General features: G+C 35.7%; 1 protein-coding gene across 1 annotated transcript; it reads left to right on the top strand.

The window, feature by feature from the left end:
* The first annotated feature begins 5,343 nt into the window (after positions 1 to 5,343).
* Positions 5,344 to 50,284, top strand: LOC147832500 (uncharacterized). The gene is made up of 6 exons (XM_087296156.1): positions 5,344 to 5,526; positions 7,515 to 7,701; positions 12,802 to 12,899; positions 32,676 to 32,835; positions 47,416 to 47,496; positions 47,580 to 50,284. The coding sequence occupies exons 1-6, from the start codon at positions 5,344 to 5,346 to the stop codon at positions 47,591 to 47,593; spliced, it is 723 nt and encodes a 240-aa protein (XP_087152282.1). The 3' UTR covers positions 47,594 to 50,284.
* The last annotated feature ends 21,805 nt before the right edge of the window (positions 50,285 to 72,089 follow it).

The raw sequence follows: 72,089 nt of genomic DNA on the forward strand, positions 1-72,089 counted from the left end.
AATGTAAAGCCCTGTATGTATATATATATATATATATATATATATATATATATATATATATATATATATATATATATATATATATATATACATATATATATATATATATATATATATATATACACACACACACACACACACACACACACACACACACACACACACAACAGTTCTGTCTTGTTCTCGAATCTAATTGGCTGATAGCCATGCAACTTTCTGCAAGAACTCCAACAGCCTCCTCACCCTTCTGTATAACTCCACCCACATAGTGACAGCAGATCAATAAACTCACAACAGTTTAACAAAGATTGCTGCTGTTGGACAACATAATGTACTTTTGAGGCTTTTTTAGATGAGCATGTAGTTGTTTAGATTGCATCTAAGCAGTTTATTTAATAGAACAGTGCTTAATTGTTAAATATTTATTATTACTGATACAGCACGTCGGCTGTCATGGCTGTATATCGTCACTGGTGGGGCACTAAAGCAATGCACGCCTCCCACCAGTGTATATACAGCCATATCGCATTGCTACGAATGTATACACACACACACACACACACACACACACAAATAGTTTGCACAAATCAATATTGTAAATGTGAATTTTAATTTTGGATGTGCTGTATTTATGTGCAATACTTTTACAGCATTTATTAATTACAGTTAATGTTCATTTCATTGTTTACTATTGCATATTAAACATTATTTAATACACTCTGAAATAACAATAAATTTACAAAAATGATATATAGATACTGTAATAGATGTAGAGTTAATTGTTTGTCAATGCTAATAAATACATAAATTACTGGAACCTTATTGTAAAGTGTGCCTAGATGGGTTTATTCTGGTGGAAATTATTAGAACAAAACTTAACAAACATAAACCTTCCCTCAAATTCCTACACTGAAAAACATATTTACTGGATTTACAAAATTTTGCGAAGGTGGTTGTAAACGAATTATATGGGCTACTATTACTATTAGTAATATTCAACCTAATTTGTTCGTTTAAATTCAGCTCATATAAATTGTTTGCAACCAGTTACCTTAGCAAAATTTACGTGTGATTTTTATGTAATGGATTTAGGATTTTCTTTTCTTTTTTTGCTGGGAATATGAAAAGGAGATGATGTTTAATCTAGGTTTACTCCACTTAATGACACATGTAACAAATGTGGACAACACTGACTAAGCTGTTCTCTGCTGTATAGGGTCAATGTGTCAAATAGAGAAAAGGTAGCCAAAAAGCCAGATCATTTTATTGTGTGCTTATTTTAGTTTATTTTTATGTTTTATTGTATTTTATTGTATTTTTAAATAATATATCCCTGCAATGTTTGGTATTTTCGAATACTTTTAATCAAATAATAAAAAAAGAACACACACTGAGAACTATCATTTAATTGAGAAATAAATGAACTGCTGTATGTATTTCTTCTTTTCATTTGATTTTGCATGAAAAACAAAACAAATGTTGTTGCATTTATAGTTAGCCTTATTATTAGCCCAGAGAAATTTCTTTTTCAAAAGTATCTACGAGCTATTTAAGAGAGAGAAGGTATTTTTCAACACATACATAAAGTTTTTTTTATATCTAATTTCTAATGATTACTCATTCATTTAATCTTTGCCATGATGAGAGTATGATACGCTACTTTGCAAGATACTATTATTCAGCTTACAGTGCGGTTTAAAGACTTAATTAGATTTATTAGTTTAACTAGACAGTGGTTTATTTTGTGGCCAATCAAAAACAACAACAAAAAATTATAAGTGGGCTAATAATATAGGACCTTAACATTTTAGAACCCCTATTTTGCATTATAATAGGTTATATTTTGGTTTTAAGGGGCTCCAACAACAGGCTGATATGCGTGCAAGGTAAAAAAAAAAAAAAACACTTTCATTGTTCTATAATATGCATTTATTTTTACCTAATTTTGATTTGTTCAGTTATTCATTCATTCCCAAACTCCTCCTTAACGCGAAGCTAATCTGCACTGATTGGTCCAATGACCCAGTCTGTTGTGATTGGTTGACTGGGTTCAGCCTGAGACAGAAAGAAATGTCCACGGCTATGAAGTAGCACAGAGTATGTGAGAGCCCAATGCAGGAATGCAATAAAGCAATGCAGTTAAACACCAGCATTTTGCTCTACTCTTAAACCTAACCCCAAGTAATAACAACGACACACATCCAGTATTAATCCACACAGTGCCAAAAGTTGAATTATTCTCAAAACTGACCGCGTCGTGCATGTGTAGGAACAGTTGATGATGGCCATAGCAAAGACAAACAGCAGAGGATCAAGAGTTCAGCACATGTCACACGTTTTCAACGTAGTTTTGGACGCAATATGTGAAACAGCCCCCTACAGGGTTAACCTGAGAGATACACAACCACTGATAAAAGATAAGTTATTACAAGCTGCACGGAGCGATTACAAGTTATAACACACTATTAAATACATATTTTGCAAACTACACAAAACGAGGCAATAATTTTAATCACACTTACATGTTATGATCAGGAGGAATAAGAAACTGGTCCATAACTGTAACAGTTTCTGACAAAGTCCCTGTCAAAGTCTGACAAAGTCTCATTCATAAAAGTGTCTGCTGTTCCTTCTTTTAATAGCAAAAAGTGGATGAATCCCAAGTTGCAGCGTAGGTTATTGTATCAAAAATCTGAAAATGACAGGAACAAACACAGCACTAGAATATACTGTGGTGTTGCTGTAAAAATGATTCAGTTATCTGTCAGTGATCGTCATCTTCCCATCATGATCAGTCCTATGATCCACCACGCTTAGCTAGTGTCTGAAGGCAAAGGCACAATCACGTTTTTACCAAAAGCAACACTTCATATTTGGTAATGTACCAAATCGACGTTGATGCGTTCAGGAAAAAGATCCGAACTCCACGATTCATTTATTCAAATCTGAGTTGACCATTTCATTAAAAGATCAATAGTTTTAAACACAGTGCACTTTCACATTTAAACCTCAGCTCAGTGTTATTATTCACTTAGTGTTGTGTTCCACACTGAATGGAAGCTTATTTTCAAAAACCCATAATAGAGGCTCTTTAAACCCAGCCAAACTAAAATAAATAACATTTTCTACAGAAGGGAAAAACATCATTTGGAAAAGATTTTTTTTAAAAATACAAGTTTGACAAGAGGGGTAATTTTATCTTCAACTGTATAATAGGGTAATTGTTCAACTATGGGCACTTGTATGTCCTTTGATCATATATCCAAAAATTTAAATAATTTTGTTTCTTTGTCAAACTAATAATAAAACCTACTTTAAAAAATTACTAGCTTTCTATTATATTTTTTTTTATTATTCAACCTATTAGGTGTCAAAATCACTGTTTTCACCTTGTCGCATACCCAAGTTTCAAACTTCAACAATGAAAACAACATTTTAAATATTATTTATCTGGTATCTATTAATGTACCTTAATCAAGCACTAGTGAGATAATTTAAATATTTAAAAATTATTAATGTGAGATTATTATCAATATATATATATATATATATTTTACAAAATATAGCTGTCGCACAGTATCAGTGTCATTTCCACCACAACACTGTAATGTCGCTTTAAAAAAGCATTGTGTGAAAGATTATTGAGGTGGCTCCTATGAAAATGAATAGTGCCATCTGATAACATGTTCAAGATGGAGACAATTAAAATTTTCATCAACAACACTAGAATAAAAATCAAGGTAAATATTGCTTGAACAGGAAATACAATCTACGTCATTTCCAAACATGTTGTAACTTTAGATGTTTTTAAAAACCAAACAAAATTAAGGTAAATAACAGTATTTTGTAAACATGAAAGGCTAGTGTCAATTCAAAGCTAATCGGTTACGCTATTTTTTTCACAATAAACCTGTTGAAATGTCATTTCCACCACTGTCATTTCCATCACACATATTTAAATATATATATATATATATATATATATATATATATATATATATATATATATATATATATATATATATATATATATATATATATATATATATATATTTAGAAAATTCTGAATTTGTATACACATTAAAAGTGTATTCACATTGTATGAGTTCATGCTCTATTTAATATACAAATTCAGTTCATTTTCTAATAAGCCCTTAACCAAATTAATATTAAACTTTAGAGTGTGACAGGTTTACAATTCAGCATACAACTAATTTATTTGCACATTTATCATTATTATATATATTGTGGAAAGGTTGGTTAGACTACAAAAACGATCTTAGACAATGTTTGACCGCCATCATTTATTTCATTTTGAAATAAAGCTGTATATTGAGATGTAGTGGAATTGGCATTTGTTCAGTTCACAGTGGATTAAATGTTTTTCTTCATATCTAAGTTTGTCTTACAGATCTTAAAACTAGAAAAATTGTTTAAACTTCTGAGGCTATGTTACGTTCATTTTGAACAAGTTTTTTTTTACTGAACTTCACAAGGCTTAAAGAGCCCGTTGTTGAAGAATGGCCCAATAACTTTTTAATGGATTGTTTTACTAAGAAAAATAATGACCAGTAACAACCATGAAGTTATTAATTCACGTTTGTGTCAAAGACACTTTATCACGAACTTAAGCCACACAAAGCATCTCATAGACTACAGCATCTGTCAGGAAAGTAATGCGTGATGTCATGATTAATTAAGTGAACCATCTAATCAATATTTACAAGACAACAAAACGTCACAATGTGAGACGATGTTACGTTCCACATCACCTCCTGTGATTTCTGGCAGATTTTGAATTCTAAAAGATAAAAAAATAAACAATGGTTACATTATCTTCTGTGATGTAACACAAACACTGTTTAAAATCTCAACAAAAAACTAAAAAAAAAATAGTTCAGTGTTTCAGGACACTTTAAATGCCACCAGTCTTTTTTAATGAAAAGGGTTCAATAGAAAGTGTCAACATTGTTAATATCCTGGTAACATTTGGTCAAAATATCTGAATTTCTCTAAAATCCCTGTGCAACTGAACTGCAGACCTTCACTGTGCAATAGCTAACTTATATTTGGCTATTTATTACCACTCTGTTAGACGTCCCGTTAATGTTTAAGTCAATAATCAAGTTTAAACCGCACATTTCAAGTGCTTGAGCTTCACCGGAGCATGTCTAGTGTTTCTGTTTCTATGAAATGACAAAATAAGTGAATAAATTCAAAATACAAAACGATTCAAATAGGCAATTCATCTTCCTCCAGCATAACATCTTTCCCGTACAGCTGCTCGTTTAAAATCAACACGCAATTGTCACGGCCCTGTTTCTGCTCTGTTCTCCATTAGCCATGGAGAAAGACTGTAAATCAGGGAGGAATTTTGATAACCAGACAGTTCATTGTCTCCAGGAAGAAGGAAGAGAAGGAGAGAGTGAGAGGTCCATAAATCACGCTTCGGGTGGCTGTTCATGTGCCGCTGCGTTTGAGAAGGAAAGAGCGAGCGAGAGAACGAGTGGCCCGGCAGGTCCTTCAGTAAGTGGCCTTTTCCTCCAGGATCATTGAGTAACACAAGAGGCAATAGAAGGGTGTCAGGAAGGAATCCGCTTTGGTTTCAAGTGCATTGAGAAGAGTTGGCATCACTGTGGGATAAATTACAGTTGGGTGGTATATCGCAAAGAACCATTAGCATTTCATGCTTGCTTTGTAATGTCTAAGGTAAATGCTTTGCTAAATTAAAAATAGGTAAAACTGGGGGAAAATATGAATTCATATGTATTTATTGTCCTTGTGAAAGATAATTTGTCTTCCAGGTCTCTGCGTTATTATAAATCCCATCATATTTTCCCTAAAGATTTAGCTCCATCCATTTTTCCTTCTAACTTTATGAGTTTTCCAGCCTGTGTCACAAAGGAGCTTCCCAGAGTCCCAGAATCATACTTCATTCACAGGGACTTCATTTACAATCTGATGCTGTGCTGTGTTTGCTGAGCTGTTTGCAATGAGATACAACATATATGTTTTAGTTTCATCGGACCTAATATTATGTCTGACATTTTGGTAAACATCACTTCAGATTTCACTATCAGTGCATCATTTGTTTAACTAGTAGGCATTTACATCAATAAAATTTTGATTGTTAGTCTAATATACACTCACCAGCCACTTTATTAACGTAAATTTCGGCCAATCACATGCCAGCAACTCAATGCATTTAGGCATGTAGAGATGGTCAAGACGGTCTGCTGCAGTTCAAACCAAGCATTAGAAGCGGGAAGGTGATTTCAGTGACTTTGAACGTGGCATGGTATTTGGTGCCAGACGGGCTGCTCTGAGTATTTCAGAAACTGCTGATCTACTGGACTTTTCACGCACAACCATCTCTAGAGTTTACAGAGAATGGTCCGAAAAAAGAAATAAATAAGAAAATAAGAGAAAACATCCAGCGAGCGCCAGTTCTGTGGACACAATTGCCTTGTTGATGCCAGAGGTCAGAGGAGAATGGCCAGACTGGTTCGAGCTGATAGAAAGGCAACAGTAACTCAAAAAAACACTAGTAACAACTGAGGTATACAGAAGAGCATCTCTGAATGCACAACACGTCTAACCTTGAGGCGGATGGGCTACAGCAGAAGAAGATCACAGTGGGTGCCACTCCTGTCAGCTAAGTACAGAAAACTGAGGCTACAATTCACACAGGCTCACCAAAAAAAAAGACAATGGAAGATTGGAAAAACGCTGCCTGGTCTGATGAGTCTCAATTTCTTCAGCAACATTCGGATGGTAGGGTCAGAGTTTGCCGTCAACAACATGAAAGCATGGATCCACCCTGCCTTGTATCAATGGTTAAGGCTGGTGGTGGTGGTGTGATGGTGTGGGGGATATTTTCTTGGAACTCTTTGGGCTCATTAGTACCAACTGAGCATTGCGTCAATGCCACAGCCTACCTGAGTATATTTGCTGACCATGTCCATCCCTTTATGACCACAGTATACCCATCAGCTAATGGCTACTTCCAGCAGAATAACGCACCATGTCATAAAGCGCAAATCATCTCAGACTGGTTTCTTGAACATAACAAAGAGCAAAACATAACACCAGATTTCAATCCAATAGAGCCTCTTTGGGATGTGCTGGAACAACAGATTCGCGTCATGGATGTACATCATGGATTTGTCATCTGCAGCAACTGCATGATGCTATCATGTCAATATGGACCAAAATCTCTGAGGGATATCTCCAGTACCTTGTTAAATCTATGCCAGGAAGGATTAAGGAAATTCTGAAGGTAAAAAGGGGTCTAAGCCAGTACTCGTAAGGTGTTCCTAATAAAGTGGCTGATGAGTGTACTTGTAGTAATTGTGTTTCATTGTCAGTCATATGCACAGCCTTTGCTGTATTCCATTTGATCATGAGAGATGACAAAAGATCTTTAAAGGTTATTTCACCAAAAATTAAAAATTATGCATTTGCTGTTAATATTTAGCAGACGCTTTTACATGTTTTTACATTTTTATACAAAGCAACTTACACACATAAACACTAGCCGGGAGCAGTGGGCTGCCTGGGAAGCAGTTGGGGGTTCAGTGCTTTGCTCAAGGGCCATAGTACTGAGGTTGAAATTTATTCACGCTCCCCACCATCAAGCCCTGCTGGTGCTGGGACTTGAACCTGCGACCTTTGGATCCCACGTCCAACTCTCTAATCCAGGTAAGCTCAAACGTTTTTGTATGAAGAACCAAAAAGGAAATATCATTGATAGTCGCGGGCCAAAGGTAAATATAGTCAACTATTTTATATTAAAGTGGCCATGGGTTATTTACTGGTTTATTTCATAATATTGAAAAAAAAAAAAAAAACATTAATTGTATTAACTAATGCAGTATAACCTTTTTAATTACAACTTGTTGCGATAAAAACATAAACACATTTATAACACAATAGAGTTCAATGGTAAATACACTAGTCAAGCAGAATCTAAACTTTTGCCGTGAGTTGCTCACCAAAGCCCTCTACCCGTCAGATGACAGTATGTACATTTGAAACAATCTGATTAGATTGACATCATATAAATTCTTTTTTTTTTTTTTTTTTTGTTAGCTTTTTGTAGCTTAACAATACAACAAACAAATAAAAAGTTTAATTAAGTTTGAAATTGGAGCAGACAATCTACAGAATGAGCTGGATTCCATCAAGGCCCCCCTAAAATAAAGAATGTGTGGTTGGAAGTAGATAATTTATAATTTATGTAGACAATAATGATCTTTTAAATTATAATCTTTTTGTTTTTTTATATTAAAAATATGTATGTGTTGCTGCACATCTTTGTGTTTTTAATAAGCAATGCATACATGTACTTTACTACTTTTAAATAACAACAATAAAAAAAAATGTCTTTATCAATTGCCTAAAAATTGCAACGAACCAACAATATACCTTAACACATCTTCTTTTCAAACCAACACACCTATGGGCACACAAATGGGCGCAAATGTATTTACTATTTAAACAACTTGGTGCAGAATGTGAAAAGGATATCTACAGAAACGAGCAACAACACTTTGTCGCACATGATGACACATTGCTACATGTGTATGATACAGTAGTTGTATGTATGTACAGTTGAAGTCAGAAATATTAGCCCCCCTTTAAATTTTTATTTCTTTTTTTCCCCCAAATTTCCTAAATTATGTTTAACAGGGCAAGGAAACTTTCACAGTATGTCTGATAATATCTGATAATATTTTCCTTCTGGAGAAAGTCTCATTTGTTTTATTTCGGCTAGAATAAAAGCAGTTATTAATTTTTTTAAACAATTTTAAGGACAATATTATTAGCCCCTTTAGGCTATTTTTTTTCTTTCGATAGTCTACAGAACAAACCATCGCTATACAATAACTTGCCTAATTACCCTAACCTGCCTAGTTAACCTAATTAGTTAAGCCTTTAAATGTCACTTTAAGCTGTATAGAAGTGTTTTGAAAAATATCTAGTAAAATACTATTTACTGTCCTCATGACAAAGATAAAAAAATCAGTTATTAGAAATGAGTTATTATTATAACTATTATGTTTAGAAATGTGTTGAAAAAACTCCCTGTTAAACAGAAATTGGGGGAAAAAATAAACAGGGGTTCTTATAATTTAGGGGGGCTAATAATTCTGACTTTAACTGTATGTGATTTGTTTTATTATTATTATTATTATTATTATTTAATTATATATTTTTCTGCTTTATATAAAATCACTAAAAAGCATTTTAAGTTTAAGGAAACATACATTACAATTTTAAAGGAATTCAGAATGAAATGGCTTCCTAAACAAGAGCTTTATTTAGTCTGTATGAACAGTACCCAGCAAGCAGTTTTTTGTTATTAAAAGATGTCTAACAGATGTCTAATAGACGTCTAGACGTAGTCTACTTAGCTAGAACAAGGCAAAATTTGGGATGTCAGTGAAAATCTAATAGATGTCTAAGAATAGGCCAAAACTAGACTAGTCATCAAATAAACAGAAATGAATGACTACACATATAAAGTCTGTTTAATCTGTCTAATTGTCCACTAGTCTAGTTTTGAGCTATTCTTAGATGTCTATTAGATTTTCAATGACAGCCAGAAAGTTTAGCCTTGTTTTAGCCAAGCTGTCTACGTTTATATTTCGATTAGATGTCTATTAAACACAAATTTGTTTGCTAAGTATTTTGTGCCTTGTGCCAATAAACAAAATGTTTGTTAAAGAGGAAGTTGAATTTATTGTGATTAAAATTCATTACACATGAATTAAACACATAAATAAATAAACTGTGAACAGATACCTATGATTACAATTCATATACTTTGACCTAAAAACCTGTACATTTTGATTTCGTGGCGACGTTAATGCTACTATCATGGGTAGTTGACATGACATGAAACTTTATTGTTGCTTTATTAATAAGAATTTTAAATAATACATTTGTAAAACAATTATGGAAATTAATGAGAATTTGTATCAGTTTTATTTTCAGTAATTACAATCAATGACTTGTCTCATCAGTCAAATGTCTACTACTACTATAATATATCCTCTCATTTTATTTGTATAGTGCTTTTCTGAGCACTCAAAATGCTTTACGGATTTGGGGGGAATCTCCGCATTAACCACAAGCTTTCATTAAAGATGTTTTTTTTACTTGAATTTTTGCTTTTCATTGTTTAATTGATTGTATGTTTCCATTAGTATGCATTAAGTTAAAATACATTATAGGACTTAAATGTCAAATGATAATTGATGAATAAGATGAATTAAACTATTCTGTGTTTCCAGAAAATATTTCTAATATAAATTATTTTGAACAGCACTATATATTTTTGTAATTAATGCATGTGCCGTTTTATAATACATTAAAAAAGACATTATGAAATATCTGCAACTAAAATAAATAAGTTAAAAAACGTGAACATACAATCATTGAAATGTTTGGGGGCAGTTTTTTGTCTGTTTATTTGTTTGTTTAAATATTACTTTTTTTGAGCAAGAGTGCATTAAATTGACCAGAAATAATTCATTCATTCATTTTCTTTTTGGCTTAGTCCCTTTATTAATTCGGGGTCGTCACAGTGGAATAAACCGCCAACTTATCCAGCAAGTTTTTACAAAGCGGATGCCCTTCCAGCCGCAACCCATCTCTGGGAAACATCCACACACACATTCACACACACACTACAGACAATTTAGCCTCCTCAATTCACCTATACCACATGTCTTTGGACTGTGGGGGAAACCAGAACACCCGGAGGAAACTCACGCGAAGGCAGGGAGAACATGCAGACAGAAACACCAACTGAGCCGAGGTTCGAACCAGCAACCCAGTGACCTTCTTGCTGTGAGGTGACAGCACTACATACTGCGCCACTGCCTCGCCACCAGAATCTCAAATAATTTTAAGTAAATCATGCTCTACTGAACTTGTTATTTATAATAGCATCCGAAAAACATTAAGTTTTACAATAATATGAGGCAGCATGACTCTTTTGATACTGATAATAATAAAAGTCTGAGATTCAAATACACATTTAATAAGTGATCCCTATACATACAAAGTAAGGTTGTATATTCAGTCTGCTTTGTAGTAAAATGGGCTATCTACATTTGAAGTCAGAATTATTAGATTTTTTCTTTGCATATTTTATATTTTAAAATATACAAAGAATTTCACTTCATTTAAAATATTTTCCAGACGATGTTTAACAGAGCAATGAAATTTTCACAGTATGTCTGATAATATTTTTCTTCAAGAGAAAGTCTTATTTCGGCTAGAATAAAAGCAGTTTAAAATTTTTTAACGACCATTTTAGGGTCAAAATTATTAGCCCCTTTAAGCTATATTTTTTCGATAGTCTACTGCAGTGGTTCTTTTTTTTATTAAACCATAAGAATTGCCATATTTTATCCATAACCTACTGAAGAGAAAAAATTGTCATTTATAGTTACTATATACTTTATATTTACTATAGTAGCTTATAGTTACTAGTTCTATTGGATTGGAACCCTGAGGTAATAACATTATATGAAAGACACAGCAATAGCGTCGGATGAAGCAGATTGATTTTATGATACCAGGTTAAACTTTCTGGCACATTTAAAGCACTGACATACATAAAAAAAAAATTAAACAAAGAATAAACTTGGGTCTATTGATGTGTGTGCGCCATTGCATGCAAGGTTTATGTATGTATAACCACCTCAGAGGATATTGGGGGTCGTGAGTCACTGGCATTGTTATTTTGGGGGTCGCAGGTTGAAAAGTTTGAGAACCCCTGGTCTACAGAACAAACCATTGTTATACAATAACTTGCCTAATTATCCTAACCTGTCTAATTAATCTAGTTAAGCCATTAAATGTCACTTTGGGCTATTTAGAAGTGTCTTGAAAATATCTAGTAAAATATTATTTACTGTCATCATGGCAAAGATAAAAAAATTAAGATTAAAACTATTATATTTAGAAATGTGTTGAACAAAATTGATTTCCGTTAAACAGAAATTAGGAGAAAAAAATAAACAAGGGGGGCTAATAATTCTAACTTCAACTAGATATACAACACGTTAAAACTGTTTGAAAATAAGTCTTGTAAATATTCTGTAGTTACATTATTAATTGAGCTCATAATGTTGCTTACCAGAAAAGCACCATATGGTCTGTCTTTTTAGTGAAAAAGAAAAGTTTCATCAGAGTTTACTTCAGCCACTCAGCCACTAGATGTCAGTGTTGAGTGGCGTTTGCTGAAGTGTAATTATTGCTTTTACGTTCTCAGACACTTAATTACAGCCCTGTAAGATATTGCTGCTGTCTAAAATCCTTTATGGATCTCATCATCGCTGTATTTCCTGATAGAGGTTTCCTTTATGCTGTCAATGCGCTTCTAAATTGTAGAACCACCATTTAATTAATTGAGGCGAGAGCACTATAAAGCATCGCTCAAAATAGCACACCCTCCTCACAGCCCTTCTCCCTGCCAAACTCCCTTTTCTGGCTTTCATTTTTCTGTCTTTCTTCATTTAAAATCATGTCTTCTAAAAATATGGACATCAAAAACATGACAAAGAAGATAGCAAGAATGAACACAGATCAAGATTTTGTGTATTCCTTTGAGTGTTGTTTATGGAATCATTTCTTAAAAGCTTTCTTAAGTCATATCATTGTCTCATAGATAGGGTCATTTAGTCTCTGACTCTAATTGACTTCTTCTGTTCATCCAGTCATTGTAATTTGCTGTCTTGGACACAGAACAGCTAATCATGCTTTATATTTCATTATGTTCAACAGCTGCAGAGCTTCTAGTCTTTACAAAAAGTGCTCCAGGTTGCTATGACACAGTTCCAGTGACCCCTGACCTGAGATCAGATCAGCACAACAGAGAGCAGGTGAGACACATGCAGGCAGGTGCTTCAAAATCAACACCTGGATCATTTCCCTACTACAACTACACACGCTAAAATGCAACACTGTGCAAAACATGGCAAAAGCTAAGCAGAGATAAGCTTTGACATTTCAAACTAGATTTAAACTAGAAACTAAAAACAATTTTTTGTCATTTTTCCACCTGTAAGCATTATGCTATAGCTAATTTGTTTCGGAGCATTCAACAACGAGTTGCCATGTGCTTCCTTGTGCATTCAAGGTGGTTGGTGTGGCCTAGGTAGTTAGCAGATTGCTTTAAAATATGATGAAACAAGTATAATGAAAGCAATCTAGTATAAATATACCTAACTTCACCTCAAATAGCACAACAGAAACCAATATTAGAAGCTGTGTTTTTATTGTTTTTTTCTGTTAGCATCCCATGCCAGTGACTGGTTACAATTCCACAAAGACAGAGCGAGTAGAACTGGAAGGTTTTAGTTGGTGCAGTGACCCGGATAAGCACGTGATTGAGAAGAGTGATGGTGAATGAGGTCTGAGTAACTCATCTGACCTCAAGAGACACGTTACTAAAGTTATTAGCTACATTTCAATAATTGTAATTTGGATCATTTGGATTTTGTGAACAAAAATACACCAAACGAAAGCAAGTCAACTTTGCAAAAACTTCCATATATTGCTAAAAAGTGGTCAATGATGCTCAAATTATGTTTGTTCAGGCAAATTTTAAAAAGTTATATTTTGCTGCAGTTTTTCCCTCCCATTTACACGTCACCTGGTGTATACACATTTACCATGATCATTTAATAAAGAAATGGCTATGGATTTATTCACAAAACTGGGTTTTAAGGGAAAAAATGCAGTATAGGTTCTACAAGAATTCCTATTACACTGCACAACTCAGAAAAGATGGATCTATTCATCCAGAAATCCTGAAAACAGTTCTACTGTGAAGTCATGCACTATAACCTCTAAGAAACATGTTATTTGTGACTGCTCCCAACTATATGGCACTTTCCTTTCCATAAAGGATTGGATAACATGCCTATATGCCTCCTTTGATTAAATGTATAGCTCAGATATACATAATTCTGCATCCAATAATATGATTTTTGAAATGGCTTAACATAAAAGGGGAAAAACTACTGCATGCAACATCCATGCACAAAAAAGAGCGGGTTTTTATTGACGCAATATTTGGGCCAATATGAACAAACCAGTTGGGGCAAAAATGGTCATTTTAATATAGTTTAAACAATTTAATCAATGTTGGGTTTATCTGTCACGATGACCAGGAATCTAGCTCTTGTAGATCAGTGGAAACTTACTATCACCCAAACTACAATTCTGCCACAGAAATGCACTACATTTCCCATCAGTAACCTCACTCACACACCAGTTCCAGATCACCCCTGATTATACACACTGTTGGAAGCTCATCATGGACTGATATCCTGGACTGTTTATACACCACACTTGCACACACACAGGGCTGAGTCTTCTGTAATGGATGGATGCTGACAACGGAGTTGAGGATCCACACGCAGTTTATTAATAAGAGTGGTCAAGCAGGCAAAGGTTTACCTTTAGCATTACGAAGCGTTAATCCTGTCTAGTCTTTATGTGCTTTGATCCTTGCCTTGTTTTCTCGTTATTGATTCTTTGCCGCTTGTACTGACCATTCCCCAGTTTTTGACTACAATCTTGGATTACCTTTATGCTCTTGATTGCTACCAGTTTGACCATTGCCTACATGAATACTCTTATTAATAAACTGCGCATGGATCCTCAACTCTGTTGTCAGCATCCATCCATTACATCATTCACATTTGACCCACAACTGATTTTAACAAACCCACCGTTTGATTGTGATATTGTTTAATGGAGAAATCATCATTTTACAATGTTTTATAAGCATTTCCATAATAAACTTAGAAAAGTTTTCTGCAACTCTGAAATGGAATGGGTTTTAGTGTGTGCGAATGGAGCAGGAGAAAATAACTTCATTCAATTTTGCTTGTTTTATCATCAGAGGTGTTGATCAATTATAGGCCAGCTAGAGTAAAAAAGTAGCTAAAATGCAAAATGGTAAAAAACACAAGATGTAAATTGAGTAGAGTATGGACCATATATATTTTAAAATGTAACAATAGCAGGCTTAAACAAACTTCAAAACCTCCAAACCTCTACAACATTATTTCAATGCATAATTTCAGAGTCAGACAGTAGTATACAGTAGTGGTGGTTCTTGCCTTTGCGAACATCTCTAAAAACTATAAAAGACCCAATGCAAAATCTTTAAATCTGCCCTCTTTGCATTGGTTTTTTGGATTGTGAGGTAAACCCTGCTAACATGACATATACACAAAGGGATTAGTCTTGTATGACCTGATTTACACCACAGATGCACCAGCCTGCTTTCCCTTTGTCTGGTTAGTGTTTTTGTTTGAGGGTATAAAGCAGGGGAGATCTTCAGCATTTGTACCTTTTGACAAAGGAAACGTAAAATATGCCAAATGTCTTCTCATTACACACCAAATATGCTATACTCCAAAAAGACAATAATACAAGGCCGGGTTATAAGATCACCCAGACCAAAGATGGGCTCCAGGAAGTACACCGTTTTACCCAAGACATCAATCTAGCTCTGAATTCCAGGATTATGTGAAATTAATTCAGTTTTAGCGGGCTGTGGAACAGATGGCTGTTTCATTCAGGACTCAGGCTGGTTTTGTTGCCTGGCAATCTCTTCCCAAACCAAATCAGAGACCGTAAACTGTCACTTAGGGCCGCTGGAATCTCATTTCCCCCCACAACTCCAGCCATGAAATCGTCGGTCTCTACTCACATGGAGCTGCCACTGCTGCCCCCTGTTAAGATCGCTATGCAAAACAGCAAAGGCCTTTGGATTAATTGACATTTCATGAAATTATTCAGAGCAACTCCCTTTTAAGATATGGCGAGACTGAGGGGAAGATATATCGCTCACTTTCCATTCTGGACCTTTAAATCCTAACGCATAGAGTTAATAAATGTCATAGAGAAAAGTTTTGAAGGAAAGTGTTTTGAAAATCTGATTGAGGTCAGTGAAGGATCGTTCCATTGATAAATGCAATCGCCATTCTTTATTGTATATAAAAGTGTAGCTCATAGACATAGGGTTCAATAAAAGAAAAGTTCACTGAAAAAGAAAATATCTGAAAGTTATTCCAGACTAGTCATTCAGTGGAGGACAAAAGGAGAATTGTAAAAGTTCTTACACATTTCTATAAATTGAACGTATCAAAAAGGACAAAAACGCACCTAAACTAGTACAGAGAGGACACACCAAAGATGATAACTATAATGCCAATATCTATGATGTTTTTCAAATTAATCTAAATGTTTGAGAATATACGGAAATACACATCTATAGAGGATGGATATGGTTGAAATCACTTTCAAACAATTTTTTCAAGCAGGTGAATGATAAAACCCATACATTTCAGTTAGAATCACACAGTTAGCAAACACTTGGAATAACAATGTTATTGTCTGTTGTTGTGGATTATAGTTCTTAGTGAGAACAGGCCTTGTGTTTATTTACCTATTTAATATGTGGAATAGAGAAATGGCTCATTCAAAAACACATTCCGACTAGGTAATGTAACTAAATTTAAACTTTAAACATATGTTCTATAGTACGAATATGATTTAAATTCGGACATATTCCACCATCTTGTCATTACCACATCACCTACCCGAATAGGTTTCCTTGCTTTACTTTCATTTGTAAATTCTTTCCCATGGCTTGGTGTCCATTGGATGTAGTCTTCAGGATCTCCCCAGAAGTACGTCTTGCATACTGTTTTAGAGCGCAGTGCCTAGTGTACAATTTAAGAGTTAAAGTTTGTCTATTTAAAAGACTTTTTGTCCTCCATAACAAAAATAAATAGCTTATTTGTTTTGAATAACATAAGAGTAGGAATGTGTGGGATTCAATAATAGAATATATCACAGTAATGAACATAGTGTTAACATGGGGCTACAAAAATATTATGAATTATTAGTCTCCGAATTTTTTATCTTACATTTGTCCATCTATTCATCATGTTTTTGATAGTGAGATGACAAAGTGGTTAACGTAATGGCAACTATTATGCCATGAAATGTTGACACCAAGTAATAATAGAAGGTATTTTGTTATTATTAAGTGAACTATAATTATTCTATAACATAATACAATTTTAGTAAAAGGCCTGCTACCTTCAGGAAAAAGCACTGTCATCATGGTATCAGAGAGTAAACCACAGTAGGATACTGTATGATTTTTACCATACTTACCCCTATTTTACATTGTACTCCAAGATTCAACGAGTAATGCCATGCCATATGATAAACAATCGTGATAATTTTTGTTAAAATTAATTGCTTAATTTTTTTTTTTACTTTCTGTTAAATTGTAGTATAAATGTTATTTAAAATGTACAATTCAAAACAACAGCCTCCATTCTGTACACAGCAACCCAACTCTAATGTGTATAGAGGCACACTTTCTATCATCAGCTCTGCTTCAGCTGCATTTCTCTTGTGCTTCAGCCTGCTTTAGTTAAGGCGGGAGTTTACAGGAACAGCAGGCAGGCCCGGCCACATCACGCGCGGAGCAACACAGGAATGCATTGTATGTGTAAGAGACAGGGCAGATGAGCGAAATAGTGCCTAAGTTAATTAAAATTCTTTCTCTCTTGAATGTCTCAAAAGTACCCAACGGTCCATTAAAATCAAGTCACGCATTATGTTATGAAAAGATTCTCTCAAATGTACTGACCGAACGTCGATTCGCTTTACTGCAGTAAAAAAGCCTCACTGTCACAACATACACACAAGTGAGCCGCGGAGGAACCCCGAAGGTTGTCAGTGCGCGCTACGGCTCTGAAAGCACACACAGTAAATTGAAGAGAGGATCACAGCAAAAACCCGGACTGGAGTTTGATGTTATCAAGTAACAAAAACAAATAATAATGTTGTCTGACACTAGATTATGAATCATATTGTGGTTCTTAAAGTAGTGAAAGAGCATAGTGGAGGATATACATTGTTATTTTTATTTTTTGTTCCACTGCAGACACGTACATGGTCTTTAAGCGTGCCCAGTCCGCGCTGTAGGCTCTAGTCTCTGGGGAGCAGGATTCTCTGTACTCTGACCTCTAGATACATTGATAGTTCTGTTAATGCAACGGGAATATGCGTGAGCGCGCACCACGCGCACTCATGCATTAGACGAGTTTGGAAGTTTATTAGCTGAAATGGGGCACACAGTTCCAAGATGTTTAATCTTGATTCTACTCATACATGTATCTAATGTGGTTTTATTAATCAATATTTTATTTGTACTGAGAATTATAAAAGCAGATGAATATATATATATATATATATATATATATATATATATATATATATATATATATATATATATATATATATATATATATATATACATACACACACACGCACACGCACACGCACACACACACACACACACACACACACACACACACACACACACACACGCATTTACATTCTTTGCTATAATTATAAAGGAATGCCATCAATAGTTTGCAGAATAAAACTGTTTACTCAATCACATAAATCCTCTTTTCTCATTGCTTATATATTATATTATATCATATTATTCCATTTCTTTATTTAAACAGTTATAATTACTATATGAACATTAGGAAAATGTAGGAGATTTCAGTGCAATTAAACTTATTTTACAGCAATAAAAATTAACATTAGTTTGATTAACAACTGACAAAATCCTCATAAACACCATTCTGCTTGTTATTTTTTTCCACATACAAAATAAATAATGTAGCCTATATCATAGTGTTGGGTTAAAGAATTATTAAAACAAAGAAAATGAAAAAAAAACTATCATAATTATAATTGGGTGACACAGTGGCGCAGTAGGTAGTGCTGTCGTCTCACAGCAAAAAGGTCGCTGGTTTGATCCTCGGCTCAGTTGGCGTCTCTGTGTGGAGTTTGCATGTTCTCCATGCATTCGTGTGGGTTTCCTCCGGGTGCTCCGGTTTCCCCCACAGTCCATAGACATGCGATACAGGTGAGTTGAGTAAACTAAACTGTCCGTAGTGTATGTGTGTGAATGTGTGTGTGGATGTTTCCCAGAGATGGGTTGCGGCTGGAAGGGGATCTGCTGCGTAAAAATGTGCTGGATAAGTTGGTGGTTCTTTCCGCTGTGGCGACCCCAGATTAATAAAGGGACTAAGCCGACAAGAAAATGAATGAATGAATGATCCTAATTAATTTCATACAATGGCATCACTGAATGCTCTTTTCATTCCAATAGACTGGTGTAAAGACCTGTGAGGAACCCCTGTCTGGTTTTGGCATCCAGGCACTCTAGTCAGGGGTTCCTCACATTCATTTCTGTCATTCGATTCAAGTATTTGGGATTCCCGGCCAAATCTTTCTCCTTCCTGTTGATTAGCTCCTGCTATTCTGGCTCCAGGAGCGTCTGCCAGTAACATGCCTTTCTGGCACAGGAGGTCTGTGAAGCAGCTCCTAAGAAACGCCTGATCATGTGGAATGCGACGGGAATTCAATCAAACATTTGGGTGCCTCTGAACACTGTGGCACCATGTCACCTCTTACTTTATGCAGTAAAATAAAGAATTCCCTTTATATGTTGTGACGATATTTGGGCCTTTTCTCGTAAGCTGCATGCTGGCAAAATGAGATTTCATTCCTTGCATTACATTTTCACACAGCTATTTTAGGTTTGTTCTGAAATTCATTCTTTGAGTTGCGATTTACTCACTTCAACAAAAAATGTAAAACCGTTGAAGCATTTTAGATATTCCTTTACTTGACAGCAGTTTAAACTACAAACTTTTGCAGACAGTTTTCAAAATAAGACACAAAAAGATGTCAAAAAAGTGTCTCTCAAATGCATTCAGAAACGGTTTATCTCAGATGCACGCATACTATACAGTATGTTCAAACTATATAGCTAATCTACTATAACCATATAACTAGTTTACATGCAAACACTGTATGTGTATAGATGAATATTGTTTTATTTTTGTGACATTGCCACCTACTGGCCTGGTGTATATATTAAAGTCCCTTTGTCATTTTTACAGATCTATAGGCAGTTTTTTTTATATTATTCTGACATAGAAAATAATTTTTTTTATTTTCGTAAAACATTCAAACTTTTAGCTGTATTGCTGTATGTTCTCTCCGTGTTTGCGTGGGTTTCCTCTGGGTGCTCCATGTTTTCCCAACTGTCTAAAGACATGTGGTAAAAGTGAATTGTCCGTAGTGAATGAGTGTGCATGGATGTTTCCCCGTGATGGGTTGCGGCTGGAAGGACATCCGCTGTGTAAAACATATGCTGATAAGTTGGTGGTTCATTCCACTGTGGTGACCCCAGATTAATAAAGTAACTAAGCCAAAAAGAAAATGAATGAATGAAATGTAGTATTTTACTCGATCATCTTCACAGATATAAGCTGAAAAGAAGTGGTTCGCCCCAAAATGAAAGATCTAGTATCATTTACTCACTCAAATTTACGTCTGACTAATTTTGGTGATGCATTTCTTAAAATAAGAATGAAAGTAAAACACGTGGGTGAGTGACTTTTAACTTTCTGAGTTAACAAATAGACTAACTAGCAAAACCTAGCATGAACTAGCAATTTGTCTTGCTTTTTTATACTTTTTTTCCCAGAATACTTAATATGTGATTCCTATAAAATAATGTAAGATAGACAATTTTATTAATTCTCCTTTAAAGATGACAAAAACTGTTGTACAAATTAGCTAATAGCTGATAACACCTCTTCACATATTCTGTAATCACACCTCTTCACTAATTCTTTAAGTTCTTCTGCTTCAAAGTTTCACTTTTTCTGTAATGAATTGCAAAAGTTACAGCAGTTTATGAAAGAAAATAGTTTCACCATACATCTTTTTTCTTTTTTTCTGTTAATATTTATTATTTCATGTAAGTCATAATTCATAGTTTTAAAAAAGGTGCTTGGACAGCAATTATAACATTTTTATCATTATTTTAAATGATTATTGTCTTGTTTAAACTGGCCATGCAAAGTACAACAGTGAATTAACTAGCAGTTAACTAATTAACTAGTGAGTAACTAGCAAAACCTAGCATGAACTTGCAACACTACAATTATATATAAAATACTTAATATGTGATTCTCATTAAATAATGTGAGACAGACTATTTAAAAAAAAATCTTCTTTAAAGATGACAAATGAAAACTGTTGTACAAACAAGCTAAACACACCTTTGCATGCGCTGTAAGTTCTTCTGCTTCACAGGTCTACGTTTTCTGTAATGAATTGCTAAATTTACAGCAATTTATGAATGAAAAGAGTTTCACATGCACCATTTTTTTCTGTCAATATTTATTATTTCATACATTTTTTTTTAAACAAATAGGCTACAATGAATGTATATTTTAACAAACTTTTTCCACATGTGTTACAGGTGTTTTTCTATTTATATACACTTTCCATTTGCATTATGGGACCAGAATCACAGCTCAAACAGCGATTATTACATTTTTATCGTTATTTTAAATAACAATCTGAACCAGATTGTAAAAAGTACAACAGTGAATTAATACTGTCAATTAACAGAAGTTGTCTGTTTTTAATTTATGGTAAAAAAATAAAAATAAAAATCCGTATTTTTTGTGTTTAACTAGCAAAACCTAGCAGGAACTAGCAATTTGTCTGGACTTCTTACAATTTTCTTCCCCAAATACTTAATATGTGATTCTCAATAAATAATGGAAGACAGACTATTTTTTTTATTCTTTTTTTAAGATGACAAATCAAAACTGTAGCTCAAACAAGCTAAAAGCTAATCACACCTCTTACTCTGTAAGTTCTTCAGCTTCAAAGTTCCACTTTTTTCCTAAATTTACAGCAATTTCTGAATGAAAATAGTTTCACCACACACCTTTTTTCTATCACTGTGTTGTACTTTCTTATCAAACCATGCTGCACGGTAACACTCAAGGCCTAAGCGTTTTTGTCTGCTCCATCAGTGGCTAAGAAAAAGGTCAACATCCTTATCCCTCACGCTGGATGTGTTTTGATTCAGCCTGCATTAACATAAGCCACATCCATCCTGTTTTATCCTTAACACCCCCCCCACACACACACGTATTGCCCTCCCTCCATTCTCTGTCCTTGGCCTCTTCTTGATTGTCACGTCTGGGTGACACAAAGTGCTGCCACAACGACTGGGTCGCCCCTCCTCTGCTCGCCCAGCTGTCGGTGGTTACATAATAGCAAGGCCTTGTTGTGCTTGGTGTCTGGCTTTGTGCGCTTGTCACTGAGCATGATTGCGGGTGAGATTAAGCAGTGGGTGAGAAGACGCCACGAAGAGCTTTCTACCTGCCTCCCAGCGGTGGAAACACAGACAACACACACGGGCACAGATTTGAGGGCTATGGAGGAAATTGGAAGCTCTTTTAGCGCTCACTATCACACTGTGATTTGTTTGTGATGTCTCGCTTGTCGTGGTGTCTGAACGTCTCGACTGCATTAAAGGGGCTGAAAGCACACCATGAGCATCTTTTGATTGTTTTTGACCTTTCTTTCCATTTGTTTTGGAAAGCTATGCGATACTGCAAGAGCTGATTTGGCTTTTTTGATATCTTATAGTTGTTTTATTGCAGCTTTTGGTTACAAACAAAGTAGCTGAATGCACTCAAGAATATAACTGAATTAAGTAAAAATCTCCCATGCAGATTTAAATGTGGCCGTACAACAAAAATAAAACTTTGTTTAACTCCAGAATCTTTTGTTCAACCATCTGAACAGATTTGAAGGGGATCTATTATGCAAAAATCAGTTTTATAAGAGGTTTAAACACAGTTGTGTGGAAGCAGTGTGTGAATGTAGCCATAGTAAAAATGAATTAACTCTATTTTTTTAGTCACACTTGATAAAAACAGTCTGCAGAAATGTTTTTATTGACATTTTCCGTTTATATATGTCATCAGAGGAGAAAAGCTATGCCTGTTATTGACGATCTTTCCCTCCTTAGCATAGATAGCTCTGAGTGAGAAGCAGCCATCGGCCATTAGAGTTTTGTATCTGTCACTTAGGCCCCATTTGTGCTAATATATTTTAGTTTTAAAACAATGTTTTACAATTAACATGATCCATGTCCACACTGGAGTTTCATCTAGCATTTCTGAAAAGATCTCCATCCACACTATACCACTGGAACGCACATCACGTGACCACACACACACTCTGGCATGCGCTGCAGCGTATGCGGATGTCTGAGCCCCAGTCAGTCTGCGGGTGACGTCACACTTAACGATTGGATACTTGTGTTTTGTAGTTAAACTAATTAAAATCTACAATATCGATGCTGTAAAAGGTCCCTTATGAAACTTAAAATAGTCTTATCAATCTTTCATTGGCAGATTTTTGTGGCTGAACAACACTTCAGTGAAGATATAACCCATTTGTAACAACAACATCAAACATTACATCAGCTTTGCGTGAAGCTAAAACAGTTTTAAAGCAGAACATTACCTGTCTAAGAGAAATCCTTCAGCCATTGTGTCATCCTTTCTCCAGCGTGCAAAGGTAATTCCAATATTGATTCAGGTTTTTAAAACGGCGGTCGGTGAAGCTGCGCACAAAAGGCTGCGCAGTTGTTCAAATCTGCATTTGCTGACAGACAGTTTGCCCTACTTATTGGAATTATGAAAGATGTCGGCCCGTCTCTATTTAATTGGATGAACATTTTTTTTAGTTTTATGCCTTATCCAAAATATAAAAATACATATAAATACATTTAGGTCATTTACTTTTATCATCACTACCAGACTGTGATGAGCCTTTCAACCAGCACAACAAAAATGCTTCTGAAGACAATCACCTACTGCACCTTTAATATATCAATTTATGTAACCACGTACACTGATTCTGCATGTTGTTTGCCTTTATTTCTTATATTGTATAAACATATTGTTCGTTATCCTTTTATAATGGCCAATGCTGATTATTAAAACTGATAATCAGCAAAAGAGACAGGGTATGCTTTATATTTTTGAAGAAAATGAAAGGAAGCAGTTTATAGCATATAGGCTCCGTTTTGTTATAAATATGCATGCAATGAAAATGACGGTCATATAAATATATAAATTCATGATGCCTAAATATTTTTAGTGTCTGTTAAGTTGTTTAATATTAAAATGAAAATAGGCAGTTCCTTATAGACTATCATGTTTTCATTTTAATGTTAAGATAGTGACTCACATAGCCAGGGTGATGGGAATAACCGTATAAAGTACACTGTTACCATTGAAGATTTACCCAACGTGTCCTCGGGAGTTTGTTTTTCAGATCAAACTTGTGAAGTCTTAACTTTGGAAAGAGTGCAAGACTGATCTCATTTAGGTGAATGTCTGCGGCCACGTCTCCGTTTTCAGATGTCTCTGTTTTTCCCCATCTACACTAACATGGAGCAGCAGTGTTTTAAAATGAAAATGGCCTCTTCAGCGTTTTCAAAAAGCTTTGTTTTCGAGGCTATAAAACTTGGGGGTATGGTGAACGGAAAGCATAACCATAGCAAAACTTATGCGTTTTAAAACTAAAATGTATTAGTGCGAAATGGGGCCTTAGTTCCACCTTCGTTTGAAAAGAGGCTAGGAGTACAATCTCATTTAAATTTAAAGCAACAGGCACCAAAATAGCACAAGTAAATTCAAAGAGCTATAAACAATTATTTCTGTGGTATTTTGAGCTGAAATCACAGAGGTCCCCTTTTAAGGAATGCTTCAACCAATCGTAGATACCCTTCTGTCGTTCCCAAAAATGTTGAAGTACAACCAAAATGTTTCGGTAAACATTTAATTAAATTGTGTGAAGAGAGAAAAAAGATGAGCAAATAAATGGACAAAATGGCTTTACTTAACACACTATGGTAGTTGTTTAGAAGTGTTTGCATGTGAGTGATCACAGAGCTGTGCATTTAAATCAAAGGAAAGTGGAAAAGTGCTTCTTTTGCATCTTTATTTCCTCTGCATCTCTCTTTCTGAAAAATCAAAGTTGTGCTACTTGTAAGAGAAAAGTGCGCTTTCTTTCTTGATGTGAAGTGTTTCTTTTTAAATTTAACAAAAAAGAAAAAAAGCGTCCTGAATTGCAAATTAGGTGCATTTCCATCAAATTTTAGAGCAGCTGTTGGCACAAATGGTGCAGTGGTTAGTGCATCGACACATGGCACTCAGGTGTTAATGGCGACCCAAGTTTGATTCGCACCTCGAGGTCCTATGCCTCATTCTGCTCCTCACACTTTCCTGTCTATACTCTCTCTACTGAACATTAACGGTGAAAACCCCAAAAAAATCATCATAAAAAAGTTTTAGAGCTGCTGACTGTAGTATTGGTAACCTAGTAACCAACTGTAAACAAGGCAATCATAATAGAGACAGCTGATACTGACGTGTAACGTTGTATGTCATTTTATTCAGCAAATACATTCTTATCTCTGATTATTTACATCAATGACGTTCTTTTTTGCACAAGTCTAAAAACTATCTCAAACGAGCGCAAACCCCTTTATACGAATGAAGGGATTTGTATTTAAAATTTGGGATTTTCATCACTTGTCTTTCTTGTGATAATGAAAAAATTTGCAATAACACAGGTTAATTAAAACCCAGCTGGTTGTCAGTTAGTATATGGTTGTGGAAGTCTGACCTTAATGCACTGAACAGAGGAAAATATTTAGAGAGAAATTCTCATCTCAGAGTATCCATTGGAAATTAAAAGGTGTTTACTGGTCAGAGCTCAATACGCTTGTTAAGTGTGATGTTACGCAAAGTGGCTTCCGGGTCCTAGTGCTATATCAATTTTTTTTTTTTTCATCAAATGGTCAATATAAACGTTTACAAAGTAATGTAATACTTTATCGCGATCGCAATATATATATATTAGGGATGTAACGGTATAAGGATTTCACGGTTCGGTAATACCTCGGTATGAATGTCACGGTACGGTATTTATTGAATCATTTACAGGAAAAAACAAAACTTATGAAAATACTACAAAAAAGTGCCAAAAGTGTCAATGACATACAAATTAGCCATCTATCTGTAAGCTTTGAAACAGGAACTTCAATTTTAATAACAAAAAATTATTAAACCATGTAAAAAAATAAAGTTTCAATTTAGTATTGTTGAAAACTCATCACATTCAACATTTAATCACTCACTCACTTAGATAGAGATGGGTTTAAAGGAAAATTATTATATAAATATAATCTGGTAAAAGCTGGTATCTCTGGGCATTTACAATGTCCCCTGCAACAGAAAAAACCCTCTCATTTGGGACTGAGGTTTCTGGGACAAGAGAGATATGACTTGGCCCAGGTTGACAGCAGTGGGTAACGTTGTGCATTGTCTTTCCCCCACTTGAGAGGACAAACCATGAGTGAGATAGAGGTCTCATGTCTGTATCAAGCTGAACAGTGTGCTGACAACACCGCTATTCAGTACGCGCACGACAACACAGCTGATAAGAACTCGCGCGACAACACCGCTATTCAGTACGCGCGCGGCGACAACACCCGCTTTAGAGTTTTCCAGTACTTTTTCATCCCCGCTTCTAGCAGCACACTCCATTTCCGCATTACTGGATCTGTAGCGACAACAGACCGCAAGGGAAGATGGTCAAGCATGGGCTGATGGGAATTGTAGTTTTCGCTACCTCCCGTTCGCTTCATTCGCCTGAGCAAATTTTCTCAGAAGACCTATAGTTTTACCGAGTCAAAACTATAGGTCTTCTAATATCGAAAAAAATTTATATTGCGGTATGACGGTATTTACAATACCGTTACATCCCTAATATATATATATATATATATATATATATATATATATATATATATATATATATATATATATATATATATATATATATATATATATATATACACATACAGTTGAAGTCACAATTATTGGGCCCCATTTGACTTTTTTTTTTCTTTATCAAATATTTCCCAAATTATGTTTAACAGAGCAAGCAAATGTTCACAGTATGTCTGATAGTGTTTTTTTCTTCTGGAGAAAGTCTTATTTATTCTATTTCAGCTAGAGTAAAAGCGTTTTTTTAATAATAAAAAAACATTTTAAGATCAAAATTATTAGCAACTTTAAGCTAAATTTTTTCCGATAGTCTACAGAACAAACCATCGTTATACAATAACTTGCCTAATTACCCTAACCTGGCTAGTATATATATATATATATATATATATATATATATATATATATATATATATATATATATATATATATATATATATATATATATATATATCCAAGCATATTATCCAATAGCCAGAAAATGATTAATTTTTAATGTACACTATGATTTTATAGAAAACTCACTTTAATGTGTGACATGACTTAAAAATTCAAATGACTAGCGGCTTGGACCCAGAAACAGTAATCCAAACATCACTGGTACATCATGACTTAAAAAGCGGATAGTTCGCTTTATTAAGCGGTTTATTTGTCTGAAACATGGTCCAAAATATTTTAACAATACATGTGCAAAGTTTGTACAAGACCTTTTTTACAATACTAAACTCACTTTGTCAAAATACATCTAGTACAGCCCTATAAATCTCAGCGTAATACAAATGAACATGGGTCACATCGCTTACAAAAAATATCTCAAAATTCACATTTGAGCCATTTGAAGATAAAGCATTTGTAGATCCAATAAGCCTCCTTTTTAGCAGGATATGAATATATATGTATGTTAACAAAGCGAATTTCATGTTGTAAAAAAGTTGCTGTATAAGTACTTTATGCTCTGCTTATATTGCTTAGTATGACCTGATTTTTGTTTTTTTAATGTTAATTGGTTGTTGGTCGGATTAAGATTGATCACACTTGTTAATACTTATTTATTTTATACCTCTCCCTACAATGCAAGAAGCCATAAGTGGACAAAGGCTTTTTACTGAAAGTTGGTTTAAATAAAATATTAAACTTCTCTGCAACTGAGTCTGTGGTTATGGTCTACATACATTTATCTGGAGTAAACATAATGAAGCTTGTGACAAACCATGATCAATATTGTGCTGTTTCAATGAAATATCAAATGTCATAATATAAACCTAGAATATCAGATGCTCATTTTGAGTGATCATGCTTATAAAGATGCTTATGCTTATAAAGAGATAAACATTGCACTGCTGTAGTGTTTCTTAAAAGTATAATCATAAAGTCTAAATTTCAGTTGTGACCTTAAAACATATTAACATATTATGGCCCGTGTCCACTAAGTGGTACAGTACAGTATGGTTCAGTTCGGTACGCCTTTATGGTTTCCACTGTCAAAAGGCGTACCAAACCGAACCAAACCATACCATTTGTTCAGCACCTTTTCGAAAGGGTACCAAACACGAGAAAGGGTAGCAAAAGGCGGACCTAGCTGAACGCTATTGGTTTACAGAGATACATCATTCGCTTACGCAACAAGCCAGATTAAAAACAAAGGACTCGCCATGTTTAAAATACACAGCAGAGATTACAGTAAAACTATTTATACATAATAATACATAACAACAAGCCATGGTCGACCCGGGCTCTATATCTGAAATAACAAACTTCTTGAGCTGATGATATTAACGTGTGCTTGTCATAAACTGACAAACGTGAGAGTGAAGCCCGAAAAAAAGAAGCCAGAAAAAATGAGCACATTATTTTAACTACCATGTTTAACTGATATCATCACCTTTTGGATTATTATGAACTCAGAATGATGGAATGACTCTCTAACAGAGGGTACAGGTCTGCTCTGACTGTGGGCTATATTTTGTGTTATTTTTTAACCTAAATAAGGACTCTGTAGTTGGTAACATATCGGAGACTATAAGGGTCTGTATGTGTTCATATATGTTGCATTTATTTATTTATGTTATATAGTTGCAGGCGTTACAGTAGGCTATTTCGCACTGTCATTGATCTGCAGTTATAATCAAATCCTGTTCATAGAAAAGTTAGTAATAAACATTCATACACAAGTATTTATGTGTTTAAAGCATCTGTTTTGCGAGAAGTGCTTTTAATATGATATGTAAGCGACCCATACAGTTTAACTGTAGACATTTTCTCGAGAGAAAATGACATCGACTAAAACTTTCTGTCTTATACCACGCCCACCAAAAGGGTACCCTTGGTAATGGAAACGCAAACCTGATGAAGGTGACTCGTACCGTACAGTATAGTCAGTGGAAACGAGCCATTAGCAGTCTCAAATGTGTTCAAAATACAGTGACATTTAAATTGCTGCAGTTTAGTTCAGTTCACATTGGTTTTCTTTTATAGATATAGGGGACATTCTACTAGAATTGTTCATTTTCGTTTATAAAAAATATGACAGGGCCTGTTCTTAAAGCTTGTTGTCCTCGAAAATACATACAAAAACAAGCATAAAATCATACAATTCAACGATAGAACGCATCCTTGATCACCATCAGCTTCCCCATCAAATGCTGTCACCTCTGAGTCATTGCCTTATAGGTGTAAAGCACACAGTGTATGTTAAATTTAACGCAAATATGACAGGACTGACAGAAACATGGAGACATTTGTAAATTTATTTGAATTACATATTTGTAGTGTTTATGTGTTGGATTTTTCTATAATTTCATGTTTTTAATCAATTGATGTGAATGATAACAACTTAAACTTGCCATTTCTGAAGTATTTTTTTTCTAAATAACAGTAACATAATTAACTAAATTAGCATAACAAAAATATTAAAGCTGTAGGTTTAATTGGGCTGAGGACAAGGATAATCCAGCCTGATCTCATAAGGAAACGTAAGTATTTTATGCTCTTTCAGTTTAGTGGCTAATTCGTACGAATTCATACGAGTTGAGTCATACGAAAATGTATGATTTTAAAAAGGAGGTGTGGCACCAAACCCCAGCCATCATTGGGTGATGAGCAAATCGTACTAAATTGTACAAATTACATTGTACGAATTAATACGAATTAGCCACTAAATCAAAAAGTTACGAATTGTCATGAGATTGTGTTGGACAATCACAGGGTTTGGACATTTGTAAAGTGTTTTTAATAAAGACAAAAAAAAAAAAACTGAGAACCAAATAATCGACATATTCCTCTACAGAACAACTTGCAGATATCAACCATCAGTCCATTTTAGAAAATTTTGGGATGAAATTCTTTTTAATCGCTGTTTTTATGTTTTTATTTTAGATAATCTATGGTTCTGGTAGAATGTCCTATAGGTTAAGTGGAAGTTATATCATTAATGTAAACAATAAAACCTTAATGTTATAATAGATTCACTTTTAATCTTCATAGGGTGCGCAAACCAGACTTGTTGTTAATGCAGTGACGTAATTAAAAGCACAAGATGGTTTGTGGAGATTATGCAGCTTAATGAGCGTAAATCACATCTGTTGACTGCAGTTCACTGACAATAGCTGAGAGCTAATGCTAATGTGGTTTATTTAGGCGGAGATTAAACAGGTTTAGCACACATATAGCTATTTTCATGGCATTTAATACTTTACTAGTGTGAAGGTGGGGCGGTGTGGTGGCGCAGTGGGTAGCGCTGTTGCCTCACAGCAAGAAGGTGGCTGTTTCGAGTGTCAGCTGGGTCAGTTGGCATTTATTTGTGGAGTTTGCATGTTCTCCCAGTGTTGTGGGTTTTCTCTGGTTGCTCCAGTTTTCCTTACAAGTCCATGCGCTATAGGTGAAATGGGTGAGCTAAATTGTCTGTGTATGTGCGTGAATTAGAGTGTATGGGTGTTTCCCAATGCTGGAAGGGCATTCGCTGCGCAAAACCTATGCTGGATAAGTTGGTGGTTCATTCCACTGTAGCGACCACTGATTGATAAAGGGACAAAGCCACAAAGAAAATGAATGAATGAATAGTGTGAAGGTCAGGGTGTGAAGAGCTGTATATGTGGCCTGTTTATTACAAAATTTCAATATGGAGTCCTCTCACGAACAATATCCTCAGCTGTCAGCTTTGCTCTGAATTTGCAACATTGCGACTGACATGTTATTCTTTAACAGCATTCCTGCTCTTATTTGCCATCAATTGAACAACAACACTGCATCCAGATGTTCTCGAACTGGATTTTTCAATAGCGTGTTTTATGTACATCAGTTTTTACATGCCTAATGCACCTTTATTAAAAATGAAGATCCGATTGAAGCGTTTGCTTCAACTTTTCACTGTTTGCTTAAATGAATGTTAGTTTATGGCTGTGACAGATGGCGACCTTTCTTCTTCATACATCTAATTCCGGGATGCATGCGAGCTTCTTGTAAACCTGCTTTAATAAGCAGGTTATTGAGCGTGAAACTATAAATAAGGGAGTGGAAGGGTGTGGGCATTGTCAATTTACTGCAAGTTTCCCTGATTTCCCTTGGGCGTGGGCTGTTAATTTAATGCAGGATGGCATTGTGGACGTCACACACTGCTGTAGACGACAGGGAATCCATGAAGGCCTTTCAAAAGCAGCCCACCACTTAGGCCTTTGAAATGCAGCCCATTTGTAAGCAGATTTTACAGCTCACCTGCATGGAAACGACCGTCAGTTCTCCGCCAGCCTCTGAGCACCAGCAGTAGAAGCGTTTTTTTTTTTTTCTCTTCCAATGCCTCTTTTCTTCTCCGTCAGATCCAGACCAGCTTTTCCCTCTCTCTACCGACCATAACAGGGAGCCAAGCCTTACATTAAATCTGTGTTTCTGCATAACGGGGCCTCTAGTGTTTTTTTCTGGGCTGCTGGGCCTCTCTGTCTCTCTCTTTGCAGAGCAAGTGCTTTATTGCCTTATACAGGCAAATCCAGCTGTACTCTTTTTATCTTTCTGTGCGTGCATATATATATAAAACACTAGCTCTAAATGCTGCTTAGGAGTCTGCTAAAATTCTTCAGATGTTCTCAGATATTAATATAAAATTATGTTGCTTTATATTGCCAGTGTTTGCCTTGGCAACCATCGCTTTTAGTCTTGTTCATTCTAAATGTTGGTGATCTAAACGAACCACTAACCATAAGTATTAAAGTTCTGTGCATAATTCATCCTCCACACCGCAATTACAGATGTTAATTATACTTTAGATTACCCACAGTTTGTTACTGCAGATGTATAATGGTTTTCATGGACAGATTTTTCAGATAACTACCACTTTACAGAACACACATGTTGGTGTTGGTGGTTTATGAGGACACTCCATAGGCATAATGAATTTTATTATGTAAGTGCACGGTGTAAATCAGCCTAGTAACCATTTAAAACACATTGCGAATCAGTCTAGTAATTAACTACCAGTGTTTCTCAACCACGTTCCTGAAGGACCATCAACACTGCATGCTCCTGTGTCTGCCACACCCATTTCAGGTCTTTCAGGCTCTGCTAATGAGCTGATGATCAGAATCAGATGTGTTTGGTTACGGAGACAGAGGAAAATTTGTGCAGAGTTGGTGGTCCTTCAGGAACATGGTTGAGAAACACCGACCTAGAACAACCTAATCATTGCTTGAGCCTTGCTTGAGCCTTCTGGCAACAGCTGACCTGCAAAAACCTAGTAACTACCTAGTTGGTTGTCAGGTTGTTACTGCTGTTGCTAGATTGTCAACACAGGCTCATTCTGAAAACGTAGCTGAAACGAATGCTATGTGGCGATATGACGCCATTCCTTTTGTCATCTACCAGCTGACCACTTACCTCCATATGGATGGCTTTCCCACCTCTACGAGTTTGTCTAGTAGCTCACCATGTACGTCAGTGGACTTGAGACTGGACTTGAGACGCAGAGAGGAGTTGACCATGATAACAGGATTTAAGTCCAGTGAAGAAGGGTTCCAGCAAGTGGGTAAGACAAAAACAGAATCCCAAATTTTTTTTATAAATAAGTGAATAACAGGGTGAGAATGTGGTAAAATCTGAAAACGTAGTAAAAATCTTTTTCTGGATTGCTTTTTAAAGCTTCCAGTTGGGTTTGGGGAAAGGGAAGGGCGGGTCAATCGGTGCTTTTGAAAACACTATTGGTTGGGTTTAGGGAAGGAGGAAGATGGGTCAGGCCCCTGGTGGATTTACGCAAGAACAGCAAGCGCGAATGGCATTAGAGAAAGAAATTTGAGATCTGAAAACGCATACACAGCGGCCTCTGGTGGATTTATGAAAAAAAAAATGGAAAAAAAAACATAGCTCCTGGGACATATTTGATACTTTCCAGAAATATATATAGGAGTATGTAATCAGAATGAGCCTGGGTTGTAGATTTTTCTAGGATGCTATTACACAATTTCTATGCGATTGCCAGGTTGTTCTAGTTATTTTTAGAGTGTTTAAGAAGTTATTCGACAGTTACTAGATGGTTGGTTAGTCCATTACTAGTGTAATGATGGTTACTAGGTTGATGCAAAGTGGATGCCGCTGTGTTTTGGCTGTTTGTAGATACTAATCCATGTCTATATATTTGGCTGAGTGTTTGGTTTTTGAAGTTTTTGTTTAGGTAGTAACACCATTTCTAGCTGGTAGCCCAGCTGTTCTAGTTATCGCAAAGTTGTTCTGTGTTGTTACTAATCATTGCTAGATTATCAGGTTGTTCTGGCTGTTCCGTTCATATTACACCTCTGTGGGGTACAGTAGTTAGGATGTTCTTGTTGATTACAAGGTCATTGGTATGCTGTGTAGTTAACTGGTGATTTTTTGATGCTATGGTGTTCTAAAAACTTATATTGCTGTTTCTAGGCCTGCCTCAGAAATACCGTTCCATACTATATAGTATATTAAGAACAGTATGCGAGAAGTACATGGTTGACCTACTTCCAGATTCCGAAGTATGCATCTGATGGACGCCACGATATCTCATCATTTAAAGTGACGCAACTGTCGCTAGTAGGTCATGTGATAATGACAAATATCAGATGTAGTATGTTCTATCTCCATTCGTACTCACATTTATAATGTATAGAACATACTTTTCTAAAGGTTGTGTGGTAAATTTAAATTGAAACGGAGTACCTATTCAAGTAGTATGCTATTTCTAACATAGGCTAGGTGGTGTTTGTCAGGGCATCAATCTCTTAACTAGACTATTTCTTGTGTTTTCTAGATATTTAGGCATTGCAAGATGGTTGCCAGAGTGTTGCGGCTGTTGCTAGACAGTTATAAATAGTTATACATAAGACTTTGGCAACCACTACAGATTATTAACTTCTAAGAATACTATGGTGTTCATCTAGAAATGTTATCGTAACTTAACTAGATGAAACTAGCTACAGCCAGAACATAGTTGTATCACCTTGAAACAATTAATAATTAACTATCTAGAATATGTTAGCAGTAGCCATGTAATTACCCATAAGACCCTGTCAACCAGCTACAGCCTGGTAACTGCATAGTGCACTTCAACGATGATGTAACTAAACAGAACACCCTAGCAACTGCCAGAATACCCTAGCAACCACCTATGGCAATGACCTAACAATTTAGACATTTGTAGAAATTGTTTAGTAACTAGCGGCAAGTGCGGCAACAATCTAGCACACTCTGGTGACTTGGCAACAGCCTAGTAACTAGAGCACCATAACAACATTGGAGCAACTAAATTGTAATGCCCTGGCAACCACTTACAACATTAAATCATTATAGGAGGTCTTTTGGCTAGGAGGCTTCATTTGTGTAAGAATCTTTGAGCCATGTTGTGCTTTTTGATGTGCTTGAGTCAAATTTGTTCACATCTCTTTAAGATAAGCTGTTTTATAGCGCGTATTGATTTGACTTCAATAAGTAGAAGCTTTTTCATTTCAAATATCACCATTCCATATTTTCTCGTCTAAAAATGTCCCTGTGCTGCCAGAAAAGCATAGCGTGTGGATTTGTGCAATGTAACCTTGTTTCTGAAGCACTCTTCTTTATTGTTGCAGGTTTAGTTGGTTTTTTGGAAGCTTTGCTTTAAATGTGAAAAAAAGATGTAATTGTAGGGTTTTTATACAAAACACAATTCCACAGCTTAATGTAAAGATGCTCACAAATATTACCAACCTTGTTTTGAGCATCAGTCATTCTTTATTAGAGGACATGCACTGCCTCCTATAAGTATTATTTACTTTACAACATTTTTTCATTATTTTTGAAGGTCCTTTAGGCATTATTTCATTAAAACATGGTGAAATTGAAATCACTTATTTATTAAATTATATAAATTAGCAATATTATTTGAATACTACTATACTACATCTACTACTACTACCACTACTACTACTACTAATAATAATAATAATAATAATAATAATGACAGCAATAATAATGATAATAATAATAATGATAATAATAATAATGATAATAATAATAATAATAATAATAATAATAATAATAATAATAGTATTGATAATAATAATAATAATAATAATAATAATATAGATAATAATGACAATAATAACAATGTTAATAATAATATTGATAATAATGATAATAATAATAATAATAATAATAATAATAATAATAATAAGACATGCTCTGCTGGATGTAATGAGACCAGTTTTATGAGTTTCGGACGGTTGAGATGTTATAAACCAAAAAAGCAAGTTTTTTGTATACCACTAGGGGGCAGTGCGCTGAAACTATGCATATAACCTCAGACCCTAGTTGTCATAACACACACCAAGTTTGGTGTGAATCGGTGAATGCGTTACAGAGATATCGCCTCAAGTCCATTTTTGCAAGTTCTACGTTAAATTTGATTGCAAGTTAAAAGAAAACGCTTGGTATAATCAACTTGAATTCCACAAATTTTGGTTGGCATGGTCTGTAAATCATGTGATTCAATTTTGGTAAAAATCGAAGAAAATTTTAAATAGCGCAAAAAAATTCATGACGGAAAATGACATCATAGGGTGCGTTTGAATCGAACTGAGCCAAGGAATAAGAGGTAAAAGAATTTTGATTGTAGCCCATACGGTTCAAAAGTTATCATGATAAACATACATGAAAGTTTGGACAAGTGGTGGCGCTAAAGAGTTCGATTTTGGAACTTCATATTTGGTTTGATTAATGTTAAGACTGTCCTCTATCACTGTGCCAAATTATACAACTTTCCCGCATACGCCTATATGGGCTGCCATTCAAATCTGGCGGAAGAAAAATAATAATAATAGGAACACTAACGAAACCAACAGGTGCCTCCGCACCGACAGTGCTTGGCCCCTAATAATTCATTCATTCATTCATTCATTCATTCATTCATTCATTCATTCATTTTCTTTTCGGCTTAGTCCCTTTATTAATCAGTAGTTGCCACAGCGGAACAAAACCCCAACTTATCCAGCATATATTTTATGCAGCAGATGCTCTTTCAGCTGCAACTCAGCAATAGGAAACACCCATACACTCTTGAATTCAAATACATACACTCTGGCCAATTTCACTTATTTAATTCACCTATATACAGCATGTCTTTGGACTGTGGAGGACACCGGAGCAACCGGAGGACACAGTGTTGCTGGAAAACACTGACATTCATCTGCACTACAAATCCCATCATGGACTTCACTCACACACCTGGCCTAGATCATCAACGATTGCAAACAGACACAGCTGAAGCTGTTCAGTACTATTAGAGGGGGAACTAGGACGTCAATTTGTATGCAAAAACCCAAAAGTGCGTTAGCATTTTAGCAGTTCCGGTTCCCTCGTTTCTAAGTTATTGAGTTTTTCAAATGAGATTTAGGTTAAATTGCTTAAACAAGGTTTGTGGCTAACACAAACTCAAGAAACTTTAATTCTACAACATAAAACACATCAGCTACATCACACTCTTGATTTTTTTTTAAAATTCAGTTACGCTTCTTCAAAAAAAGACATTTGCTATCAAGTTGCTAAATGGAACTACAGGCGGTGTTGGAGACATTATACGTCATTGAGCTGCACTGTCTGGAACACAGCCCGCTTGTGTTGGGAATTTGGATTTGTCTGTTATTTAAGAGATTGATAATTCTTACCAGTGCAGTTTGTCTCTTTCCTGCTCTCCGTAATGCAAATGTGTGAATAAATGTGTAAAAAATATATACATGTTAAATGTCATTTAATATGATCAGTGGATTTTTTCATTGCTTTTTCCTGAACACAATTAACTCTGTCATAATATTTAAAATGTAAAGCAGATGTGACTGTATGGGCTGCTTTTCGCTGTACTTCGTGACAAAAAAAAAAGAATATTGAATGTTCTGTGTCTATGATGGAACTTGCAGTCAAATAGATTTGTCCCTCATGCCTCATTTCTGTCATCTGCTACTAAGGTAAGGAGGCTGTGTGCACGTGAGAGATTTTACTTATTTAAATACGTCTTATGATAATAATATGTAGGCACATTTATACAGTTTTAAAACTTTTACAACAACCATAAAGCAAAACAAAATACATTTTCCACGTAAAAAAAAAGGCTTGTAGATCTATGCAGATGCGTTTTGTGTTTTTGTATTTGTTTATAATATATAGCGTGGATTATAATATAATAAACAGAGAAAGTAAATCTTTGTCATGGACCATATTTCTAAAAATAAGCTTGAAAAGTTGTCTGTATCAGGGTGGTGTTGACGTCACAGGCAAGCGCACCGAAGGCACTGTAGTCCGTTTCTAGTTCAATGTTAGCTTTTCAGTTCTTGTGTTTGCATTTAAGATCCAAAAGTGCTAAAAGATGTATTCTCGTGTGAGGATTTTCCGGCTGTACAAAATGTGTAAGTGTAATGAACAATGTTTTAACACAGAGCTTATCATTGGCAATGGAAAAATCCTATAGGGATTTTATCGAGGAAAATAGTTTTATGCTAGCAGCCTAGATTAGCCTACAAGGTGACGTCATAGTTCCTCTATTACACAGACTTTGCTGAGACTATAGTCTATCCTGTAGTTTGATCCTCGCCTTGTCTTCTGGTTGTTTTTGATACTTTGCTTCCTGTACTGACCACTCAACTGTTCTTTGACCATGACTTTGGATTGCTCTGCATGTAATGTTGACTCTGTTGACCATGGCCTGCCTGACCATTTTCATAATAAACCTGCATTTGGATCCTCAATTCTGTTGTCAGCGTTCCTTACAACATTACAGTAACAAAATTACAAATATATATATATATATATATATATATATATATATATATATATATATATATATATATATATATATATATATATATATATATATATATATATATTAGGGATGTAACGGTATCAGAATTTCACGGTATGGTAATACCTCGGTATGAATGTCACGGTACGGTATTTATTGAATCATTTACAGGAAAAAACAAAACTTATGAAAATACTCCAAAAAAGTGCCAAAAGTGTCAATGACATACAAATTAGTCATCTATCTGTAAGCTTTGAAACAGGAACTTCAATTTTAATAACAAAAAAATATTAAACCATGTAAAAAAAATAAGTTTCAATTTATTATTGTTGAAAACTCATCACATTCAACATTTAATCACTCACTCACTTAGATAGAGATGGGTTTAAAGGAAAATTATCATATAAATATAATCTGGTAAAAGCTGGTATCTCTGGGCATTTACAATGTCCCCTGCAACAGAAAAAAAAAACCTCTCATTTGGGACTGAGGTTTCTGGGACAAGAGAGATATGACTTGGCCCAGGTTGACAGCAGTGGGTAACGTTGTGCATTGTCTTTCCCCCACTTGAGAGGACAAACCATGAGTAAGATAGAGGTCTCATGTCTGCATCAATCTGAACAGTGTGCTGTGTTTCTGCAGTCCCCATGACTGATTATTAGTCGTATTCCCCAACTTGCAGGGACGTGCACACACAGGGCTCAACCTGTGCAGTGCACATGCCCTTTTTAGTCTTGGATAGAAAGTTCCCTTCCAAAATGATCAAAAGTGGCCCCGCGACGCGACATACCCTCCGTCCCCGCTTTACAGTATGCGCGCGACAACACAGCTGATCAGAACGCGCGCGACAACACAGCTGATAAGAACTCGCGCGACAACACCGCTATTCAGTACGCGCGCGGCGACAACACTTGCTTTAGGGTTTTCCAACTCTTTTTCATCCCCGCTTCTAGCAGCACACTCCATTTCCGCATTACTGGATCTGTAGCGACAACAGACCGCAAGGGATGATGGTCAAGCATGGGCTGATGGGAATTGTAGTTTCCGCTACGTCCCGTTCGCTTCATTCGCCTGAGCAAATTTTCTCAGAAGACCTATAGTTTTACCAAGTCATGCGACTACGGTAATATCGAAAAAAATTAATATTGCGGTATGACGGTACAATACCGTTACATCCCTAATATATATATATATAAATATTAAATGTAGACACAATTAATTAATATTTAATGCTGTTTTTGCTTTTAAATGTTGCAAATTAGAGCTTTATTTTTGAGAAAAACACAAAAAAAATTTATTTTGCTGATGACTTCTAATTAAAACAGTGTTGTGAAGGTGTTAAAGTGACTTCAAATAACAGCATTTGAGTTCTTGTAGTTAATTTATATAGCAAACAGAGCTATTTAATCACACTGAAAACATTGTTATCAGCTACTCACAAAAAAAAACATCTGAATACATATTTATAGAATTAAAACAACGACCTTGATTCTAATTTGCTAATTTTACTAAAGCATTTTGCATTCTTATGCGTTAAACTCATTTTAAGAAAATTACCAGATAATTGGCTTGTAAAGAGTTTCATATACTTGCCAACTCCAATCTTTACTTGCATTTAGCTCTTACCGAGTGTTATTTTTAGGCCCTTTTTGTTTATTTTTGTTTGTTTATTATCACCTCTGCTGTCCTGTGCAATGACCCGCTTAAAACTATGAAGATGAAAGCATCTGAACATCACATCATCAAGTCATGTTTTTTGTTTTCACAGAGGCCCGACATGACAGACAGTGGCACTTGCCAAGCAACCCCATTGTGGGCATCATGCCCTTTGCCAGGCGCCATGCTCAAGGGTTGGATGCCAGCATTGAGCTAATGCCCGATTAGTTAAGAGGCAATCCCGCCATCCTTTCCAAATGAGCACGGATGTTGTCCAAAGCTTGGGGATCCCATGCTTACAATAACACATGTCAAAGGTCAAAACCGTCTGGCTATTATAATCCATTAACTGGCCCAGATAGAACTGTCTGTGCTGATTCAGGAAATGGGTGGGATTTGAACATAGGCTAACACTTTATAGTTTAAAAGTGCAATAGGAAATTGTCAGTGTGTGTTCATGACTTCAAATGTTTGCATGGGAAGGATGTGTTTTCAATGCTATAATTCAATTTCAATGCTGCAAATAATTTCCTTGAGTTAAACTGTTCAGTTACTTCTATTCAGCCAGTCATGAGGTCTGCCTGGAGAACTTTTAACCTAGCCCAGCATATCGCCACCTTGGAATTATAAGGTTCTATGTGACATTGCTGACATAATTTCATTATTCATATGTTCTAATTAAATGACAACTTATTTACATTATGTGATGTTTTTTATAAGTCGTTTACATTTTAAGACATTTTATTTAAAAAACAAAAAAAGGTTTTATCTACAAAGTCGAACTCTAGTTTGGCTCTTTAAGGTTCTTTCTGTGAGCCAATCAGCATTTCGAATGCCACACAAGGACCAATCAGGATCATCTTTCTTAGTCATTCCACCAGACTGCTCCATTGACGGCGAGAAAGATCAGAAAAATACACAAAATCAGAATTGACTAAATAATTCTGCACCACACAAAAATGAGCAGAAACCTGAAACTGAAAAGATGTGTGTAAATGAGATGATTTGAAAGCAGTTTTTGACATTGAGATAAAATGTTACATTGTTGAAAAAAGTTATTAAAAATGTTATATATTAAATGTGAAATATTTTGATTTGTCTATATTTTAACCTCGTTGTTGTTTTTTAAGTCTTTAAATTTGATATTAAGCCTCCAAGGCCAAATAATAAATTGAATTAAAGGAGCATATAATTCATTCATTTATTCATTTTCTTTTTGGCTTAGTCCCTTTAATAATCCGGAATCGCCACAGCGGAATAACTGCCAACTTATCCAGCATATGTTTTACGCAGCGGATGCCCTTCCAGCCACAACCCATCTCTGGGAAACATCTACACACACTCATTTACACTCATACACTACAGACAATTTAGCCTACCAATCCACTTGTACCGCATGTCTTTTGACTGTAGGGGAAACCAGAGCACCTGGAGGAAACGCACATGAATCGCAGGGAGATCATGCAAACTTCACATAGAAACGCCAACTGACCCAGCCAAAGCTCGAACATTAGCCCATTAGCATTATTAGAAGATTTAAATTTTCTTATATTAAAGCTAGACTTTTCTGTAGTTACATTTTGTACTAAAACCAATTGTAAATGAAACGTTAGGGTGTAAAATGAGCTGTGCAATACAACTGGGCCTGCTTCATCCATGTTACGGCAACAAAAATCCTTGTTTATTACATTGGAGTGAAAGTATAGTTTCTAAATCAGCCTAGACAATAGCAACTTTTTGTTTTTTGTTGGTCTTAGTATATGATGCAAGATTTAAATAGGAGATGCATGATTTAAATAGGAAAATTGTCAAAAGTCTTTTTTTATATATATCTTAATGAGATGCTAAATTTTTTGCTAAGCTAATCTAAAAGCACGGCTGCTGGATGTAAATTGACTGAATGAATTCAAAACTGATAAAACACAACTATAAGCAACTTCTAAAATAAGCCTATTCCAAAAAGTTAAGTGCTTTTTACCAATTCTCACTATCAGCTTATTACCTTATTAAGATTTTTGCCAATTACTAGTACAAGTATGCAATTATCCCTACATCCCTAATCCTATCCAATACTAAAACAAATTACTTCATTGCTAACTATTAATAAGCTGCAAATTAGTAGTTTAATGAGCTAAATCTTTGTTGATAGGGAGAATTGTACCTTAAAATAAAGTGTGACCGAATACAGTAAATGTGTTAAATATAAGAGCTGCGAGTGCTACACTATTGCTACTGTAGCATATGATTAAATTAGCCTAAATACGTCAATGTGCAGAGCTTCTGTGTGTGGAATAAAAAATAAATTATGTTTCCTTGAGAAGCAGGAGATTCAGTCAAAAAAACTGTTAGAGTGGGACATTTAACAGGAGTTGATTAAATTTGTATGTGCTGTAAATCATAGCGTTGCCAGATGGTTGAGGTGTTGAAAATTAAGAGTGATTTGAACAAAATAGCTTTATATTAGGAGCAAGTTATTATGTTTTGATTCAGGATTATTATTGTTTATTTATGATTAACATTTTATTTTGAGAAATGCAGACTGCTGAATTGACCGGGAATGTGCATAACGAATGCATGGAGGATTGTCAATTGTTTTATGATAAACTATGCATCTGAGGAGAGACATTAAAGTGAAAAATAAAATTATGTCATTATTAATTTGTTCCAAACCTGCTTGAGTTTCTTTCCTCTGTAGAACACAATAAAAAATATACTAAAGAATGTTTCAAAAAATAGCCGTTGACATCCATAGTAATTTTTGTTCCTTGTGTGTTTTTCTACATTGTTCAGAATGTCATGTCTTGTGTTTACCAAAAGAAAATTCATAAAAATTTAGATCCACTAACAGTTGAAGTCAGAATTATTAGCCCCCCTGAATAATTATTTCCCCAATTTCTCTTTAACGCAGAGAAGTTTTTTTTTTTTTTCAACACATTTCTAAACATAATAGTTTTAATAACTCATTTCTAATATTGGATTTATTTTATCTTTGCCATGATAACAGTAAATAATATTTTACTAGATATTTTTCAAGACACTTCTATACAGCTTAAAGTGACATTTAAAGGCTTAACTAGGTTGATTAGGTTAACTAGGCAGATTAGGGTAATTAGACAAGTTATTGTTTAATGGTTTGCTCTGTAGACTGTGAAAAAAAATTTAGCTGAAAGGGGCTAATAATTTCGTCCTTAAAATAGTGTTTAAAAAATTAATAACTGCTTTTATTCTAGCCGAAATAAAACACATAAGACTTTCTCAAGAAGAAAAAAAATTATCAGACATACTGTGAAAATTAGTTTGAAACATAATTTGAAAATCTTAAACAAAAAAAATTAAAAAAGGGAGCTAATAATTTTGACTTCAACTGTTACTGTAAATACATTTTCATCTTCCTTGGTAAAATTTGTGAATGTAACATATTTTGCTTCTTTTAAAAAAGGATTAATGCCAACAAATATGTAACAGAAACACCTTGTAAAAATATGGGCCCTATCATACACCTGGCGCAATGTGGCGCAAGGCGCGGCGCAATAGTCTTTTGGTAGTTTTAGCTTGGCGCAAGAGTCGTTTTGAGGCGTTGCGCTACGCTGTTTAAATAGCAAATGCATTAGCGCTCATTTGTGCGCCCATAGGCGTTCTGGTCTAAAAAGGAAGGCTTTCTGAGGCGGACTGCTGGCGTGTTGCTATTTTGAGATTCTATAATAGATTTTTCATTAGACCAAAACTAACCTGGTCTAAACTCCGGCGCAGAGTTGCGCCTCGCTTACGCACTGCTTAATACGCACAAGAGAGCAATAGGCAAATATCTTTACATGTGGAAAAATGTAAATATTAGGGATATATATAGGATATAATAAGAATAGATATAGGATATAAAGATAAAGGATTAAAATATGACAAAACATTATTTTCTAGCCTACATATATATGAAAAATCACTGCTTTTATGTCTTCTTCATCTCGGGAGTTTTTTCAGTTAATTCATAACAATTTGCTTTTGTATAATGTTATTATTATTAGCAGTATTATTTATTATATCCATATTTATATTTGTTTTATTAAAAACAAGCTTAGATTTGCCCACCTGTCAGGTTTTAGACCATATGGGGCACAGCATGTGTTTTAGGAGAACTCAGGTTTTTTAGCTCATTTTGTTATTATTATTCATTTATTCGTTTGCTGGAAATTAGAACTGAATTTAGAAATAGTTTTGTAACGAATATTCGCGCTTAACAAACAAAATTATTTATTTATAGACTAATTAATGTCTGTACGTAAAGGTTTCCCTATCTAAGAGCGAATGTGAAAGGGATCTTTTATCTCTCATTCTCACGCAGTAGATGCTCTGTTTAACAGTTTTCTGTTAAAAAACTGGTAACTGTTAACTGTTTGCTTGTGAAATGCTCATTTTTTCCACTTAGACTTACTTTGCGTCCTGTAAATAGCGAATGCGCTCTTAGCGCGACGCAGCTGACTCTTAAAGGGAATGGGAGATGAGACTCTAATTGGTTTATTCTCAAAACACACCTATAACTCATTAAGAAAATAAACTTAACCCTTTTAGACCATGCGCCACGGCGCAAGGCAGATTTCCCGTCCTTAAATTAGCAAAAATGCGTCCTGACACGCCCTGAAAGTGTTTGCGCCCTGCGTTTTGCGCTCTGCGCATGGACCGACAAAATAGAGCCCTATGTGTTTAAAATAAGATTTAGGAACTGTAGTTACCCATTGCATTGTGTGAAGGCGTTTACAAACTAAAACAAACATTTCTGGGAAGTTTTGCAAACTGTTTTGATCTTCTGAACTTTTTTTTTGCCTGATTTTGTTTTAAAATTATCAAACCAACATATTATCATCCAATGAATCAACTAATCAGCTGGTTGTTTAATTTCATTTTATATCATGGTTGATCAGTTCTTTAAATTGCTAGTTCCCCCAATACCACTGTAAAAATTATGGGTTCCACACAACTCCTTTTGTTCCAAAACAATCTGTTGAAAAGGCACCTATTTTACCCCTCTTTCAAAATTTCAAGTCTTTTGTGTCTCTAGAATGTGTCTGTTCAGTTTCAGCTTAAAATACCTCTATTTTTTACCTTTTTGCATATTGAAGATTTGAGCTGTTAGGACACTGTAGCTGTTTTTGTTGCCTGTGCCTTTAATGTAAATGAGCTAGTTCTCCCTGCCCACGTTCACAAGTAAGTGTCAGAGCCATGGAGATTGCTCACTATTACTCTATTGGGTGTTGCATTCTCCTGATGCGTCTCACGCATAAGCAGCACAGTGACAGACAAGAATGAAGCAGATCTCCCTTGCTACAGTAAGAACTTCCCAATAGATATTTGATGTATTTTTTGTGGAGTTAATTCAAGCCTTTCTGCAACGATGAGTCACACACAATGTTGTAATAAATTTCACAAGTGTGCATGTGCTCGCACACACAGACGAACAGACAGAGATGGGAAGTAACAACGCACAAATACTTTGCTACTGTATTAAGTAGATTTTTCTGGTATCGGTACTTTACTCAACTCCTTATTTTACTGACCACGTTTTTCTTTTAATTCTTACGTTTTTACACAAATATCTGTACTTTCTACTTCCCAATTTTTTAAAATCGTGCCTGTTACTTTCATTTTTATGTGTTTGGTTGCGCCATCTAAATTAATTCTTGTCATTGCACAATTTGAGTGCCTTTTTGATGCAGGCAGTTTATTTTCATCATTGCTTGCCTGTGTGCTGCTGTGGCTTTTTCAACCAAGGCTATTATGCACTGTACATACTGTGGGGAGGTTTGTGAAGATGAGAAAGGCAAAGACGATTTGCAGTCAAATATTATAAGTATTTATTTTAACAGAATAAAATATAATTTCAATATATTAAAAAAAAATCTAATATAAAATAAAAAAAATCGATATATTTTGGACAGAGTTCAGTGTAAAATGTAAGTCATTATTTATTGCAAAAGACAGGTCTATAGAACTTTTTAGAGTGTATGAAACTGAGGACATTCAGAAACGTTCTATAGAGACTCTAAAAAGATAGACATCTGTTATTTTTGATAAACAGCCGCCAATCTACATGATAAATATCCGTTAAGTTAATGTACAAAATAAACCTGATTTGAGTCCACAAACTGGTATTGAAACATCTTCTTTTATAATTGTACTGACATGCAGCTTTGGTGAAGAATTGCGTAGTGATTTTACTGTCTTTATTAAAAACATGCAGAGTTTAAAAAACATAAACTTGTAAAACTCATTACTGAGGTGCTGATAACCACAGAGAGCTGAACAGATCTTGTAATCCCAGTTGCTTTGAGCACATTCTTTCTCATGGATATGATTATATGTGTTACTGTGGAGACATGTTAATACACGGCTGTTAATCCATTTCGGTGGGCGGGGAAACCACATTTTATAATGCGATAGGCTTCAAAATGGTAAGGATTTGGATCCTATTTTTAACTTCAGAATTTTTTTTAAAGAGACTCAGAGTGCTTATATCATTCCAGTATGACTGTGGTGTGGACACACTTTGATCATATGTGCCCTTTAAATTAAGTTAATCTTTTTTTTTTTTTAAGTGGATTTAAGTGGATTGAACATGAAACAATTCAGAAAAAAATCAGAAATTGTGTTGATTAAACTCATTTAAATAAGGAGTTTTATATTAGAGTGAATTAAATCTCTGTCATTCTTTACTCATCCTTCACTTGTTTAAGATCTATTTGAGTTTCTTGCTTCTGTTCAACACAAAATAATATATTTTGAAGAAAACTTCAAATCTTTTTGGGTGTTTAACAGAAGTAAGAAACACAAAAAGGTTTAAAACCAGAATAAATTGTGAGCTAATTTTCCTATTGGGTTGAACTGCCCCTCTAAAACACAAATGCGTTATTATCCTTTTAACTGTAGTGGGTTGTTTGAAGTACTAAAATGTAGCCTCAGTATCACAAATGCGTCATTATAAATATGTGGCACATTTATGTTTAAATGTATAATAAAAAGTTTTAATAGAAATGAAATGATGTTATTCAGAACATTTATAAGTAGACTTTATTTCAAAGACGATTGAAGTAATTATAAAATGACATACAAAGATGTAATTATGTCCCACTTCAATGGGTTAAAAACCATCTAAGGTTCATCTGCTTGCATTTAATATAAATGTAAAGTAATACATTTTCACGTAATCGCAATTAGCATGCAATTATCGGAAATCCTTACATTCAGTTCAATTTACAGTATATAAAGCAGTATTTCTGTAATATGTACTATTTTTACAAGTATGCTGAAGTAAACTTTTTTGTTTTGCAAGGGAAGCTTTATGTTAGGAGAAGTGAGCTTGAGTGTAATTCTTTAAACAATCTTTATAACATTTTGGAGGTATGGGTGTGCTAGTGTTAATCACAGTACAGTGCTTTCATCACTATTTCAATCAGGTAAATTAGAAAGCAGAATCTCCGTCTCAGGCTTCAGCTTTTCCAGCCTTTCCTGAGGGCAAAAATCCACACAAACTTCCCCAAAAACCTCCAGGCTCTCAGGAGGATTCAGACCCCCTGCAGAGCCGCAGCACGGGTTGTTTTCACAGTTGACTGGTGGGTGGTGTTGGAGAGTTCAGTCTGCGACTTTAGGGTCATGCCTAAAGTGTGCCATTTCTTGCAGAGAAACCCCAGCTGTCCCTGCGCTGGACCACACAGTCAACCTGTACAGACGTGCTGGAAATAGAGGTGAAGCTTCTGAAAAGTGAGTCAGTTTATTCTTTATTTGGCAGAGATACAGGACAAATAAATATGTCATATAAATATTTTTTGTGTTTTATTTTTCAGGTGTTAATGCGTGACTGTGCCAGGATTTTCTCCGGTGTCTATAGATGTTTTGTAAAATTAAATGAAATAAAAGTAGAAATAAACATCTGTTTAAAAAGTGCACAATTGAAATGAATCAAAGCTTTTCTTTAACCATTAAATGCTTGGATGTTTTACCAGTCAACATTTAATTTTCCAACACAATCTTGTGGCAATTCGTAACTTTTAGATTTTTGGTGGCAAATTAGTATTCATTTGTGTGATCATTGGTGCATTTTAAGCATGATTTGCTCAACCCACAATGAGAGGTAGGTTCAAAAGTTTGATGTTTGGTTTGTTTCCATACTAATGTTATGAAACATGAATTCGAATGAATTAGCAACTTTTTTAACAATGCGTAAAATAATTACGTTTACTTGTGAGATCGGGCTGACTTTTAAGGTTTTTAGTGACCTACATATCTAACCTGAGTATGGATGACATGAAACTCTCCTGATATTTTAATAAAAATCACAAAAGAATAAAATAAAGCAGTGGTTCTCAACTGGTTTGGCCATTGGACCCACAGTTTGACATGGTCATCAAGCCCCAATTTGTAGGAACTAAAATATAATTTTAGGAATTATAATTTATTTGTATTTATTTGTTAACATACACAAGTAGTGACAGATAAATCATAAGAAAATCACCAAGACTTACAAATAAACAATGTTTTATTGCTGTCACTTAACAAAATGTATCAAATTATAGAAATATTATAAAGTAAAAACAAAAAATACTGTAATACAGTACAGTGGTTAAGGTTCAGGTTCAGTTACCATAAATTAAACTGAACTGTTCATAAAACATTAACACTGATCCTGTTGAACAGAACAAACCAGCAAATTACAGTAAAATGATTAAAATAATCATAACCATTTTTCCATCTAATATGACAGCAATCATAAACATCTGTTTCACTTAACAGTAATTTGAGAAGCAGATAACTGAGGATGTGCTTCACTCCTGATAACAGTTTTAAAGTCTGGGGTGTATGGTACAGTGCTACCCGAAGATCACGCTCTATGTTCAACCTGTTCCTTTGCTTTGACTTAAGCTGCACCAAGGAAGTGAAGCCACATTTACACAAAAATGTAGTGCTGAATGGTAGGATGGATTTGATCGCACGAGTGGCAAGGGACAGATACTCATAAAGCACTTTGTGGCACCAAAACTAGGAGAGGCTTACTTTACTAAATTTCTTTTTTAGTGTTAATCACATGACAGCTCCAACAGGTGATTCTCTTTGTTGCTCGGCAACGTGATGCTTTCTACGTCAATGCCAAAGTGATTGCTTATTCGCAGATCATGTACGTGTTTCTCGGGAAAGTAGTCGGTATGGTTGTCGCGTGCGCATGTCAAAATAAAAGCCTGGAATGAGCAAATTAGGTTAAAAATTTAACTCTTGTTGTTTTTTTTGACCACATACTCCGCGACCCACTGAAAATGTTCCCCACAAGTTGAGAAGCACTGAAATAAAGCATGTATTTTATAAAGTTAACAACCTGTATTCCACAGTATAGACCAGTAGTTGTCGATGTTACTTTGTAGAAAAACATTACAGGCTCTGTTTTAATGATCTAGGCGCAAAGTCTAAAGCGCATGGCACAAAAGCATTAAGGGCATGTCCGAATCCACTTTTGCTATTTTAAGGATGGAAAAATACATTCTGCGCTGTGGCGCATGGTGCAACAGGGTTGTGCTTATTCTCTTAAAGAGTTTTTATGTATTTTGAGCATAACATGCATTAAACCAATTAGAGTCTCATCTCCCATTCCTTTAAGAGTCAGACTCTTAAAGCTGACTTACACTTCTGCGTCAAGCGCACCAGTATGCTACGTTGTAGCCTATGAGTGGACACATAGACCTCGCTGTGGCAATCGGCGTTGCTGACGCGCACCTCTCAAAAAATGTAACTACACGTCGCAACGCCGCAGCCCGATGGAGCGACTGACCACAAGTGTGGAGTCCCATGAAGGAGCTCTGGATGGAAAGTTTTTGTTTTGTTGCACGTCTGCCGGTTCCTGCCTCAAAATGAGCGAGTTTGAACCAGTTGTACATTAAAGAAGAGTTAGAAAAAAGATGAAAAAACAAAACACCAGCAAAGAAACTGGAAACAGAGGAACATAAACACCTCACTGCCAGCTAGCGTTTCAGAAGTGTATTGCAGAGCAACAGAAACAGCGCACAGAAGTATGAATGCTGGGTCACACCGATCACTTGATGCAGAAGTATAAACCAGGCTTTAGTTTACTCTTTTCTTTACTCCTATACTTTCGTGGATAAAGAAACAGTGTTGTACGCACTTCACTAAGCATCCATCCATTAGCCTACATCTTTAATTTTGTTTGTTAAGCGCAAAGATTTGTTTTTAAAACTATTTCTAAATTCAGTTCTAATTTCCAGGAAACGAATAAAGGAACAATAATACCGAAGTGTGTTTAAAAAAAAACTAAGTTATATCCAAACACACGTCTTATTTTTATGCCCCATATGTAGGCCCACACGGAATCTGTGCGCGCAGAATTCCGCAGATTTTCCGCAGAATTCCGCAGATTTCTGCAGATTTTTAGCCCATCATTAATTCTGTTTACTTGAGTAAATGTGTAAATTTGGATTTATTCAATTTTTATTCAGTAATTTAGTACTTTTTATTTAATATATTAAAGTTTTAGTTATGATACTCCGCTGGATACTCCCAAAATAATTCAGCAGAAATCCGCAGATTTTTACCAAAATTCTCCGCAGAAATAGCAAAAAATGTCCGCAGATTCCGTCTGGCCCTGCCCATATGGTGATACAGATGTCTCCACAACCCGACAGGTGGACAAATCTAAACTCATATGCATATAATGAATAATACTGCTATTAATAATAACATTTTACAAATGCAAATAGTCATGAATAAATTGAAAAAAAAAAGCCCCCTGACATGAAGACATGAAGGCAGTGTTTTTTATATTTATGTAGAAAATAACACATTTTGTAACATTTTAATCCTTTTTTTCATATGTAAAGATATTTGTGTAGTGCTGCACATCCTGTGTGTACTAAGCGTTGGGCATAAGTGTTTGAATCTGCATGAGCACATAACTAACGTGCTGTGCGCTGGACTTTAGCTGGTCAATTTTTTTGGGGCAGTCTATTTTAGTTCCTCAAAATAGCAACGCGCCAACAATGCACCTTAACACACCTCCTTTCTAGATCAGCACACCCATGAGTCCACAAACTGGCACAAATGGATTTGCTATTTAAACAATGTGGTGCAAAAACATGAACTGAAAATAACAACACATCGTGTCAAACACGTTTTGCGCCTTATTGCACCAGGTGTATGATAGGGCCCCAAATGTTTGTATTTTACTTCACCATTGGTTGTCAAGTACACACCCCTGCATATTGATCCAAAATGTCACAAACTGAATAAGCTCATGGTTTACATGTAATGATTCCATCAGTATCTCATGGCAGTTTGTAAAAACTGTTATATTTTCTTGTTAGATCAGGTTGATTGATGGCAGATCAGCTCAGTTTTTGGCATTGACATTGGGACTCACTGTGTTTCGTAGAGGACAACTGTTATCAAGACACTGACACCGTGACTAAAAGGCTGTGACGAAGAGGCTTTATGACATCCTGACAGAAAAGATTTTTCAGTCCCCCACATTGGGTTCATTTACACCTGTGAGATGTGGACCAACAGGAACACAGAAGCTTTTTCATACACATGCTTTAACTCTTTTTCAGTCAAGGAACCATATATGATCACTTTATTGACATTGATTGCAATACATTTTTATTAATAACAACTATTGCAAAATAAGCAGCTTTTTTGTAGCCAGAAGTCATTGCTGGCCCTTAAATGACATCATGTGTCTCATTAAAGGAACACACCACTTTTTACACTCCACTTTTTCTCCAACGTTTACAACTCCCATTAAGTTAAACAGTTGAGTTTTGTCTGGTAGGAGCCCCTTTAGCTTAGCTTAACATAGATCATTGGATTGGATTAGATCATTAGGACACGTGTCCACCGAAGTGTAAAATCTATGCTCAGTGCCTTGCTACACTGCTTGCATTTTATAATGTGGCATATCCCTTGATAACAACAGAAAACAAAAAAGCTTTGCTTGGGGTAAGAATTTTCAGTGGAAACAAACCTTTTGCATCTTACTCAAAAATTACTAAAGAGCTTTGATCATTTTATTATTCAGATCATGACTCTACTAAGACTAAAATGTGTATTAAAATGTTGCTGCCGTACTATGGCTGCAGCAGGCACAATCATATTCCACAGGACCTTAAAATCAGCTAATTTGTATTCCAGATCCAGTATTGTTCTGAATCATCTCTCACAAATGTCTCCATGGTTGTAATGCACACTTCCTGAGCAAGCAGGTGGTCATATTGGTTATACTGATGGAAGTTTGACAGAACTGTGGGTAGTTTTAGGGCCCTATCATACACCCGGCGCAGTGTGGCCTATGGTCTTTGCAAGAGTCGTTTTGAGGCGTTGCGCTACGCTGTTTAAATAGCAAATGCATTAGCGCTCATTTGTGCGCCCATAGTCGTTCTGGTCTAAAAAGGAAGGCATTCTGAGGCGGACCGCTGGCACGTTGCTATTTTGAGAAACTATAATAGATTTTTCACTAGACCAAAACTAACCCGGTCTAAACTCCGGCACAGAGTTGTGCCTCGCTTACGCACTGCTTAATACGCACAAGAGAGCAATAGGCAAATATCTTTACATGTGGAAAAATGTAAATATTAAGGATATATATAGGATATAATAAGAATAGATATAGGATATAAAGATAAAGGATTAAAATATGACAAAACATATTATTTTCTAGCCTACATAAATATGAAAAACCACTGCTTTTATGCCTTCTTCATCTCGGGAGGCTTTTTCAGTTCATTCATAACAATTTGCTTTTGTATAATGTTATTATTATTAGCAGTATTATTTATTATATCCATATTTATATTTGTTTTATTAAAAACAAGCTTAGATTTGCCCACCTGTCAGGTTTTAGACCATATGGGGCATGGCAGGTGTATTTGGAAATAACTCAGTATTTAGACCACACTTGGTCATTATTATTCATTTATTCTTTTGCTAGAAATTAGAACTGAATTTAGAAAGTTTTGAAACAAATCTTTGCGCTTAACAAACGAAATTAATTATTTATAGGCTAATTGATGTCTGTGCATAAAGGTTTCCCTATCCAAGAGCGAAAGTGAAAGTAGATCATTTATCTCTCATTCTCATGCAGTAGATGCTCTGTTTAACAGTTTTCTGTTAAAAAAAACTGTCAACTGTTAACTGTTTGCTTGTGAAATGTTCATTTTTTCCACTTAGACTTACTTTGCGCCCTGTAAATAGCGAATGCGCTCTTGGCGCGACGCAGCTGGGTCTTAAAGGTAATTGAAGATGAGACTCTAATTGGTTTATTCTCAAAACACACCTGTAACTCAACCCTTTTAGACCATGCGCCACAGCGCAAGGCAGATTTCCCGTCCTTAAATAGCAAAAACACGTCCTGACACGCCCTGAAAGCGTTTGCGCCCTGCGTTTTGTGCTCTGCGCATGGACCGTCAAAATAGAGCCCTTAGTGTCAGTCCTATTTGAGTGATATAAACACAACAGCCTCTTTTTTAATAATTTCCTGATATTAAAATAGGATTTAAATCCCAATGATGTTCAGGCCCAATGCAACATAACACAGGAGGGCGGTTTTTCCCACCCATTGGTCCCATTGGAGTCAAGACACCCTCAAGTACTTAAAAAAAAATTAACAGATTTGTGTGTGTTGAGCATCAGTTAAGACAATGTTAGCACCTGTAAGCTTTAATTGTGGGGAAAACTGGTTAATTTTGAGCTTTTGTCAGCTAATTTCATTTTCCGGTTTAAAATCTTTTTTGGGGCGTGATCAAAATTAGTGACATGTCGCGAATCTTCTTGAAGAGTAATGATGCATCGGTTTTTCATTATTATTCATAGCAAAGATTTCTGAAGACCCTGCTTCTTAATTTCCGAAGGCAAGGCAGACATGCCAAACTGTTAGACTCAATGACTGGGAGAAACAGTGTCCGCGCACGACAAGCAGTGTTTAGCCGTTCATGAAGGGGCGTATGTGTTTGTTTCCATGATCCACAGAGTTCGTTGCATGTTTTCCCTGTGATTCTGTCCGGGCCGATATAGCAAAGCTGTTGGTTTGCAGCTAGCAGTTTTGTCAGGAGAGCTGTATGAGAATTGGAGAATGGAGGACTATGTATTTTATCAGTTGAGTTTGTTACCATTCAGACTAGGGCTGCAACACTGAATCGATTAAGTCGATAAAAATTGATTACTAAAAGCATTGGCAACTAATTTCATAATCGATTTGTTGTGTCGCGTGACATGGGGATGGTTGATTATTAAAAAAATGCTTAAGCTCAGCGTGGAGCGGGGTGAACACGGTCTCTTTCGTGCACTGATACAGAGTTCAGCACCTGATAGACAGGGATGAGGAGGAAGGAGTTCAGCAGCAGGGTAAACCACTACAGAATCCTACGTTTGTTCTGTTTTGAAGTAAGGGCCGTAAAGTCCCTGGTGCTGATGTTTTACCCATTATCAAGCATGACAAGTTAGCGTTAGCTCATTTACCTTTAGAGTGGCAACTGATAAAACCAAACTGAACTTTGCCGCGTTGACTGGAGCTGAGCCAGAGAAAGACGTGTAATATTATTACAATTACACAGCGTTTTAACCGCCTATTGCGCCTATTTATGTTTTAAAACGCCTATTTGTAAAACACACAAGAAGTCTAACAATCCATTCAAATATAATTTGCTTATGTGTTTTATTCATATCAGATATACATAGAAAAAGTAACTATAAAGTTGAATCTATTATTCTCTAAGTTCACCAGACACTCACTTGCATGTTTTTGGAGAGTAACTATTGAATTTACGTGCTGAATGCTGCGTGTTTTGCTTTTTATGAACGAGGCAAACACACGGCTGGAAGTTAACATGGCGACTACCATCTCACGTTATAGATCACGATCACTTACACGTTTATGTGAATTGGAATATCCCGTACTTGATGACATGTTAAACAAGCATGTGAGTATGTTAAATTAAAACGGAAAAAAGCATAATAAAAGGGATACATCTGTCAAACAGTGCTATTGTGGCTGTGTTGTGTCACGTGACAAACATGACGCATTGCCACGAAAACATTAAGGGTGAACATTCCAAAATAATGAACGCCTAAAAAACTCACTCGGTTCCAGATAGAATCTTAATCTCACCAGTCAAAGGGTTAATAACAGAAGAAAAGCAGCGGTGGTATAGTTACTTTGCATTGCAAGACTAAAGACACATTTTTATTCACTCGCCTTTTTTGGATCATTCGTTTTCCATCTGTTGTCATGTATAGCTACACTGCAGAAAAAGATTTTCTTTCTTAATCATTTTATCTAGTTTCCAGTCCAAATATCTAAAGAATCTTAAATCAAGAACAAGAAAAATGGCATGAGAAAAAAGAAGTTATGCTTAAAACTTCTGTTTGAGATTATATGTTATTAAGATTATTTTTCTGACCCCATTGACAAATAATTTAGCTTGTTTTAAGTGAAAGATCACTTAATTGTGATGGAGTTTTTTCAGAAAACAAGACATCATTTCTTATGCTATTTCATGTGTTTAATATGTATCTTGATTTTAAAATATTTAGATATTTGGATTGAAAACAGGACAAAACTAATTAGTTTTTTATTTTATTATAAATATTATAACAGCTCAGGCATGAGCTTTTTTGAATAGAAGGTTAGAAATGAATGCTTTCTTGTTTTTTTTTTAAATCCGATTCATCAGTTAATCGAAAACATAATCAACAAATTAATCCATTAGTAAAATAATCATTAGTGGCAGCCCTAATTCAGACATGACGCCTATATCCGTGCTGCTGTGTTCACCTGTGTTTCAAAATCCTCTAGATTACCGGCAGGGTTAATGGTTGAAATAGACAGGGCAAGAGACCTGATGCATTGCTTCACTGTGTCTGCATTCAGACCCGTATATTCAGGAGGAGAGAAGTCCTCTTCATTTATAGTGATTATATAAAGATTTATTCTTTATAATGATGTAACAAATTGCGATTATGTGTATATAACTTACGAATACCAAATGTAGCAGGATGCTAAATTACTTACTGTTTATTTCTTAGCGTTTTAACTTTGTAACTTTGTAACTTTGACAACAGTTGTTTGCTCCCCTCTTTTTCCCCTGCTCTGCCGGCCAGGCCCACTCCTCTCTCTGCTTGCAGAGCTCCACGCCCATCTTGGACCATTTTTTTTTAAATTCTGAGGTAGACTTGAACCGAAAGAGGGGCATTTCATGGATGTTTAACATGTCTCCATAGTAACGTCTATAAACAAGTCCAAAGAACAGGATTTGCAAAGAAACTTGGATTAAAAAATCCGTTTTAACTCTCCATGATCAGCTGCACCTCAAGAATGAGTTTTACAAGTTTAAAACATTTTTAAAACAGTGCATGTTTGTAATAAAGCAGACAGTAAAATGACTGCTGGAATCAATGTCAATGTCAATACAACAATATACGCAGAACTACAATAAAACGGTGCAAAAACAGAGCAAAGTTGTGTGGATAGTGTTTGTAACTGCATGTGTGTGTGACTCATCATTTCAGAAAGGCTTGAATAAACTCCACCACAAATACATTGAATAAACTTACTTGGTATTTTTACTTATGCACTGAATTTCTGCTTCACCTGTGTCTGTCTCTGTCACTGACTCCTGTTTATCTGATGTAATGCAGACACACATGAGAAAGGTGTGCAGCGAGAACCATCTCATTTGCATTTAAAGGCACAGGCTATAAAAACAGCTACACTATGGTCTGAACACTAAATGGGCAGATTCTGCATTGTATAATAAATAATCAGATGAATATTTTGAGCAGAAAGTTTACAGAGACATTATGAAGACATCAAAGTCTTATCTTACATCTTGTAAAAGGAGCTCTTTAAATTATCATTTTGCTTTTGCAAACAGCATTGATCACCTTCGTTTTTACCCTGTGAAAACAGTATTTGTTTTGTTTTGTTTTTTGTATTAGCAAATGACTTTTTTGTATGTCTTCTCCCTGTACTGCTGTATTATGCTGCTGATTCTCCATCCTGCACTGCCTCCCTTCCCCCTTCCTCTCACAGATCAAACTGCGCAGTTAATATATTCCCTGTATTTGAATTTCAGGCCCTGGGTGCACAGCGCTGCTTACACGGCAAACAAGATAAAGTCTAAAGCAGAACCTACATGAGCCCAGGAGCACAAAGGCACTTCTGCACACTACCAGCCTCTTGAGGGACAATGAGCGATATTATACTAAAAAGCAGGCAGAAGCACCAATAAGACTTGAAACATACAATCCATACACGTTAGTGAATGCAGCCGCTTGTGGAAAACCTTGTGAAAAATAACAGTGCTTAATTACATTGAATGTACACTTGTGGAAAAAATTGTACTTGCAGATAATGTGATATTAATGAAATAAAAGGCCACTTAAGTGTACTCAAAGAGAGTAATTTTCATGACTGTTTTGAAGTGTTATTTGTTTTCTTAAGCCACTGAGAAATTGCACCCCATAATGATTTTCAATTTGAAGAATCATTCTGTTAGACATTAGGGTTGATAGTTTGGGGTTTTGTACGGTGACCGAGAGAGCTTAACATGCTGCAATTTAAGAAAACACATGCAATTAGAAAACGCCAGCAAATTGAGAAAAGATCTTATTCCGTTTGACAGCACACATGGTGTAAATTCTCACAATGCAAACGCAGTTTTTAAAAAACACGTTGCATTTTCTTACAAAGCAAACAAATTATGAAAATCGTTGCGTTTTCTCACAACACTTTCAACGCCCTCAACCAGAAAGGGAAAACGAAAGTGACCGGTTTTCAAAGTCACGGATGAAATTGGTGGTTTTGCTTGAAAATGTGGTCGCACAAAAAATAAATATGTACACCTACATAAGTAACCCAAACAGTATTATATGTTGTAACACTAAAAATGAAAAAAAAAATAATAATTTAAATTAAAGCTGCAAGCAGCGATGATAGGGACCTCGCACCCGGGCTCACCGCCGCCCGGTGACCTTACAATGACAGAGAACAGCGAACAATAATAATAAAAGCCGATATATATATAAAAAACCTAAGAAAAATACAGATTTATGCCAAACTTCCTCCTGTCAGCAGGTGGCGCTATACCTGTGACTCAAGATTGGCATGTAGATAACTTCAGGAGAGGAATTTAATCAACCATGTGAAGTTTCAGGCACATGGGACATTTTGTGGCTGAGTTATAAGCCAAACTACCTTTTGCTAGCAGGTGGCGTTATGACTGACTCAATATTGTTATGGGGATGTGTTCAGGAGTGGACTTTTATCAAACATGTGAAGTTTCAGGCAGATCAGAGATTGTTTGGAGATTGTGTTATAAGACAAACTACATTCTGCCAGCAGGTGGCGCTATTAAAAACTCAATATTATTATGTAGATGTGCTCAGGAGAGGACTTTCATCAACCATGTGACATTTTAGACAGATCGGACATTGTGTGGCCGAGTTGCAAGCCAAACTACCTTCTGCCAGCAGGTGGCGCTATGACTATGACTCAATATTATTATGAAGATTTATTATGTAGATGTGCTCAGGAGAGGACTTTCATCAACCATGTGAAGTTTCAGGCAGATCGGACATTGTGTGGTAGAGTTATAAGGACTTCCTGTTCCATGGCGAAGCGTTGAGGTTTGTCATGCCACCACAGACACGCCCCTCTGCAAAAACTCTAGATCTTCACAATATATCATCGCTAGAGCTTTCAGATGACACCACTCTATTTTGGTGCTGATACGGGAAAGTTTGTGGTAGGAGTTTGTTATAGTGTCAAACATGTCATTTCCTGTGGCCAGCAGGTGGCGCTATAACTGTAACTGGATATCGGCACGTAAACCTGTTCAGGTCAGGACTGTTATTAAATGTGTGAATTTTGAGGCAGATCTGATAATGCATGCCTGAGTTATAACGACTTCCTGTTGTGGCGAATCATCAAAGTTTGCGAGGCCGCCACAGACACGCCCATCGACAAAAACTCTAAAGCTTCGCAATTTAACATCGCCAAGGCCTTTAGATGATAAAACCCAATTTTGGTGTCGATCGGATAAAATCCCTAGGAGGAGTTCGTTAAAATACAACGCCTGGAAATGGCAAAAATGCCACTTTTTCGCCGCAGGAAGTTAATAATATCTGACTTCCTGTTAGGTTTGAGATATGGCTCCAAGAGACTTTTTCGTATGTTTTGGCATGTTTAAGGTGTGTGCCAATTTTCGTGCATGTGCGTGATTCGTAGCTCGGGGGCTCGTCCGTTTAATTTTTCTAGGTGGCGCTGTCGAGTCATTTTGCCACGCCCACTTCAATATTGTTATGTGGATGTGTTCAAGAGATGACGTTTATCAACCATGTGAAGTTTCAGGCAGATCGGACATTATGTGGTTGAGTTATAAGGACTTCCTGTTCCATGGCGAAGCGTTGAGGTTTGTCATACCGCCACGGACACGCCCCTCTGCCAAAACTCTAGATCTTCACAATATATCATCGCTAGAGCTTTCAGATAACACCACCCAATTTTGGTGCTGATACGAAAAAATTTGTGGGAGGAGTTTATTACTCCGTAAATCATGTCATTTCCTGTGGCCAGCAGGTGGCGCTATAACTATATCTAGATATTGGCATGTAAACGTGTTCAGGTCAGGACGCTTATCAAACGTGTGAATTTTGAGGCAGATCTGATAATGCATGCCTGAGTTATAACGACTTCCTGTTTTGTGGCGAATCATCAAAGTTTGCGAGGGCGCCACGGACACGCCCATCGACGAAAACTCAAAAGCTTCGCAATTTAACATCGCAAAGGCCTTTAGATGACAAAACCCAATTTTGGTGTCGATCGGATAAAATCCCTAGGAGGAGTTCGTTAAAGTACAACGCCTGGAAATGGCAAAAACGCCACTTTTTCGCCGCAGGAAGTTAAAAATATCCGACTTCCTGTTGGGTTTGAGATATGGCTCCAAGAGACTTTTTCGTGTGGTTTGGCATGTTTGAGGTGTGTGCCAATTTTCGTGCATGTGCGTGATTCGTGTATCGGGGGCTCGTCCGTTTAATTTTTCTAGGTGGCGCTGTCGAGTCATTTTGCCACGCCCACTTCCGAGACCCATATCAACCTGCTATTTACACCGCGTTTGGTGTGTGTGCAAATTTTCATGAGTTTTCGGGCATGTTTAGACCCTCAAAAGTGCCCCGATAGGGGGCGGAATAATAATAATAATAATAATTAAAGCTGCAAGCAGCGATGATAGGGACCTCGCACCCGGGCTCACCGCCGCCCGGTAGCCTCAGGATGACAGAGAACAGCGAACAATATTAATTTCAGCCGATATATATAAAGAACCTGAGAAAAATCACAGATTTATGCCAAACTTCCTCCTGTCAGCAGGTGGCGCTATAACTGTGACTCAAGATTGGCATGTAGATGTCTTTAGGAGAGGCATCTCATCTAACCTTTGAATTTTCAGGCAGATCGGACATTGTTTGGCTGAGTTATAAGCCAAACTACCTTCTGCCAGCAGGTGGCGTTATGACTGACTCAATATTGTTGAGTAGATGTGTTCAGGAGAGGACTTTTATCAACCATGTGAAGTTTCAGGCAGATCAGACATTGTGTGGTAGAGTTATAAGGACTTCCTGTTCCATGGCGAAGCGTTGAGGTTTGTCATGCCACCACAGACACGCCCCTCTGCAAAAACTCTAGATCTTCACAATATATCATCGCTAGAGCTTTCAGATGACACCACTCTATTTTGGTGCTGATACGGGAAAGTTTGTGGTAGGAGTTTGTTATAGTGTCAAACATGTCATTTCCTGTGGCCAGCAGGTGGCGCTATAACTGTAACTGGATATCGGCACGTAAACCTGTTCAGGTCAGGACTCTTATTAAATGTGTGAATTTTGAGGCAGATCGAATATTGCATGCCTGAGTCATAACGACTTCCTGTTTTGTGGCGAATCATCAAAGTTTGCGAGGCCGCCACGGACACGCCCATCAATAAAAAACTCTAAAGCTTCGCAATTTATCATCACCAAGGCTTTAAGATGACAAAACCCAATTTTGGTGTTGATTGGATAAAATCCCTAGGAGGAGTTTGTTAAAATACAACGCCTGGAAATGGCAAAAACGCCACTTTTTTACAGCAGGAAGTTAAAAATATCTGACTTCCTGTTGAGTTTGAGATATGGCTCCAAGAGACTTTTTCCTATGTTTTGGCATGTTTGAGGTGTGTGCCAATTTTCGTGCATGTGTGTGATTCGTATATCAGGGGCTCGTCAGATTAATTATGGTAGGTGGCGCTGTCGAGTCTATTTGCCACGCCCACTTCAATATTGTTATGTGGATGTGTTCAGGAGAGGACTTTTATCAACCATGTGAAGTTTCAGGCAGAGCAGACATTGTGTGGTTGAGTTATAAAGCCTTCCTGGTCAATGGCGAAGCGTTGAGGTTTGTAATGCCGCCACGGACACGCCCTTCTCCGAAAACTCTAGAGCTTCACAATATATCATCGCCAGACCTTTTAGATAACACAACCCAATTTTGGTGCTGATACGATAAAATTTGTGGGAGGAGTTTGTTACTCTGTAAAACATGTCATTTCCTGTGGCCAGCAGGTGGCGCTATAACTGTATCTAGATATTGGCATGTAAACGTGTTCAGGTCAGGACTCTTATCAAGCGTGTGAATTTTGAGGCAGATCTGATAATGCATGCCTGAGTTATAACGACTTCCTCTTTTGTGGCGAATCGTCAAAGTTTGCGAGGCCGCCACGGACACGCCCATCGATGAAAACTCTAAAGCTTCGCAATTTAACATCGCCAAGGCCTTTAGATGACAAAACCCAATTTTAGTGTCGATCGGATAAAATCCCTAGGAGGAGTTCGTTAAAATACAACGCCTGGAAATGGCAAAAACGCCACTTTTTCGCCACAGGAAGTTAAAAATATCTGACTTCCTGTTGGGTTTGAGATATGGCTGCAAGAGACTTTTTCGTATGTTTTGGCATGTTTGAGGTGTGTGTCAATTTTCGTGCATGTGCGTGATTCGTGGATCGGGGGCTCGTCCGTTTAATTTTTCTAGGTGGCGCTGTCGAGTCATTTTGCCACGCCCACTTCTGAAGCCCATAATAAACGTAAATTTTCACCACTTCTGAGGCGTGTGCAAAGTTGCGTGAGTTTTCGGGCATGTTTAGCCCCTCAAAACCGCGATTCATTCCGGACGAGAATAATAATAATAATAATAATAATAATAATAAACGGAGCAATTCCAATAGGGCCTTGCACCGTTCGGTGCTCGGTCCCTAATAATAATAAAAAACGGAGCAATTCCAATAGGGCCTACGCACCGTTTCGGTGCTCGGTCCCTAATTACTCAGGTCAGGTTTGAATTCTGGCTGACCACAACGCACTGTTATGCTGGTGCGTTTAGAATAAAAAAGAAGTATTGCTCTGTTGTCTTTAACCTTTTTCAGCTAGAATAAAAGCAAATTTTAATTAAAAAAAAAAAACATTTTAAGGTCAAAATATTAGCCCCTTTAAGCTTTATATTTTTTCAACAGTCTACAAACCATGCCTAGTTAACCTAATTAACCTAGTTAAGCCTTTAAATTTCACTTAAGCTGTGTATGAGTGTCTTGAAAAATATTTAGTTATATATTATTTACTGTCATCATGACAAAGATAAAATAAATCAGTTATTAGAAATGAGTTATTAAAACTATTATGTTTAGAAATGTGTTGGAAAAATCTTCTCTCCGTTGAACAGAAATTGAGGGAAAAAATAAACAGGGGGGCTAATAATTTAGGGGTGCTAATAATTCTGACTGCAACTGTATATAGTATGGAAGTATGCAATTTTGGATGCAGCCTATGTGATTTGCACGCTACTATAGCCACGGCACAGCAGCGTCCGTCACGTTTTACAGTCCCTTTGAAACATTTCCATTGTGTTTCGTTCTTTTTGCAAGTGTTGTGAGAAAAAGCAGGCATTTTCATAATTTGTTTGCATTGTGAGAAAATGCAGCATTCATTCATTCAATCACTTTCTTGTCGGCATAGTCCCTTTATTAATCTGGGGTCGCCACAGCAGAATGAACTGCCAACTTATCCATCACGTTTTTACGCAGCGGATGCCCTTCCATCTCTGGAAAAAAATGCAGCATATTTTTGTAATTTATTTGCATTGAAAAAGCAGCATGTTTTTTTCATGTGTTTGCATTGTGAGGGCTTGCAGCATGTGTGCTGTCAAACAGATGAAGATCTCATTTGCTGGCATTTTTTTTTTTTTTTTTTTGGAAATGCACATGTTTTCTTAAATTGCAGCACGTCTAGCTCTCTCAGACACTATTATATAAACTATTATGACATTTCATACTTACTTGAGTCCTCATAAAAAATATGAAACTGCAATTTACAAAAAATGAAACATCACACATCAACAGGTCTCACTGCTACTTTAACAGGTTCTGTTAATCCACAATAAACACCTTCAATATATGCAGATAAAGCAACATATTAAAGCAGGTGGTAAAAACTAACAAATAAAAAACATTCCATGCTTGCTAGTCAACCTTTTAAATTGTCAGTTAGAGGATGACCTTTTTATTTTACTTCTAAAATAGTTTTTTAACTGTAGTTTACTGTAAAATGTGATATTTTACAATTTCATTATGTACTTAGTAAATCAAGTTTCTCTTAACTAACAAACAGCAACTTTTATGTAGCATTTGTACAATATTTCACAACATAAATACAGTTATTCTTTACAAAGTTTTTAATCATATGTCAAATTTAGTAGAAATCTTTGTGAAATTATCTTTACATTATTTTTCACCTCTACAAATACTTCCATATCACAATATGCAAGCTCTGTCAAAATGCAATTCTATATCACTAAAATACAATATAAATATGTCTTGCACTCTCTATTACCACAAGAAGTGCTAAAGTGTAGAATACTGCAAAAAATCTTCTTGTTTCTTGTTTGTATTCCAAGAGAGCATTGCTGCGCAAAGTTAGTTATAGTTAGTTAAACAGTACAAATGTTTATAGCTAGCTAGTTGAACATCGACACATCTGGTTTAAAGGCTCAGATATTTGAAGTTACCAAGTCTCACAGCAACACATAGAAAACATGCAAACTCCAAACTTTTGTTGGTAAAGTTGTGTAAATATGTTTACTTCTTTATACTACAACTTTTTTTCACCTCTGGGCCACAATGTTTTTATTCACTGCTTTCCCCTGCATCTATTTATCTTCACAGAATGTCAAATTTAAGACTGATACAAGCTGTTGAAGGCATGAATGAACTCATCCAACGGCTGCTGGCTATGCAATCTGTACTGTGTCAGTAGCGTTCATTTCAGGGTCGAAACTCTTACTGGTTATCTGTAAAGAACAATTGCCACTTCATTGGCTTTGCAGCAATCATTCAGCTCCTCAACAAGTGTTCATCTAACACTGTGAAAGGTATTAGTTACTTTACTTAAAAAATAAATAAATAAAGTAAAACCACTGCCTTAATGCGACAAGTTAACTTTACTTTAAAAATTGAGTAAAATCATTGACTTAAAGTGACAAGTTTACTTTCCTTAAAAAAAGATAAAGCAAAAAAAAATTAAACTGTGAGATAGTTCAGCATCTGATGAATTACATTTGTCACAAAGAGGTGAAATATTTTGCAAGATTCTTTTTTCTTTGAATAATGTAACCTATAAATTATTTTAAATTGAAAATGTCTTTTGGCAATTGGCAATGTCTAGAATTGTAACTGCAACCTTTTATCTCATAATTCTGTAAATAATTTTCTCACAATTGCCAGAGCTGCACGATAGAAATTTACATACAGTATACTAAAACAGAATTATACAAGGGAGAAAACTCTATTATGAGAATAGCTGTCAAAATAGATAGCTATAATCTTGTAATTCTGACTTTTCTACTTGCAGTTCTGACTTCTTACTTCCTAACTGGGAGAAAAAAAAGAATGGGAGTTGTATCAATCTGTATGTCAACCAAATATTGTACCTATTTTAACAAACTAAGTTTATATGTTCTGATCACAGGGGATTAAAAAGTTAGACTTATGGTTTTGTGTTCTATGGTCACAATTTGTGAGTTTATGTCTTAATAACTCAAAGTTCTAATGAGTAACAAGTTTTCTATTAAGAGAACCAAACAATGTACATGCTTCATATTTTTGGGAGTGATATCTGCATTAAAATTTTAATGTTTTACACTGACCATAGCAAAGAATGAGAAAAAAATATCATGAACTCTATTTTAACGATCAATGCACAAAGTCTAAAGTGCATGGCACAGATGTATCAATGGCGTGTTCGAATCCACTTTTGCTACTTTAAGGATGTAAAAATGTGCTCAGCACCGCAGCACATGATCTAAAAGGTTTGTGATTTATCTCTTAATGAGTTCTGGATGTGTTTTGAGCAAAATACGCATACCAGAGTCTCATTTCACATTCCCTTTAAGAGTAAGTTGCGTCACGCATTAGCTATTTACATGGTGGACTTTGCTATAGTGTAAAAACTGGACGCTTTATTAGAGTGAAAACAGTTAAACAGACCATCTGCACGAGGATAAAGGACAAGCCTCTTCAATTCGGTCTCTTTACTTTAGTCTTTACTTTACTCCTTTACTTACGTGGATAAGGAAACTCCACTGAAGACATCTATTAGCCTACATATTTCATTTGTTTGTTAAGCGCAAAGATTTGTTTTTAAAATTATTTCTAAATTCAGTTCTGATTTCCAGTAAATGAATAAATGAACAATAATAACAAAGTGTGGTCGAAAAACTAAGTAAAAGCCAAACACATGTCCTATTCTTATGCCCCATATGGTGATGCATAAATCTCCGAAACCCAACACATGGACAAATATAAACTTTTTTATTAAAACAAATATAATTATGCATATAAATAACACTGCTGATAATAATAACATTATACAAATGCATATCTTGATCGAACTGAAAATAGGAATGGAGGCATGAAGAAGGCATGGAGGCAGTGCTTTTTAAATTTATGTAGAAATGTATTATTTTTGTAGCATTTTATTCCTCAATTTTTTTCATTGGTAAAGATATTTGTGTATTGCTGTACATCCTGTGTGTATTAAGCAATGTGTTAGCATCTGAACGCACATAAGCGCATAACTAACATGCTCTGCGACTTTAGCTCTATTTTAGTTATTCAAAATAGCAACGCACCAACAATGTACTTTATCACACCTCTATTTTAGACCGGAACATCCATGAGTCCAAAGTGGTGCAATTGGATTTGCTATTTAAACAACGTGGCGCAAAACATGAAAATTAAGGTTACGCTGGTCTGAAAATAACAACAAATCATGCCAAACATGTCTTGTGCCTTATTGCGCAAGGTGTATGTTAGGGCCTCATATATCAGAACAGATGTACATTAGGCTGGAACAACTCTACAAATTTATGCAATCTCGGTTATTTCATTCTGGTTTAGAACTTTAAAATAAATACTAGATTATTTTGTCTTGGAAGAGTTTGATGAGAATAATTTGTATTTAAAAAAAAAGTCAGTTGTAAATATGAGCACAATTTGAGGCAATGATTTCTTCTGAAACTACAAAGGTATGCAAAATAGTGCTGGCCTTTTCTCAGGTAAAACTAAACAACTACAAAAGAATAAACAAAGAAGCAGCATATTTTGAAAAAGTCTCAAATTATTATCTTATCTATATTGAAATAAATGGATAAAAAAGAAAATATTTTTGTCTGTCCTCCAGGGAAGGAGTTGTGAAATCACATAAAGTAAAGCACAATGCTAAAAAACTGAACTCTAATAAAACAAAACACCATCATGGACCTGAGCTGCCTTTTATTTCATAGCTGTTATTTTGTTCTCGGTGAAAGCACAGTTCAGCACTTAAAGACCACATGAAATGGTTACGGGAATGTCATTTTCTTTCCATTGTGGTATTTCATTTTGAAACATTTTTTTATCCTTTTCATTTTTAAAACATTTCAAATACAACAAAAACAATATTTTGCATTTTTTTTACAGAGAACAATAGTGCCACTCACTTTTTAAGCCCATTAGGTTTTTTTTTTTATCACTTTCCATGGGAATTTTAAAATAGGTTTTTATTGGGTTATAAAACTTGGACTACCAAAAATAATATATATATTATTTAAGTTTAGAAGTTGTAAGTTAGAAGTATTTAAGAAGTGGGGAAACTGATTCAGGTGCACAATTTTTGGGTCTGCATGGAAGTTTTTTTGTGCTGTGATATGATTACAGGAGATATATGTTCACTGGCCACTTTACTAGGTACACCTTATTAGTACTGGGTTGTACCCCTTTTTGCAATCGGAACTGGCTTAATCCTTCTTGGCATAGTTACAACAAGTTACTGAAAATATTCCTCAGAGATTTTGTTCTTTATTGACAGTATAGCATCACACACTTGCTGTAGAATTGTCAGCTGCACATTCCATGATGCTAATCTCCTCTTCCACCACACACCACAGGTGCTCTATTGGATTTAGAACAGGTGACTGTGGAGACCATTTGAGCACAGTGAACTCATTGTCATGTTCAAGAAATCAGTCTGAGATGATTCATGCTTTATGACATGGCGCGTTATCCCGCTAGAAGTAGCCATCATAAGATGGGTAAACTGTGGATACTCAGGTGGGCTGTGGCACTGACACGATGCTCAGTTCATACTAATGGGCCTAAAGTGTGCCAAGAAAACATCCCCCACACCACAATAAAGTGGGCGGTGAGTGATATACAGTGCTTAGCATAAATGAGTACATCCCATTTTGAAAATGAATATTTTATCAATTTCTCATTGAATATAGGTTATATTTTTGGTTGCAAAAATTGTTTAAATTTGTTAAACAGATATATTTATTATTTTAGTCAATGATCATCTTTAGAAATAGAAATATAATACATATGAATTTATGCAAAATATTGCAAAAAAATTTACAAACTACAATATTTCAACAAAATATAAATCTATTTTTGTTTCTTTAGATTTTTGCTCTTTTTAAAACAATTATTTAATATTTTCCCTGACATATAAATTTGAGTTTACTATTTTTGGACTATATTTGTAAATATTTTTTTATATAAGCTCCAGACTTGGCATCAGTATTGAGTAATCTAACATATTTGCACATTTATAATAATATATTGTATCCTGTAGAAAATTATATTTTAAATGAGTGATTTGTAAGGGGTGTACACATACATACTGAGCACTATATATAATAGTTCAGTTCATTTTCAAATCTATTTTTTTTATTATTTCAGCGTCTTCACTCCTGAGTATCACTCCACAATAGCAAATGGCAAGTAGGACTACTTAACTAACCGCCGTTTCACAAATACTGTCTATGTTGGACCACAGACAAAAATGTTTTATACAGTTCTGTTACCGTATTATATGGGGACTATTTTAAGTTCTGCTTAAAATCACTATATTCAAAATTATAGAAACTCTTTTCTGGAATTTTTGAGCCAGATGCTATGGTCTAATCACCTTTCACCTTTCAATCCTGTTTAATGATTATGCTAGGCTAAGATAAAAGTGTTCTTGCCAGACCCAGAGAACAGCTGAATTGATGAACCTATTTGGAAAAAAAGTGGAGTGTTCCTTTAATATTAGTGAAAACCTGACAGGATACAGCAGAGAATTACAGGAGAACTTTGTAGATAGATGTTGCTTTATGCCTTTTAACATCATAATCTTGATCTGTGAGCAAAATTATCTGTTTTGTCATCAATAATTCAAATACTGGCTCTAAATGAACGTTTTTGAATTAGCAATGTTTTGCTGTTTAGACATCAGCTGCCGAGGTGAATGCCTATGGCAAAAGAAAGCAGTGCCTTACTGTGATGGATGATTAAAAATGTCTAATATCTAATAATGCTCATTAATTAGTATAAATAATTGCACTTAATTTATTAAAATATTGGCTGAGAAATGTACCCTCAAAACATGTAACTTATTGATTATATAATGTATATCACTATTGTCATATTTTACTTCTTCAGAGCTTCGCGTGCTGCAATTTAAGAAAACCCATGCAATTACAAAAAAAAAGCCAGCAAACTGAGCAAGGATCAATCCTCACAGCCACAATCCACACATTTTTTAGAAACGCACTTCTTTTACCAACATAGGCTCATTCTGCAAACGTAGCCCTATTTATATATACATATATATACATTTCTGGAGATCGCGAATTATGCAGCCAGAGCTACGTATGGCTGCATTTCATCTTTAAAATGAATGCTACAGGGCGGTATGACGCCATTCCTTTTTTCACTTACTAGCTGACTGCTTACCTCCATATGGACAGCTTTTCTGCTGTCACCTGTTTGTCCGGTAGCTCAACATATATGTACTATACGTTGGTAGACCTGAGATGCAGAGCGGTGTTGACTGCGACAACGGGGTTTGAGTCTGGTGTAGAACGGTTCCAGAAAGCAGGAAAGACAAAAGCAAAAGCTAACAAATAAAATCAACATAAAAATAAATGGGTGTGAATGTGGTAAATTCTGAAAACTTGATTAAATTGAGGCGGCCATGAGGGCTTTTCTTTTTCTGGATTGCTTTTTAAAACACCGTGGTTGGGTTTAGGGAGGGGGTGGACGGGTCAATCGCTGCTTATTAAAACACTATAGACCAATAACCAACCTACGTCACGCTTGACGTCACACGGGTACTGGGTTGCAAAAAAAAGACAGGCTGCAATAGTAAACATGTCGCGTTGTGCAGTAGGATACCAAATTCGAAATAAAAATAGAAAACTTAACTTTTACCATACACCACACTGCGTTACTGCCAACTGCAGCATCTTTGACTAAAATAGAGCTGAATGAAGTGACGACCTTATTAGAAATGCTGGATTCTGCAGTTCACATGTTATATTAGTTAAGTTCATGCTATGCTGAACCATACACATTACTTGTTTTTGTTTGCAGAAATTATTTTAGCAAAAAAAAGTTACATATGATTAATTAAACTGCGGACACTGAATGCTCAGAATCAAACGTGAAAGTGTAAGTTATTGAGATAAACTTGGTTTTATATTCACACATTCATTCAGTCATGCACTTTAAATATTCGGTCTGAAATAACCTGCAAGTATGACTTGAAAACAACATTAACTGTTTATTGGACTGTGAATAATGTTGTACTTTCATAATCATTGGCTGCTAATATGATTTCGCTATTTAGAGTTTGCAAATAATACTTTTATGAAATTATATTATTAGGGAGAAAGTCCCAATGTGCGAATATAAAAGCAACTTTACCTCTATGTGTAAGTTCACATACCTTGTCGTACAGGTGTAGTTTGCTGTCAGAAAGTCCTTTTGCTTGTTGATGATTAATTACCCAGGCCTTGTACAGCTCCATCTTCTTTCCTTGTCTTTGGCTAGGCAGAACCTCGGATTTTAGCACTACATGGTTTTGAATCTGGTAATTATGGAACATTATTTCCTGCACATGACCACAAAGAACAACATTGTTGGCATCCAAATACTTGTAGGCCTTTAACTTCCCTCTTGTAAAATCACTTGGAGCTTTAATGATATTGTATATTTAGTTCTGGATGCTTGGTCATTTCATCTTATCCAATATTCATTGAGAGGGTGCTATTGCAGTCCTGTCAGATGAGCGTCGCTCACTTTAACATCAATTTTGCCGAATCACTGTGCTTATCACTGGGTGACAAGCTGTTATAATACGCTGAAAGCATTATGTAAATAATATATAGTATGTAATCAATATATCTTATTTCTAAGACAACTCTGTACAGCATTGGATGTTATTCCCTTGCAGTAAATGTTAGCGCTCCCGTTTTTTTTTCTGCCACTTCTCTGCGCGCGCATCCTGAATGTTTACAAACATGGTAATTCATCTATTGGTTGGGTTTAGGGAAAGAAGGAGGGTGAGGGGAATGGTCAGTTGGTCAGTCAGACAGTCAGTTGACAGCGGCCTCTGGTGGATTTACATGACAACGGTAGATTTGTGCAAACAAAAACTGCAAAAAATGTAGCTTCTGGGATGTGTTTTGCTCTCTCCCACAATGTATGTAGGGGTACGTAATCAAAATGAGCCTGGGTTGCCATTTTTTTACACAACGCAAACAAATGATTAAAATGTGCTGCATTTTCCCACAACACAAACAATTTACAAAAGCACTTCATTTTCTCATAATACTTGCTAAACAAATGGAACACAATGGAAATGTTTCAAGGGGACCCTAAAATTTTTGTTATTTTGGGCAATGGTTCTCAAAGTGGGGGTCAGGACACCCCGAGGGGTCGCGGGACAATGAAGAGGGGTCGCCTGGTGATTTCTAAAAATCTATTTATTTTTATTAAACCATAAAAATTACCATATTTAATCCATAACCGACTGAAAAGAAAAAAATAGTAATTTATAGTTACCATATACTACTGTATATGGTTACTCTAGTCGCTTATAGTTACTAGTTGTATTGGATTGTGACCCCTGGGGTAATTACATTATATTAAAGACACAGCAATAGCGTCAGATGCAGCAGATTGATTTTATAACACCAGGTTTAACTTTCTGGCACATTTACATGACATACATTAAAAAACATAAACAAAGAATAAACTTGGATCTATTGGTGTGTGTCGCCATTGCATGCAAGGTTTCTGTATTTACCACCTCAGAAGATTTTGGGTGTTGCGAGTCACTGGCATTGTTATTTTGGGGGTCGCGGGCTTAAAAGTTTGGGAACCTCTGATTTAGGCTAATAAAATACAAAAGACAAGGGAATCAGGATGTTAAAATAAACAAAACGCAACTCACCTTTCAAAGATCACCTACAACTTCACTGAGCAATAGTTACGGCACAGCGGCATCTGTTACGTTTTAGGGTCCCCTTGAAACATTTCCCTTGTGTTGTGTTGAAAATACAGTGCTTTCGTAAATATTTGCATTGTGAGAAAATGCAGCACGTTTTTTTTTTTTTTTTTTTTGTCTGTTTGCATTGTGAGGATTTTTGTCAAACGAATGAAGATCTTTTCTTAAACTGCAGAATGCTAAGCTCTCTCTGCCACTGTAGATAATACTTAAAGGTAAGTTTCACTCTAAAATGAATATTCTATCATCATTTATTCATGTCCCTAGCCTGTTTGAGTTTTTTTCTTCTGTTGATGAAGAATATTTTTGGGGGAAAAACAGCCATTGACTTCCAAAGAAATTGTTGTTCCTTTTATGAATCCCAATGACAGTTTATTTCCCCAACATTCTTCAAAATATCTTGTTTTGTGCTC

Source organism: Danio rerio, chromosome 19 (genome assembly GCF_052040795.2).
Source record: "Danio rerio strain M-AB ecotype USA chromosome 19, GRCz13ab, whole genome shotgun sequence".
NCBI classification, from domain to species: Eukaryota; Metazoa; Chordata; class Actinopteri; order Cypriniformes; family Danionidae; genus Danio; species Danio rerio.

Coding starts and splice junctions, on each gene's coding strand:
- LOC147832500 (XM_087296156.1), top strand. CDS start 5,344: ATGGAGAAAGACTGTAAATCAGGGAGGAATTTTGATAACCAGACAGTT. Junction 7,702..12,801: donor CGTCCAACTCTCTAATCCAG/GTAAGCTCAAAC, acceptor TATGTTCAACAG/CTGCAGAGCTTCTAGTCTTT. Junction 32,836..47,415: donor AGAAGGGTTCCAGCAAGTGG/GTAAGACAAAAA, acceptor CATTTCTTGCAG/AGAAACCCCAGCTGTCCCTG.